Genomic DNA, 53,104 nt, shown 5'->3' with positions numbered 1-53,104 from the left:
GGCCAGCAGGGGTTGCCCGAAGCCGCAGCATCACCAGAGCTGCAGGGGCGTCCTGGCATGTTGCAGAGAGGCTGATTTAAGGCTGGGGTCCATCCCTGTCTTTCCCTAGTTAGAACCTGACCCTCCTCCCCAAGGACAGGGTCCTGACGAGCTCTGAGATCCTGATGAGCTGATCACAGTGTCTCCCAGCTCCTCCGTATTCTCCCCGAGGCTCCCAGTTCTCCGCCCGAGTTCCTTGTTTCTTGTCTCTTGTCATTGTGCCAGGGAGCAGATGTGTGCATTGCCTCGTGCTCTTGTGAAAGAGAAGGGTACTTTCACCTTTGCATTCTTGGAAACTTGGACTAGGAGGGTCTGTCACTGCTCCACTGCCCCCACCCCTTCCGGCCCGAGGCAATGACCCTGAAGTTGCCATTCTCTTGCAAGCCATCACTCCCCAATGGGGCTGACTGCAGCCCCCAGGAACAGAGCCACCCACCCCTCTCTTGGCAGGAAAAGACCAGGCGAGGAGGAGAAAGACCATTTATTTCTCCACCCACAGTGGGACTGGTAGGTTTTGAAAAGAGCAATCGCTGGCATACCTTTAAATCTTGGCTGACTCCCACCGTGGCAGCCAATCAGCAGAGGCAGAGCTGGTGAGTTGCCTGGGCAACGGGCCCCTGGTTGGCCGGAGACGATTAGCCACCCCACTGCCCACTCCCAACGAAAGGGAAATTGACTCTCTGCTGTCCACTCTGCTTTAAAATACATGGGCCCAAACTAGGCCTCCTCCTCTCGCTCCTGAAGTCAGAAGCGCCAGCCTTTGGCTCTCAAAATTGGGAGCGATTAGGTGGAGAGGATGGGACAGGGAGGATGGGAGAACAGTGCCTTTATCTGGGACAGACAGAAGGCCTGGAGATGGGAAGGGAGAAGGAGATCAGAGTCCAGAGAGATGAAGAGGGACAAACACAAAATCAGGACCCTCTAGTCCCTGCTTGCACTGGCCATTCTTTTGTAGAACTGCCCAGTCATCTGGGGGCTTCCACCCCATGGGCCCACCATTGCCCAATCAGTGGGTGGCAGACATGGGTGATGACATGGAATGGGTGAGGCATCGGGGGTACACTGAGTTTCCCAAGTCCCTGTTTGCCCCCCGAGCCCTGGCAGGCCCCTAAGGGCTTGCCCTGCATCCTCCAGTTTGCAGACAAGTTTGTACAGATGCAACTGAGACACAGATGGGGATCCACATGGGGGGGTCATGGGGTCTTTCTGTCGCTTCTCTTCCAGCCTGGGGGCAAGTAGAGGCACGTGGGTGTGCGTGCATGAGTTCAACAGGACGTGTGTGTGTGTGTGAGGGGGCGGGTCTCTGTCTTTTTGGTAGGGAGGTTTCCAGTACTCTCTGCACGGCCCTCTCAGGGAGCTATGATTCGGAGCCAGCCTGACATGCCATCTCTCTTCATCCCAGCTGCCACCAGGCAGGTCCCCCGAATGGCTGCGGCTCCTTCCGCAGGCTCCTCCCCAGCCCTGAACCTGGGCCACCAGGACACACCTGGCGAAGGAGGCATTTGCCGGACCAGGGGCAAAGCAGGAGGGAAGGTGGGCAGCCTTGGGCCTCAGGCCTTGGCTGCAGCCTCGGATACACCCTGGGCTGTGAGCTCGGCCAGCACGTTGTCTAGGTAGCTAGCGTCCGGGTAGCCGTGGCCCGTGAGGTTGGATCCAAACTCGGTCTTATGGTGGATCTCGTTCCACACCACGGTGTCCGACTCGCCCGTGGTGTTGGAGGTGCCGATGGTGAAGATGAGTCTTCTTTCCCAGGCCGTGATGAGCAGCCGCAGCACCTGGGGGGACAGGGACACGGTGGGGCTGGGCGGAGGCCACAGGCAGCTTCCAGCCCAGCAGCCTCAGCCTCCCTCCCTCCCCTGCCACATCATGGCTACCTTATGGTTTCATCCATTGGCACCGACTACGTACTGCCGACTTTGCCATTTCCTTTATATTTGTATTTCCTGAACTGCCAGTAAAAGCTCTTTCCAAGTTATTTGTTTGTTTTGTCTTTCCTTTCCTTTTTTTTTTTTTTTTTTGGCGGGGGGGACAGAATCTTGCTGTGTTGCCCAGGCTGGAGTGCAGTAGTGCCACCAGAGCTCACTGCAGCCTCGAACTCCTGGGCTCCAGCAATCGTCCCACATCAGCCTCCCAAGTAGCTGGGACTACAGGTAGGCACCACCAAGCCCAGCTAAAATTACAAACTTTTTGGAGAGACAGAGTCTCACTATATTGCCCAGATTGGTCTCAAACTCCTGGCCTCCCACCTCAGCCTCCCCAAGTGCAGGGATTAGAGGTGTGCCCCACTGTGCTTGGCCTGCCTGTTTCTTTCTTTTCTGTGTGTGATGGAGTCTTGCTCTGTCACCCAGGCTAGAGTGCTAGAGTGCCGTGGGGTGATCTCGGCTCACTGCAACCTCTGCCTCCTGAGTTCAAGCAATTCTCCTGCCTCATCCTCCCCGGTAGCTGGGACTACAGGCGCACTTCACCACTCCCGGATTTTCGTATTTTTAGTAGAGATGGGGTTTCACCATGTTGGCCAGGCTGGTCTCAAACTCCTGATCTTGTGATCCACCTGCCTTGGTCTCCCAAAGTGCTGGGATTAGAGGCATGAGCCACCGCACCCAGCCCTGCCTGTTTTTTTTCTGGGGTGAAGAAAGCATCTGGCAGCTCTCTGCTCTATTTAGTTTGGACTCCACACTACATTAAAGAGCAACTTGTAAATTAGTTACTAACATTCAAAAGCCTAGAGATTTCCCATGAAAATCTGGATTTCTTGGTGCTCTTGAAAAGCAGAAAGTCAAATCAGACAGTCTGTAGGGTGATGGTGAGAGCTTAGACTGCCTGGGCTCAAATCCGAGCTCTGTCACTTAGTTTCTGTGTGACCACGGTCAAGTGACTTGCCCTTTCTGAAGCTTTGCATCTTTGTCTATAAAATGGGGTCAGGATCTTGACCTCAGCGGCTGGGGAAAGGAGGTAAGATGTGTGAAGCCGGTGGCCATGGTCGCTGCTGTTGCGGTGCTGCTTTGGGGAGGAATGTGAGAGCAGGGATTGGGAATGATGGGGACCACAGGCCCAGGCCAGTGGTTGCTGGAGCCCCTGCCTGTGCCTATCTCCCGTACCCTCACGACTGGGCACCCACCTTCCGGCCTTTCTCATTGTTGGGTAGATAGCAGTGGCGAGGGAATCCTCTTGCGGTGAACTTCTTTCCGGGGTTGGGGTGCTCAGGGCCCTGCAGGGAGGGACAGTAGCAGGGATTTAGACCATGAACAGGTGGTGGCAGGGCAGAGGAGCGTCTGGAGGAGTCAGAGGGGAGTGGGGGCTGGGGGCCAGAGAGGCAGAATGGGAGTCCACCTGGATGCCTGTAGGGATGTCGTAGACGATGCGGATGGTCTGGGTGTCAGGGAAGCCAGGCAGCGAGTGGGGGATGAGGTGGAACTCCATCTTCCCAGGCGGCTGCGTACCCGTCTTCTCCCCGTAGATGGCCTTGCAGGTGGGGCACTGCAGGCTGCCATCCTGGGCAGGGGAGGCTGGCAGTGAGTTCCCAGTGGCCCCCCAACCCCACTCCGTTCCCTGCCCACTCCCCAGCCACTGTCCTGCCCAACCCACCTTGTTGCCATTGGAGTACATGGCCACGAGGCACAGCAGGTGGTACATGTGGCCGCAGCGGCCCAGGCGGCCCACAAGCTCAGGCCGCACGCCCTTGTGCCGAAGCACGCCCTCGTAGCCTGACGCTGTGACCAGCCGCTCCATGCAGATGGTGCAGTCCTGCAGGTGGGCAGCAGGGGAGACTGAGGACTGGGAAGGGCAGGGCACCTACTGGGTCAGCACTGCCCCTCGGCGGGTCACCATGGGCAGCAGACCACACTCTCTCTGGCGCCCATTTGGCAAAGGGAGACAGGACACACCCTCTGCCCCATACATTGGTTTCTTTTCTTTTCTTCTTCATTTTTATTTTTTATTAAGAGACAGGCTCTGTTGCCCAGGCTGAAGCGCAACGGTGCAATCATAGCTCACTGCAGAGTCGAACTCCCGGGCTCAGGAGATCCTCCTGCCTCAGCCTCCATCATAGCTGGGACTACAGAATGAGCCACTGCGCCCAGCCCCTTCCCATATATTGAATTCTGATACATCACAGAGGAAGATGGCTCCCTCACCACTCCCCAGGTGAATTAAGGGCTTAACTATCAAAAACAAAACTTAAAAACATTTAGTGGAAAATATGGGTGAAAATGACACAAAAACTCAATCATCAAAAGATGGATAAATGTGAGTCCATTAAACGTAAGCATTTCTATTCATCAAAAAAACCTCATAAAGAAAGTGAAGAAAGGAACAAACTAGAGGAGCTCTGTATCACCCAGAACCCAGGAGGAGGGGTGAGGGTTCCTGCCCCCTCCATGCCAGGGCCCTCCCCCCTGCCCCCCCCACCCCCTCATCCCCTCCTCACCTCATCAGGTGGATTTTTCACCTTCTGCATGTATCTTCGAACCACATCCTCGGGATTCTTACCTGCAGGGACACAGCGGGGTGGGTTTGAGGGTACCCAGAGTCTGTCCCTGAAGGCTTGGCTCAGAACTGGGTCAGGGGTCAGAGGGTAGGGGTCAGGGTGGAAAGGGTTGGTCAGGGTCAGAAGTCAGGGGTTGCTGGAGGTTAGCTGTAACAGGAACTGGTGAAAGATGGGGCCAGGCAAAGGGAGCTGAAATCAGGCAATGGAGGTGAGGTCGTAAATGCTAAGAATAAGTCGGAGACCAGAGGTCACACAGTTGTGGTCAAGGCTTAGTGGGGTTCATCTCGTGTGAGGCAGGGGGCGGAGAGCGTACTCTTTTTAAGGTGCTTCTTCTTGGTCTTGCGGCACACCCCGGGCACGCCGGGCACGGGCTTCACGTCGCTCTTGCTCACTGGCGGCGGGTGCAGGATGGGCTTGGGGGCCCGCGTCAGGCACACGGGCAGCCCGGCCGCGCACAGCAGTATCCCGGTCATCCCTAGGGGTCGGGGGGCGCAGTCAGAGGGCGGGGCGCCATCCTCGCCCAGACCCCCGACCATTGGCCCTGGGAATCCCGGGGCCCTCCTGTGGGTGGGAGGGTTGCACTCTTGGGCCACACCCACTCAGCCGCTTGAAGGCCCCTGAAGGGCCTTCTGCGGGCCACGCCCACCCCGTGTCCTGGGCCCAGTGGAAGGGGCGTTTCCTCTGGGCCACGCCCGCCGGCCCATCTCGGGGGCGGGGTCACCGGGTGACAGGGGGGCTGCCTCCTAGTGGGCCCCGCCCTTCTTTCCCGCCCCGGGCCAGACCTCACCTGCCAGGGCCGGATGGACTGGCCCAGTACCATTCAAGTTCTTCACTGGGAGCGCGGGGACCCTGCGGGGAGAAGAGGAGACGCCGCTGCTGGACTCCAGCCCCCGACACCACGTCAGGGGACCTGGCTTGCCTTCTGTCTCTGGCTCCTGGGCACACACCCTGGCCTCTTTGTACCTCTCTCTGCCAACTGCAGTGACCTCCAGGAAACTCTCTTTCTACTCTGACATCCTATTATGGGGCGGGGGTGGCCAGGACCTCGGCCCAGGTTCCAGTGGGATGCACCCTTAAGACTTTAGTGCAGACCCCTCCTTACCCTACAGCCGGCTCCTCCCTCGAGAGGGCGCTTTGGCTCTGAGGGCTCCTTTCATTGGCCGCTGTGCCTGAAACCCAACTACTAGTGTTGTAACTATTTTAGCATCTCTCAAAACTTGTTAGATGTAGCATTATTAATCTCCATAAAATGTTCCAGGAAAGAAGGATTCAGGAATCAAGTAAGTTAGGAACACGTCACTGTCTCCCTCTCTGAAATTCACAACATATCTGAGCATATTAAAGGCTCTGACAAGCCCTGCATAAGAACATATCATTAACAATGATAAATTCAGGTTTTCAAAAGCATTTGGTGATGACTTTTTTTTTCTCTTCTGGAATATTTACTGATGCCAGTTTCTGTGACAAGGTACTATCCTCTCTTCAAATGAAGAGCCCCTAGGAAAAGGTATCCTGACTCTTCCCCTGGCCCTCAAAAGAGCTTTGGCTGTTGGAGTCAGTCAGAGCTGCTTTCATATCTCAGTGCAACCACTAATGAGTTGGGCGCCACACAGCATGTCAATCTCATCTCTTGTAAGGGGTGGTCTGTAAAATGGGGATAATATGGTACCTTTTTTTTTTTTTTTGACTGCTGTGAGAATTCCGTGAAATTATATGTGTCAAGGGCCAAGCACAGTTCCTGGTACCTAACAGATACTAAAAGCACAGCCATTGGTATCATCACTGTCAGCTGTGCAATCCTGGCCGAGTAATTTCACCTGTCTGCTTCTCAGGCACTAAGTCCTGGTGTAACTTCTCTCCATCTTAGAGAGGAAACCACAAAACTGCTGTAGTGACAACATTGAACAAGTCATTTAACTTCTTGATCCTCAGTTACCTTATCTGTAACACAGGCATATTAACACCTCACTTATAGAGTCGTTGGGAGGACTAAAGGAGAGCTTGCGGTGATGTGTACGGTGTGTCTGCCTGAGTCCTCCTGGCTTCAGCACTTGTTTATGCAGGGAAACTGGTGTCTTGCTGTTGATGGGCATGGAACCCTGGCTGGATACGTTCTGATGAAGAGGGGTGTTCTGAAATCCAGGGGGCAGCCTGAAGGCCTTGGGGGATGTGCCATGAGAGGGGACAGGAAGGGCTAGGAGCAGTGACAGCTGGAGAAGGAGCTGCAGCAGCCGCCTTGGCTCTTGACATGCCTGTTCAGGTCACAGCCTGTCCAATGCTGTCTGGTCACCTGTCCTTGGCAGGCACAGTTGGCACCAGAAAGCATCTTCAAGCAAATGGTGCCCTTGGCAGGCTTGGGTACTGCTGCAGTGGGTGCAGACACACAGACATACACCCAGGGCACACACCATCCACACAGATCCACAGATCCAGATATACACACAGACGTGGAGAAGATCACACAGACTTATCATACCCCCCGGGACACATTACACACACATGTTTAAGTACACAGACACACAAACACACACAACCCAGGACGTATACCACAGATACATGCACACACACAGACACACATATCAGGGAGCCTCCCTCCCCATCTGTCTACTTGGGGAATGCACTGCACACACCAGGGAATGCACACCCTGCACACATACATGGACACACACAGGCACACTTCAGGGCACACCCCCCACGAACATACATGGATTAAGATACACACACACTCACATATTCCAGGGAACACCTCCCCACACCTACAGAGACTCATGCACACATGGGGACATACAAATACACACAGAAGCACACACAGCTCTCCCCTGGAAGGACACTCCATGGACAAGAGAGGGGGCTCATGTAGACCAGTACTGCACCTGTCACTGCCGCCCCTCTCCCCAGCTGCACAGAGCTGGGTAAAGTGGGCAGCAAACCCAGAGTTTGGTGCGCTCAGCCCTCACACGCACCCGGCACGCTGCAGCCTGCAGAACGGCCTGCCATCCACACACAGACACATGATTCCGCACTGCCTGTGGGGAAGTACTCATGCGTACTGATTCACATCATGCATGGGGGCGCAGGAGGACACGCTGACTCACTGCACGCGAGGACACACGCGCACATGCTCTCACCCACACCTCCCGACACTGACACACACTCAGCCTGGGAGGCCCACACCCGTACACACGCAGATGCACAATCACACATGCACACAGGTACAGCGCACAGGCACCCACTCAGTGGCTGCTCAGCTATACTGGCTAGTATCATGTGGCCAGGACTCCCATCCCAGACCCCTCTGAGGGCTGTGGAGAGGTCTGGAGCAGACATCTGGATCGAGCCCCTTGAGGAGGTGTGGCATGACTGAAGTCAATGAACACAGCTCCTGAGGGAGGCAGGATGGGATGGCAGGTACCCTGGGTCCCCCAGGACCTGGTCAGTGGAGGTGGGAAGAAAGCACTGTGCCTCGGTTTCCCCATCTATAATGGATATAGAATCCTGTGAAGGTTAAGTGTGTTAAAACATGTAAAGCTCATCATTTGGCACAGGGATGAGAGTGAAGGTGTCTTGATTTTCTTGTTGGGCACCCTGCGGTGGGGTGCCCATGAAAAGGGGTGCTGAGTATTCATTTGACCCTTTTCAGGGTCTGTCATAATCCTCCAGGACCTTCCTGAGGTGGGCAGCTCTCACCACTCTAACTTCCTCCCTCCCCATACTTTTACAGGAATGCATAGAGGTATTTCCCTCAAGCTTCTCCTCTTCCCTGCCCATTCTTCAAGCACCTCTAGTGCAGACACACCAGTTAAGTCTAGGTCTCTCTCACACCTCTTTCTTCCTTTCTGTCTCACAAGAAGAAAGTATCTTTTTTTTTTCTCTAGAGCTACCCATAAAATGGGTGGAAAGAAAAATATTTAGCATGCATACCACCACTGGTTGGTCTCCTACCTGTGGCAGACATCACTAATCCATCACAGCACTCTCTCAAGCTTAGCAGGGTCCTCAGTACAGCTCTCCAGGCAGCCTCTATAAATCAGTAAAGCCAGTTTGCTACCCCAGGTCTATATAATGCCCAAAGTCTGGCCCAGTGGGTAACCCTGCTCTTGCTGAATGTTTGGCCTAGGAGTTAGACAGAGGGTACTCCAGGAAAGGAAGGATTTAGATCTCAGCTGCCCTAAAATTTCTGGAGCCCCTTAACCACCACATAGCCCTACATTACAAAAGTCAGTCATGCTCCTGGGAAGAGCACTGTGAGGGGGGTGTCACGGTGGGGCTGTTATTTATTTACCCATCAGTGAGCTTGGGGGACAGTCCCGAGGTAGTCGCCAGCCTCTCTCTATCTGCAGGCCTCCTGCGAGAACCCAGGGTAGCAGAGTTCCCACGAACCCTGAGCGTGGGAGCCGCCCGGCCCCCTTTTGATGTGGGACATGCTGTTTCCTCCGAGTCAGTGAGAACATCCTCCCGCCTGGACAAGCGACCGCTGCTCCCGGAAGGGGAGCCAGCCTTCACCCCTAGCTCTGCCTTTTTGTGGGCTCAGCCTGGCACAGGACCTGAGGAGTCCCTCAGGCCCTCCCCAAAATCTGCTCTGACCAGAAGGCAGGTCTGGGCTCCACCGCCATGCAAGCCCCTATGCCTTTCCCAGCCCCGAATCAGATCCCGTCTGTCCTCTGCTCTCACTCCCCCTGCAGCTCCCACTTTGCTCATGGTAATACCTGGCCTCCTGATCTGGCCCCCATCTACCCTCTGAACCTCATTTCCTGTGTGTTCACCCCTCTCCCACCCCACTCGAGCCACCCTGGTCTCTCTGCTCTTTCTCAAGCATGCCAGGCACATTCCCACCCCTTTGCTGTCTGGTCTTTGCACTTGCTGACCCTTTCCCGAGGTGCTCTTCCCAGATATCCTCATGGCACACTTTGTCACTTAGCAGAGGTCTCTGCTCAAATGTCAGCTTATCTGAGACACCTTCCCGACCACTTTATTTAGTTATTTATTTATAGACAAGATCTTGCTCTGTTGCCCTGGCTAGAGTGCAATGGCTTAACCATTGCTCACTGCAGTCTTGAACTCCTGGGCTCAGCGATCTTCCCACCTCAGCCTCTTGAGTAGCTGGGACTACTGGCACACACCACCACACCCAGCTTAAACAACAACAACAACAACAACAACAAACCTTTTGTGGAGACAGGGCCTCACTATGTCGCCTAGGCTGGTCTGGACTTGAACTCCTGGGCTCAAGTAGTCCTCCCTCCTCGACCTCCCAAAGTGCTGGGTTTACAGGCATAAGCCACTGTGCCTGGCCCCAACCACTTTATTTAAGTAATTAATTAATTAATTAATTAATTAATTTGAGATGGAGTCTCACTCTGTCTCCCAGGCTGGAGTGCAGTGGCACAATCTTAGCTCACTGCAAGCTCTACCTCCCAGGTTCATGCCATTCTCCTGCCTCAGCCTCCCGAGTAGCTGGGACTACAGGCGCCCGCCACCATGCCCGGCTAATTTTTTTTGTATTTTTAGTAGAGACGGGGTTTCACAGTGTTAGCCAGGATGGTCTCGATTTCCTGACCTCGTGATCCGCCCGTCTCGGCCTCCCAAAGTTCTGGGATTACAGGTGTGAGCCACCGCGCCTGGCCCAACCACTTTATTTTTAAAAAGCCCATCTTTGTCCTTACCTTACTTAGTTTTTTTTTTTTCATAGCACTACTCATAACCTGACATTATAAAGTCTTTTTTTTTTTTAAATTTATTATACTTTATGTTCTAAGGTACATGTTTGTTACATATGTATACATGTGCCATGTTGGTGTGCTGCACCCATTAACTCGTCATTTACGTTAGGTATATCTCCTAATGCTATCCCTCTTTAAGCATGACCTGGCCCTGTGTGATCTGGTCCACCCCTGCCTCTTCTGCCAGACAAAGTTAGAGCAGGAATGTCAAATATATGAGTGCATACCACTACTGTCCTCCTAGCACCCACGGCAGGCATTACTAATCAATTCCAGCATGCCTTACCACTAAGCCAAGATGCAACTTCAGAATCCTCCTCAACACAGTGCTTTGGGAAGTCACTGCCACTGGAGCAGAGATGGCACATGTGATGAACTCTATTTGTCATTTATTTTGCAGATGATGGGACTGAAGCCCAGAGAAGGGAAATGACTTCACTAAGGTCACCCAGCTGGTCTGTGGTGCAGCTTGCACCAGGTCCTGGAGTTTCCGAGTCAGGGGCCAGGGATGACCCCACGAGGTTGGTCTGTGGAGCCATCTGGAATTGAGCCAGCCTTGAGAGCCCTCTGTGCTCTCTGGGCTGAAGTCTTTGACCTGGATCCTGGAACTGGCTCAGGCCTGGGCAGGGTAGATCAGGGCTGTCTAAGTGGATCCATTGGACTGCTTTGGTCACCTCTCTCTGTCCCAGGACCCCAAAACACAGGAGACCACACTGACAACTGGCCCTCCCTTTAGGGCAGCCAAGTCCTCTCCCTCCAAAGTCTGGTCTCCTTATCTCTCCCCTCCCACCCCCAGCAGGCCTAGACTTGTTATTTCTCTGATGATAGTTTCCAGGCCCCCCACTGGCCTTGGCCCCTTCAGGATACCTCACACTTATCCAGCAGCCCCCAAAGAGCCCCAGGAGGCTCATGACTCAGTCATTTGGGTCCAAGTGGGTGAGGAAGGGGCAGAAGTGAGGATGTTGCATTATGGGGAGAAGGGAGTTGATTGGTGCTTTGGGGACCCCCCAGCCTCCCCTTTTCTCCTTTCTAGGGGTGTGAGCCTGTCACCTTTCCCCACTTTTAGGGCTGTCTCTGCCTTGTAGCTGCCTCTACGCTCCTCCCCACATAGTCCTGGAGAACACAGCCTGGGGCCAAGTCCCCGCCGCCACCCCCACTGCAGAGACTTGAAGGACGTCACCGCAAGCCCAGTACCCATGGAGTCCTCCTCAGCCTCTGTCTGGGGTCCTCACTTCCCCTTTCCTTACCCCAGCACCTCTGTCTTCCTAGACAAACCTCTGAGCTTCTCTGGGCTTCAGTGTCCCCTCTGTGAAATGGGACCCCTTACCTCTGTCCCTATCCATCTTCTAGAGATTAAAGGAAGTAAAAGTCCCCTCGGGAGACATTTTGAGGGGTGAGTGGTATTGGAGGTTCAGATTTATCTAGAGGTATGGGGGCTGTGGGGGTCACTCTTTTCCACCCTCCTGGTCCTCCCGCCTGCCCAGCTCTCTGTAGGGGAAGGAACGTGGAGGAGATGGTTGGGGGCAGGGAGGACCGGTCAGGTAGGGGAGGGGAGGGCAGGACCAGCTGTTCCCACGCCCCGGGGCAGCCACGTGCAGACAGGAGTGTGTGTGGTTTGGTCTCCCAGGGAGCAGGGCAGGAAGTGCTTCAGGTGGGGGGAGTGTTTGGTTTGACCTTGTGGCAGCGGTGAGGCGGGGTGACAGTCACTGCACACCAGTGGCTAGCGGGGCAGGAAAGTGGGGGAGGGTGGGCAGCCAGGGGCCTGGTGGGGTCCTTGACTTCACAGAGTACCTGTCAGTACTTTAACATTTTCAGACCCCTGAAATGTAATACTTGTGGAAGATCTGGAGAAAGAAAATGTGGACTATTTTAAATAAAAGCATAAAATCACTGCAAGAAATTTAAAGAAAAAAGAAAACACAAAAAGGAAGGAATACCCTAAAGCACACCCACCACAACAAAGTCCCTTTGCCCCTGGGCTCCTGCTTTAGCCCCGCTGCGGTCTATGCTCAACATTCAGAGTAAGCCTGTTAAAACAGTCACACCCATCTCTCCCAACGCACAGCCCTGCTGGTTCCCTTCTCATGAAGAGCAAAAGCCGAAGTCCTCACCGCAACCTTCCAGGCCCTGTGTGTGACTTGGCGCCTTTTCCTCTCTGACTTCTTTCCCACCGATTGCCCTGAGCCTCTCCAACCATACCGGCCTTCTCAGGCACCCCAGGCCCACTCTGCCTCAGGGCCTTTGCACACACTGTTCTGCTGTCTGGAATGCTGGAATGCTCTTCCCCCAGTTCTTTTGCGTTTTTTGTGTTTTTTGAGACAGGGTTTTGCTCTGCCTCTCAGACCAGCTGGAGAGCAGTGGTGCGATCTTGGCTCATTGCAACCTTGACCTGCTGGGCTCAAGCGATCCTCCCACTTCAGCCTCCTGTGTAGCTGGGACTACAGGTGCGCACCACCACACCCAGCTAATTTTAAAAAAATGTGTAAAGATGGAGTCTCACTATGTTGTCCAGGCTGGTCTCAAATTCTGGGCTCAAGTGATCCTCCCACCTTAGCCTCCCAAAATGCTGGGATTACAGGTGTGAGTCACTGTGCCTGGACCATGCCTTGCTTTTTAACTTCCTTCCATCTTTGTTCAAGAAGGTATTACGTTCTCCATGAGGTCTTTCCTTCTCATCACTCCCTACGTCCTTTCTCTCCTATATTTTTCCTCTGTAGCAGTTACTACTTTCTACCATATTCTACAATTAATTTATTCTGTTTTGTGTTCGTCTCCCGCTAGAATGTGAGCTCCAAGAGAGGAAGGATTGTCTGTTTAGTTCACTGCTGTGTCCCCAGGGCCCCAAACAGTGCCTGGCACACAGAAATTATTCAATAAATATGAATTAATTAATTAAAAAACAGATGAACATATGCTATAAAGAAACAGCAAACTACAGAAAAGATGGTCGACAAAGGGTTAATGCCCTTAATGCAGGAAGAACACTTGCAAATTAATAAGGAAGCAATAAACAGCTCCAGAGAAGGATAAGCCAAAGAAATACACAAGTAATTGGCAAAAGAAGGAACCACTCATGGCCAGTAAACAGGAAAAAGTTCTCAGGCTCAACTAAGAACCAAAGATATGGAAACTTAAATGACATTTCTTTAGCAATGATCAGCTTGGCAATGTTGTACAAATCTGATAGAGATGGGAGGGACAAGGGTGGATTTAAATGGGTGCAGGCCTGGCTGGGCACTGTGGCTCACGCCTGAAATCCCAGCACTTTGGGAGGCTGAGGTGGGTGGATTGCTTGAGGTCAGGAGTTGGAGACCAACTTGGCAAACATGATGAAACCCCATCTCTACAAAAAATGTAAAAAATTAGCTGGGTTGGTGGCACGTGCCTGTAGTCCCAGATACTCAGGAGGCTGAGGTAGGAGTATTGCTTGAGCCTGGGAGGCAGAGGTTGCAATGAGTGGAGATCTTGCCACTGCACTCCAGCGTAGACAACAGAGTGAGACTCCATAAAACAAAACAAAACAAAACAAAACAAAAGGGTGCGGGCCTAAGAAATCCAAGCCTGACATCTGGCTTCATGATGGACTATGCGGGCCTGTGTTGCCAGTCCCATTTCACAGGTGCAAAAACTGAAGACCAGAGAGGCAGATGAGCTCAGGCAGGGTCACACAGGAATCAGGGCAGGGCTTCTGGGACCACGATCCAAAACAGCACAGGCTGGCTGGAGATGGGGCATCCCCAATACACGAGTCAGCTTGGGTTTCTGAATCTGAGTCCTAATTGTGTTACCTTGTACAAATGTCTCAGTCTTTTGGAGCCTCAGTTTCCTCATTTGAAAAATGGGGATTATAGAACCTGCCACATTGAGTATCTGTGAGAATTAAGAGAGACATGCCTGTAAACGGCCAGGCACAGTGGCTCATGCCAGTAATCCCAGCGCTTTAGGAGGCCAAGGCAAGAGGATCGCTTGAGCCTAGAAATTTGAGACCAGCCTGGGCAACATAGTGAGACGCCCATCTCTACAAAAATTAAAAATTAGCCGGGCATGGTGGTGCACACCTTTAGTCTCACCTACTTAGGAGGCTGAGGTGGGAGGACTGCTTGAGCCCAGGAGGTCGAGGTTGCAGTGAGCTATAATTGCGCCACTGCACTCCAGCCTGGGTGACGGAGTCAGACCCTGTCTCATACACACAAAAAAAGGCATGAAATTGAGAGCCGGGGACATAGGGAGCGCTCGATAAATGGAAACAGGCCCGCAGCTATCCCTGTCCTCCCACCCACCACGTGGGGTGGAAACTCTGAGTGTGGTTCCTCTGCTCCACAGCTGTGTTCCAACACACTGGACACTGACCCCTCAGGGGACAGGGTGGATCTTCCCCACCCCCGCAGGTCCCCCAGGCCCAGGCTGCCAGCTGGCTCCCCGCCCTGTCTGTTACAGGGGCAAGTGGAAAAAACCCTGGCCAGGTGGATGCTCTGCCCCCACTGGCTATGTGACCCTAGACGAGTCAATCCCCCTCTCTGGGCCTCCTTCCCTGTTATCCATCCAGGGCTGAGATGAGGATGGAGGTGAGAATGACATTGGAGATCTCTGCAGAATTCACACCTCCCTTGCATGCTGATCCTTGCTGAGTCTGCCTGTGTGAGAGGTGGTGGTTTTAGCTCTGACAGATGGGGAAACTGAGGCTAGAGAAGCCAAGCCTCAAGTGGGTCCAAGGTCACCCAACCTGTAAAGGGCTCTGGATCTGTCTGGGTCAAGGAGGGAAGAGAAGGAGGGCGGACAGAAGGAAGCCAGGGAAGGGAAGGGATTGACTGAGAGGAAGAGGTGGAAGACAGAGACAGAGAGAGAGACACAGAGCTACAAAGAGATATGGAAAGACTGAAAGAGGCCAAGATACACATAGATATTGTTTGGTGCAAAAAAAATGGCGGTTTTTGCCATTAAAATTATTGCCAAATTGCAGGAGAATGGCGTGAACCCGAGAGGCGGAGCTTGCAGTGAGCTGAGATCCAGCCATTGCACTCCAGTCTGGGCAACAGAGCGAGACTCCGTTTCCACAAAAAAAAAAAAAAAAAAAAATTATTGCCAAATTGGCCGGGCGCAGTGGCTCATGCCTGTAATCCCAGCACTTTGGGAGGCTGATGTGGGTGGATCACTTGAGGTCAGGAGTTCGAGACCAGCCTAGCCAACATGGCAAAACTCCTTCTCTACTAAAAACACAAAAATTATCCGGCTGTGGTGGCAGCTGTCTGTAATCTCCATTACTTGGGAGGCTGAGGCAGGAGAATCACTTGAACCTGGGATGTGGAGGTTGCAGTGAGCTGAGATTGCACCATTGCACTCCAACCTGGGTAACAGAGCAAGACTCTGTCTTGGGAAAAAAAAAAAAAAAAAAGTATTGGCAAATTATAAAAGAAGAGACACACAGAGACATTGTTATGGGCTGAACCGTGTCCCACAGAAGTCATGTGTTGAAACCGTAAGCCTCAGGACCTCAGAATGTGACTGTATTCAGAGACGGGGTTTTTAAAGAGGTCATTAAGTTAAAATGAGGTCACTAGGGTGGGCCCTAATCCAGTAGGACTGGTGTCCTTCTAAGAAGAGAAGATTAAGACACAGCCAGGTACAGAGGGAAGACCACATGAGGACACAGGTAGAAGATGCCATCTACAAGCCCAGGAGAGAGGCCTCAGAAACAACCAACCCTGCGACACCGTGATCTTGGACTTCTAGTCTCAAGAATGTGAAAGAGGCCGGGCGCGGAGGCTCAAGCCTGTAATCCCAGCACTTTGGGAGGCCGAGATGGGCGGATCACGAGGTCAGGAGATCGAGACCATCCTGGCGAACAGGGTGAAACCCCGTCTCTACTAAAAAAAAATACAAAAAAACTAGCCGGGTGAGGTGGCGGGCGCCTGTAGCCCCAGCCACTTGGGAGGCTGAGGCAGGAGAATGGCGTGAACCCGGGAGGCGGAGCTTGCAGTGAGCTGAGATCCAGCCACTGCACTCCAGCCTAGGTGACAGAGCGAGACTCCGTCTCAAAAAAAAAAAAAAAAAAAAAGAATGTGAAAGAGAATACATTTCTGTGGTTTAAGCTGTTACCTTGTTACCGCTGCCCTAAGAAACTAATACAGACTTAAAATCATAGAGACAGGCCAGGTGCTGTGGCTCACGCCTATAATTACCAGCACTTTTAGAGGCTGAGGTGGGCAGATGCTTGAGGCCAGGAGTTTGAGATCAGCCTGGGCAACATAGTGAGATCCTGTCCCTACAAAAAATTTTTAAAAATTAGCTGGCTGTGATGGTGTGTGCCTGTGGTCCCACCTACTTCGGAGGCTGAGTTGGGAGGATTTCTTGAGCCCAGGAGTTTGAGGCTGCAGGGAGCTATGATTGTGCCACTGCACTCCAGCCCGAGCAACAGAGCGAAGCTCTGTCTCTAAAAACAAAAAACAAAGACATAGAAACAAAGAGACCAGGGTGGGGAGGGCTGGGAGGTGGTTTGGGGACGAGGGTGACAGTGGGTAGAACTGTCTGCCTGGTTCCTCAGAGACCCCCCACCTCCATCCGTTTCCCCTCACAGGCTGCACTTGGACCTCAGCTACCTCAGCAATGGAAAGCTTTAGGCAGGGGAAGCCAGGGTCTGCCACCCCCATCTTCCTTCCTCCTACTCCCTTTCCCCAGCAACAGGCTCCACGGGTCTTGAGACCCAGACGGATTTTTCTGGGGGGGTTTCTTGGAGATGGAGGGTTGGGGACTTTGAGCCAGGCTTGTCTGGCTGGAGAGGGTCAGTTAGAGGGGCTAGAGTGAGGCTGGGCAGAATCTGCGTGGGTAGGGAGGGATGAGGGAGTTCTTGCGACGTTTCCCCCACCCCACATCTCCTGTTTTCCAGGCCAATGTCTGGGCTCAGGGAGGGTCAGAAACAGTCCCCAAGGGGAGGGGCAGGAGAAATGATGTCGGCTGTGGGGGAGGGGCATGTGGCTGGAGACAACAGAGCCCTGGCAGGTCAGAGGAGGACATGTTTAACAATCTGCACCCACACAGATAAAACTGTTTTCACTACAGCCCTCTAGAGCTCAAGCACACTCTATAGCTCCCCAACCGATGGCAGCACCAAGCCCAGGCTTCCCTGTGGCCACCCAACCTGGCCCTGTACCCCCATTTGGGAAAAAAATCTCTGCCCCCACTGTTCCAGAAGGGAGCCTCTATCCCCTGGTGGTCTCCAGAACCTTCTGGATTCATTCTTACCTCCGCCCCTTTGCACCTGCAATGCCCTGCCTGGGGTGCCCTTCCCCTTCTTCCTGGCGCCTCACACTCCAGTCCTTCCCACACCTCTAGCCCTTCCCCGAACACACCACGCCCTTCGAGCCCCCTTGAAGTTGTTCGTGCTGTTCCCTCTGCCTGGGTCAGCTGTTCTTCGCATCTGGCCACCTCCTCAGAGGGCTTTTCCCTGAACTCCCACACCGCCCTGTCCCACTACCTCCCCAGCACTTCTGTCTCATCCAGAGACCGTCTTCATTTACTCTTTGCTTGCTGTCGGTCTGTCTCCCCATCTGTCTGTGTGCCCTTGGGGGACACAGGCCTTGTCTGTCTTGTTCAGCTCTGTGAATACACACCCACAGCACATATTTGGAGAATTAACACTGGGCCAGGAAAACTGAGTAATTTTCAGCCTCCTCTAGAACAGTAGCTTTCAAATCTCTTTTTTTTATTTTTTTTTTGAGACGGAGTCTCACTCTGTCACCCAGGCTGGAGTGCAGTGGCGTGATCTCGGCTCACTGCAACCTCCACCTCCTAGGTTCACGCAATCCTCCCACCTCAGCCTCCCGAGTAGCTGGGATTGCAGGCGTGCACAACCATGCCCGGCTAATTTTTGTATCTTTAGTAGAGATGTGGTTTCACCATGTTGGCCATGCTGGTCTCGAACTCCTGGCCTCAAGTGATCCACCCACCTTGGCCTCCCAAAGTGAGCCACTACATCCACCTCAAATATTTCATCAGTGACTGAGAAATTCATTTCACCTCGCAACCTATTAAACGTATGCAGAAATGATGCAAAATATTCATGGAACACTTTTTTTTTTTTTTTATGGAAACAGCGTCTTGCTTTGTCTCTCATGCTGCAGTGCACTGGTGTGATCATAGGCCACTGCAGCCTTGACCTACTGGGCTCAAGTGATCCTCTCACCCCAGCCTTCTGAGTAACTGGGACTACAAGCACACCTCCCTGCCTGGCTAATTTTTTGTTACTGTTGTAGAGATGAGGTCTTGCTATGTTGCCCAGGCTGGTCTTGAACTCCTGGACTCAAGTGATCTGCACACCTCGGTCTCCCAAAGTGCTGGGATTACAGGCATGAGGCACTGTTCCCAGACTACATGTAACAATTCTTATTTTTACTATGCATTACACATGCCAATATATTCTAGTTCCATTCCATTCCATTCCATTCTTTCTGTTCCAAGAAAATTCTGGCTACAACCTTCTGATTTCTAGTCTTCTTGCGGGTTACAAGAAATTGACCCAGAGAAAAGGTTCTCAAATTCTTACTGCAGAGGTCCCTGGAATTTTCCTGGTTCTGTCCCCTCCCACAGTCTCTCTGGCTTGCCATTCTAGGACCCACTCTACTTGTCATTCTGGGACCTCCAACCCCTCTTTCTGTAAGGCAGCCAGAGCCCAGCTGCTGTCTTTATAGGGCCATAACTGATACTTCAGCCCCCTGAGATCTCCCTGAGATCTCGGTGAGTCTATCTGCAGTTTTGGACAAGGCTTCCCCAAGGGATCTTCTTTGACCCCCTCAAGTCTCCTCTCTGTTGGCACTGGGCCTGCCCCAGGCTGAAGTCACACGGGACACAACTCTGCGTGTCCCCATGGCACTCTCCTCCGAGAGGAATGACCAGGAGGTAAAGGGGAAGGGAAGGGTAAGGCAGGCAGGTGGTAGTGGCTGGCTGTGATGCGTCCCTGGAAAATTACAGCTTCCCCGCCCTCCATGCCAACCCTCCTCCTGGAGAGCAAAAGAAGTCCGAACGGCCACGCCTGAACTACTGCCAGTGTAGATGCTGTGTTCAGGTACACAGCGTTTTCACACGGTGGGAAGATCTGCTCCCATTTGACAGATGATGAAACTGAGGCTCAAGGAAGGAGAGGGACTCGTCTCAGGTCTCCCAGCTCAGAAGTGGCCAAGAGGGGGACCAGGCGTGGTGGCTCATGCCTATAATCCTAGCAATTTGGAAGGCCAAAGTTGGTGGATCACATGAGGTCAGGAGTTCAAGACATGCCTGGGAAACATGGTGAAGCCCCGTCTCCACTAACACACACACACACACACACACACACACACACACAGAGTAGCCAGGAATGGTGGTATGCACCTGTAGTCCCCGCTACTCAGAAGACTGAGTCAGGAGAATCGCTTGAACCCCAGAGGCAGAGGTTGCAGTGAGCAGAGATTATGCCACTGCACTCCAGCCTGGGCAACAGAGTGAAACTGTATCTCAAAAAAAAAAAAAAAAAAAAAAAAAAAAGAAGTGGCCAAGAGGGCATTTGAACCCAGGAAGTCAGACTCCCAAAGGGACAAAGGGTGAATAGGGCCACCTAGTTCAGGGTCCTGACCTTTCCTTTTCCCAGGCCTTGTTTGCCCATAATAAAAGGGGTGACCTGGATGCGGTGACCCCAAAGATCACATCCAGATCTGAGCTTTGGTGATCTCGGGCCATCATTATCAATTCCCCGGGCCATGCCATGGTGACTGAAGCACAGTTGGCTTTGGGTGCCCTCTCTTCCTCTAGTGGCCCACAGTCCACATCCCCCTCGTCTTTCCCAAGTTCAAGGTCTTTGATTTTTCCTCTCATTGCCACCCCTCAAGCCTTGGTTCTTTGCTCAAATGGAATGAATCTGGGGTCCAGGGTGGGCACCCAACAGCAGCTCACTGGGTCCCTATCCTGGGGCCTGGGACACCTTAACCCAATAATTTGCAAAATTGATACAAGCTGGGTGCCCGTCCTTAATAAAATCATGCTGGGAAAGCCAGTTCATAAAAGTGTTTCCAAAAAGGGCTGCTCTCGTTAAAACAAGAGCAGAGAGGCAGACTCTTGTTTGCCTGGCTTTCCCCCACCCCCACGATTCCAGGTCACCCCAGGAGTCCCTGGAGCCCAGTGTGCAAACCATAGTATTAACCCAGAGTAACTGTGGTATTTCAGGTGCAGCCTATGGGGAAATACTTTGGACAAGCAGCTGATGCTTGCTCGAGCCACCATGTGAGGTGGGCATGGACTGGGACAAGGACAGCTTGACTCTGAAGCCCTCTAAAAATCCTAAGACAACACAGCACAGACTTTGGAATCGGACAGGTCTGGACTCCAAGGTCTACCCTTCCCCGGCGACCCTGAGAAGGCACCATAGCTCTCCCAGCCTCGGCTTCCCCATCTGGAATATGCACATGGTAGAACCGTTTGGCGGAATAAACGAGGTGATACATATAACGAATTTAGCAAATAATAAACATGGAACACGCACCATTGCTGATGTTGCTATTATGGCCCCATCACTTGTGAATTGTCTGATCTTGGGGGAGTTAGTTCCTGTCTGTGAACAGGAGGTGATGACGGTACCTACCTCATAGGGTCCTTATGCATGGAGATAGATGCGCGGGAACATGTAAAGGTGCTTAGTTGATGCTTGGCACAAAATGAACATTTAGTGGATGCTGGATATTACTTACCGTCATTAATATTATTGCAATCTTTGCTCCTGCCCTAGTGGCCAACCACCCCCGGGCTTCGTCCTTGCCTGCGGACGACACAGAGGCCCCCTCCCCCTGGGCCCCGTCTTACCCCGGCGGGATGGAGGCGCGCGCGCTCACGCTGGTGGTGCGCTGGGGCCCGGGCCGGTTGAGGTTGTTCTGCCCCGGGGTGGGCGCGCCGCCGGGGGCGCTCGGGCTCCGTGGGGGCGCCCCGGGAGGCGGCGCGGACTCGGCGGGGCCGGTGACGGGCGCTGCCCAGAGCGCGGCGCCTGCGAAGGTGGCGCTGGGTCGCACGGCGAGCGCACCTGGAGGCCCTCCAGGGGGCGGCGGCGGCGGCAGAGGCAGCGGGGGCGCGGGGGGTGCCTTGCGGCGCTGCGAGGCCAGGATGGCGTTGGAGGCGGCGCGCGTGCTGTTGACCAGCAGGCACTGCTGGCAGGAGCAGGGCTGGCCCGAGCTGGCGCCCACGGGCCACGACTGCGACTTAGGGATGGAGCCCACGGTGAGCGGGTAGGCGAGGTCCAGGCGGCGGCGCAGGCGGCGGCGCCGGCGCGTCTGGCGGTTCATCTGCGACATGCTGTTGAAGTAGATGAGGTAGCAGAAGCCCAGCGACGAGAGGTCGAGCCACGGGTGCTGCTTCTCGTAGGCGTTCTGGATGGTGATGCAGATGTCCATGTCGTAGGCCGTCCATGCACCGCCGTCGTTCTCCCACTCCCACACGATGCCCTTGCCCGGCGCCGACGACGGGTCGTAGAAGTTGCGCCGCACGGGCCGCATGGTGCCTGTACTCGAAATGAGGAGGGGGCGTCAGCACAGCGGGCGGGCGGCTCGGTCAGGGGTGGGGACGCCGAGCGCTGGTCTGCGCAGCTGGAAGGGCGGGCCACAGCAAGGCAGGGGTGGGCGGCACAGGCCTCCAATGGGTCCATCCAGAGTTGGGGAGAGGGTCAATACATGCACGGAGAGGAAGGAGGTCAAGACCCAGGCATGAGGTTCAGTACAGGCTGGAGGGTCAGGACAGGCGGGACCCAGGGTGAGGGGGGCCGGGGCTAAGGGTTCAGCACATAGCACTGGGGCGAGAGGTGGGCAGGCGCGCGTGGTCAATAGATTAGGGACAGGGGTGGGAAAGCCACCAAATGGGGTGGGGGTGCCAAGATAGCCTGAGGTAGGAAACCAGCAAGGTGTGGAGGGCTCCCCCACCCTCCATCTCTCCAGGGCCAAGACAGACACTGAAGTGGGGGTTTATCACAGGCCCTGGATGGTGCGAGGGAGGGCAAAGGGGGCTTGGGGGTTCTTCAGACCACAGTAAGATAAGGTGGGGCAGGCATAGACAGAGACCAAGGCTATGCACAGAGGCCCCATCCAGTCCTCTCCTTCCTTATAGTTCGCTCACTCATTCAATGATTCATTCATCTATCTGTTCATGCCTTCGTTCATTAATTCAAGCACTAGTTCATTTAGTCATTCAACAATTCTTGCATTAGTTCATTCATTTATCCACGCCCTAGTTCACATATTCATATATTCCTTTATTCAATGATTCATTCATTCAATGATTCTTTTGTTAGGTCATTCATTCCTGCCTGCAGTCATCCTTTTGTACTTTATTTTATTTTATTTTATATTTATTTTATTTTATTTTATTTTATTTTATTTTTTTAGAGACGAGGGTCTCCCTATGTTGCCCAGGCTAAGTCTTGAACTCTTGGGCTCAAGCGATCGTCCCGCCTTGGCCTCTCAAAGTGCTGGGATGACAGGTGTGAGCCACCATGCCCGGCCCCACTTTTTTTTTTTTTTCAGACAAAGAGTATTGCTCTGTCACCCAGGCTGGAACACAGTGGCACAATCTAGGCTCAATGCAATCTCCACCTCCCAGGTTCAAGCGATTTTTCTGCCTCAGCCTCCTGAGTAGCTGGGACTACAGGCATGCACCACCTTGCTGGGCTAATTTTTGTATTTTTAGTAGAGATGGGGTTTTGCCATGTTGGCCAGGCTGGTCTCGAACTCCTGACCTCAGGTGATCCACCCACCTTGGCCTCGCAAAGTGCTGGGATTACAGGTGTGAGCCACCGCCCCTAGGCCCCTTATGCTTTTTTTAAAAAATTGATACCTTTATGTATTCTCCATCTTCAGCCCACTCTCGTATTCAAGCATTCAGACATTCCTTCATTTACCACCATCCTGTTTAAAACTGTGCACCCCCACATACTTTCCCCTCTCTCCTTCCCCGCTCCATTTTCTCCGTCAGATATACTTCACATTCTACCCATTTATGTTGGTTTCTGTCCATCTCCCTCTCGCTAGCATGTAATAGCCACAAGGTCAGGATTTTGTTTTATTTACTGCTGTATCCCCAGCACCTGCACACAGCAGGTGCTCCAGCAATATTTGTTGAATGAATGAATGAATTCATTAGGTCACAAATGGATGCAGTTTTTAAAAAATTCATTCACACTTTGTGCTCATCCCTGCATTGGTCCATTCCTTCATTTGCTTATTTGTTATTTTCATTCATCTGTTTGTTTCATTTGTTACTTCCTTCAACAAACACCTGCTGACTGCCAGGTGGGCCCCTGTCATAAAGGAGGGCACTGAGGCTTTACTCCCAACCACAGCTTCATGTTTGCCAAAGCTCTGCGTGCTCCCCTGAGAGCAAGGCTCCACAGGAAACTCCGGGCTAACTAGAGATAACCTAAGGTCCAGGCTGCAGGACTTCTCAGAGCCTTTAGCCCGCTCTGTGTCTTGGGACTGATGAAGTGAGTCTTTTGCTGGGTTCATTTGGCACACCTGCAGAAACACTGCACGCTCGACTGCTCCTCAACTGTGGGCAAGTCCCTTTAACCTCCCCAGGCCTCAGTGGCCCCATCTCAAAAAGAGGGGTGATCATCCATGACCCACCCCTTCCCTCTCACACAGGGTTTAGGGGAGGAGTGAGTGAGAACAGCCGCAGAGGGTCTGGATGGGACGCCAGGGCTGGGAGGCAGACAGACCTCACTTCAAGTCCTGACTTTCTGACTTTCCAGCTCTGTGACTGTGCATAGGCAACTCAACATCTTTGGGCCCCAGTTTTCTCATCTTGAAAATGGGCACAAGCAGACATGCAATAAAAGACTGCTGCATTGCCAGCTATCACAACAGTGGCTTGTGGGGTTGCTAAGAGGATCCATTGAGATAAATACCGTGTGTACTCTGATGATTCCAAAATCTGCCATCTTCAGCCCCATCTTCTCCCCTGGGAGCCAGGTTCATGACCCTTCCCTGGAGAGGTCTAACAGACACCTTGAACTCAGCTCTGCTCTCCCCTGCCCCAAACCTGCTCCTCCCGAAGTCTTCACATCACAATTCCTGGCAGCTCCCGCCCTTCCGGATGCTCTTCCTTGGACCCCCAAACCTTGGTCTCATCCTTGACTTCCTACCTCATACCCCACCTCCAATCTGTCCATAAATCCAGTCATCTCCACCTTCAAACACACACACATCTGACCACTGCTCCCCACTGCACTCACACCACCCAGTCCACGCCATGTTCTCTCTCCTGCCTGGACCATTGCAGTAGACTCATGACTGGCCTCTGATACTACCCTTACCTCTGTAATCCATTTCCCACACCGCAGCCAGGGGGATCCTGCTCAATGCAAGTCAGATCACATCCTTCCTCTCCTCAAGATCCTCCCGGGCTTCTGCTCACTTGGAGTAAAAGCCAAAGTCCTTGCCATGACCTACAACGAAACCCCACATTGTGGGGTCCTGTCCTCCTCTGACATTGCCTACCTCCCCCTGTCACTCACTCCATTCCAGCCACCCTGGCCTCCTTGCTGTTCCTCAAATACACCAGGCACTGTCCAGCCTCAGGGCCTTCTCACTGGCTGGAATATGACCTCACCATTCCCATATGTTCTCATCGTTTCCTCCCTTCTTTCTTACAGGTGTGTGTTCAAACATCTAAAACATCTAAAAATGCAGCCCTCCTATTGCTGTCCTCTGAGCTTGCTTTATTTTCCTCCCTGGCACTTGGCATTACCTGAATATATACATATATATATGGAGAGAGAGAGAGAGAGAGAGAGTCTTGCTCTGTCATCCAGTCTGGAGTGCAGTGGCGTGATCTCGGCTCACGGCAACCTCCACCTCCCAGGTTCAAATGATTCTCCTGCCTCAGACTCCCGAGTAGCTGGGATTACAGGTATGTCTCACCCAGCTATTTTTTTTGCATTTTTAGTAGAGATGGGGTTTCACCATGTTGGCCAGGCTGGTCTTGAACTCCTGACCTCAGGTGATCCAGTTGCCTCAGCCTCCCAAAGTGCTGGGATTACAGGTGTGAGCCACTGAGCCAGGCAAGATGTATTAATCTGCATGCATTCTTTACACTGCGTATCCTTACTCTAGGCTGTCAGCCGCGAAGTCAGGGATCTTGTCTGCTTTGCTCACTCTTGTACTCCCAGCACCTGGCACAGTCCTTGCACACAGTAGGCCCTCAATACCTAGAAGGCGTTTCCATTGTTAATTGGCATCTTCCTCGGGTGCCTGGCCCAGGGATCTGCAATCGGATAGGGGAACTCAGACTGTTCCGCACTGGTGTGTCCCTACTCAGGGCTGAAAGAGCTTGTCCTCTGCCCTCTCCTCTGTTAGACTCACAAGGGCTACAGACTAGCCGTGTGCCCTGCCAACTGGACAGGCCCCGACAGCTGGAGAAATCGAGGCATGGAGCTATGGCTGTTGATATGAGAGGGGCGGGGTTGAAGAGGTGGAGAGGTTGGACTGGCAGCCCAGCCCCAGGAAATAAGGTCCCTGGGGCCTATCATGTTCCAGCCAATCAGACACAAACTTCCCCTGCACCTCTGGGGCAGCCTCACTCTGATGCCTGATTTATCATTTTAATTGAGTGTGTGCAGATTGATTTCTTCCCTGGTGATGGGGCTTCCTCCACAGCAGGCCCGGGAGGGGATGCGTTAGAGAGAAAACCCTGGATCCTGCTCCCACCTGCTCTTATGTGCTGGTCTTCCCCTCTTAGGGTCTCGGTTTCCCCACCTGCAAACTGAGGGGTTGTGGTGACTGATCTTCAAGGCTGATGTGCATGAAGTACCACCATGGAGCTCCTGGTGAGGGGAAGGCAGTGTATGACCTGAAAAATGTGCAGGATAGGAAGGGAAGCAATGGGAACCCGCCTTATTTAACTTCCCCTGTGTGCCAAGTCCTGAGCTCGGCAGGGGAGGGGCCAGGATAGGAGGTGCAGAGTGAAGTGATTCAAACAACTCAGAAGTCTGTCAGGTCGAGCCAGGTGCGGTGGCTCACTCCTGTAATCCCAACACTTTGGGAAGCTGAGGCAGGTGGGTCAACTGAGGTCAGGAATTCGAGACCAGTCTGGCCCACATGGTGAAACTCCCCATCTCTACTAAAAACTACAAACATTAGCCAGGCGTGGTGGTACATGCCTGTAATCCCAGTTACTCAGGAGGCTGAGGCATGAGAATCGCTTGAACCTGGGAGGCAGAGGTTGCAGTGAGCTGAGACTGCGCTATTGCACTCCAGCCTGGGCAGCAAAGCGAGACTCTGTCTCGAAAAAAAAAGAAAAAAAAAAAATCTCTCAGGTCTTGTGCAAAAACTGGCTGGCACCACACATAGTGTCCTTATCTATAAAATGGGGGTATTAATATCTACCCCAAAGAATTACTGGGGGAACAAAATTAGATAATGCATAGGCAAAGATGCTTAGCAGAACACTTAGCATTTAGTAAGCACTCAATGAATATAGCTACAATGGCTGATATTACGTATGTTACCCACACTCATCCTCCCCCAGCCCTTGTTCACTTGGCGAACTCCTATTTACCCAACAAAGCCCTCCATGTGCTCATCTCCTCCAACACGGGCTTCTCTGTTCTGTTGCTATAGTTGGCAAACGCAGCAATCTTTTATTGCGTGTCTGTCCTCACACTGTCATTATTTGTTTTTGTTCTTAGTCATTCTCATTGGTAGATGATTTTTGGGAGGACAAAGACTACTAGGTCAAATACACAACTATGTTTCGAGCACCAGGCACAAAGGCTGGTACAAAGAAGGCATCTGCAACCGAGACGGGCAACCTACTTGGCACTTGGAGGAGTGGGAAAGAGGAAACTTTGGGCTTGATGGAGAGGGAGTGGCGATTGGAGACCAAGCAGCCCCCAGGGTGGAGGCCAAGCGTTGGGGAGGACCCTCAGGCCGGGAGGAGGATTCTCAACGTCAACATTGGCCAGCTCTGCAGCAAAGGACTCTGGGAGCTCGTCAGGGCCAGCTAGCCCAGGCCTCCCTCTCTCCAGGGCTCTATTTACCAGGTATCGATTTTCCTGCCTGTTTACTGGTAGTTATTAAAGGCTGTGTCCCTGGAGTCCTTTTGAAACAAGATTGGAACCTGGAGAGCGGGAGTAATTAGGGCAGCTGCTGTCCTCCCCGCTGGGCCCTGCACCCTGCAGCGCCCGCCGCTGCCCGCCTGCCCATCCGTCCGCCTCTCCGGCCCAGGCTGGCCGCGGACCAGGCCGAGGGGGTGGGCAGCTGGTTCCCTGGTGACCTGCCTGGACTTCGATCTCAAGATTTCCAAGGGAGCAGTGGTGGAAATGCTCCTTCTCCTCCGCAGTGGCCATGGCCTAGATTTTCAGCCAGAACAATGGGTCTAAGAAGGGGCTGGAGTTTCTTCAGCCTGGGAGAGAGGCTGGGCCTCAGGCTGGTGGCCCGGAGCAGAACACACCCCACTCTGGGCTTCAGGGCACCCTGCTGTGCTGGCCACAGGGCCTGGGTCCCCCAGGCAGTTAGGGGCCTATGACAAACACGGCTCCGTGCCTCGGCCTGTTTTTGCGTCTCTGCCTTTGTTGTCTTCCCTTTCCCTCCCTAGTTGCTTAAAAATGTTTGGCAGAAAAATTCCAGGCTTCTTCCAGCTGCACCGGAGAAAGGGGCTTTGGTCAGTGTCAGCTGGAGCACTGCACAAGCCGGGCCCCCGAGACCGGGTGTGGGGGCGGCCATAGCCACAGCAGCCAGTGACTGCTTCATGCCTGGGGCAGAGACTGGGTGATAGCGGGATGGAGAGAGACAGAGAGAGACACACATGATTGAAGAGACTGTCAGAGACAGGCCAAGGCCAACATGGGAAACTGAAGCAGATACAAAGAGAGCTGGAGTCAGAGACAGAACTAGCTTGAGAGATGAAAAGAAAGGGAAGCTGGAAACCTAGAGGCTGAGACCATCACGGAGAATCAGGGAAACTAAGGCTAGCATTTATTGAGCACCTACTGTATGGCACATGCTGCGCGCAGCAATCTCCTTGCACTCACTCATTTCATCCTCACACCATTGCTTCCAGGGAGGGACCAGGACTATTTCCATTTTACAGATGAGGAAACTGAGGCCCGGAGAGGTGAACTCTTGGGAGGGTGAGAGCAGAGGGCTGGGAATAATGCCACACTCGTGGAGTAAAGGCAGGCCCAGGTTGGACTGGTTCCAAGGGATTCAGCCTCACCAAGTGGTAGCACAGCCTAGGATACTTTCAGCGATGGAGAGCTCACTACTTCAGCTTTACCTTCCGTTGTTTAGCCATGTGAGGTTTCTGCCCTAGAGCATGGTCCCGATCTGACCCCGCTGCCTAGAGGTGGGTATGTGGGTGCCTCAGTCCCCACGTCTTAGCCTTAAGAAGCAGCTGACTCTGGAGAAGGGAGAGGGTTCTGAGCCCCTGAGCCTTCCTCCTGCCGGTCCCTCAGCCTCTAAACCGTTCCTCTCTGGGCTGGGCCAGCTTCAAGGCCCAGCAGGGAACCCCTCCCTTTGGGGTTGGCTTCCCGGAGGGAAATGATCTCAGTTTGGGGGCACCCAGACCTTGACGGGAAGGGGGCACGTGGGAGGCAGTCATGGGACATCCTGTCGGGCTGGGGGAGTCCCACCACAGGCTGAGGCCTGTGACCGGGGGTTGGGCCGTGGCTGGGCCCCAGTGAGAGACTTCACTGAATCCTTCACCAACCCAGAAGTCATAATACTAACAGCCATCCACACTGAAAGAGCACACTTTTCTGCCCCAGGCTGTGTTTAGCTCATTTAAGCTAAAGGGTGTGTTTAGCACCCCTAGGAGGCGGGGGTGTTGTTGGCCCATTTTAGAGGCGAGAAAACAGAGGCACGGAGCAGTTAGGAGCACACCGGATGCCATCTGTGAGTGGTCCAGCTGAAGCCCACACAAGGCCACCTCGTTTCATTTGCTGTTCCCTCTGACTTAGTCTCATGAGCCCATGTTCTGGGGAAGGAAACTGAGGCACAGTGGTTGCACGGTAAGTGACATGGCTGAAGTTCCAACCCCAGATTGCTACTTGACCTTCTGGAATAGCCCCTTAGCTGGCATCTGCATGGCTGTTCATCTCTCTCCCACAACAAGGACAACAGCGGCACCCAGCACCTTACTGAATGCTCCGCAGTGCTAGCAACTGTGCTAGGGGCTCACGCATGTCATCTCCCAGTCCTCACAGCAGCCCCAGGGGTGTGTGCTAATATTAGCCCCATCAAGCAGATGGGGAGACTGAGGCTCCCTGAGAAGACATGGAAGTCTGGCTGGGGGCACTGGCTGGGCTGGGATTCGAGCCGCAGCCTGTGGATCCGGGTTGCCTCGCCGGCTCCTGCCTCAAGATCGATAACCCCACAGTGTTCTGTTTCCCTCCAAACTCTCCTCTGGGACTCATCAGGCTAAGCTGTGGCCCATTAGTGGTTTCCTCGTGGTTGAAGCCAGCCCAGGTTCTCCAGGGTCTGCTGGAAGCTAGGCCAGGGTGGTGGGGAGATGAGGGGAGGAGAGGGGGTCTGCAGCGCTGCCTAAGGAAGGCGGAGGGGCTGCGTGGCACTCGGAGAGGCTGCCACCTTGGAAGCTGCTGGTAGGCGGAGGCAGGCACTCATATACCATGGGCTTTCTGGTCACCTGGTTTCCCATACACCCAGCAGGGGATTCAGATCCCCAGCAAAGCAGGAAGTGGAGGGGGAGGGGACAGAGGGCTGGACAGTCCTCCACCGCCTGAGCCCTCCAAACTGCTCCTTTCTCATCTGTGAAACGGCATAATTGTAATAATAATACAATAATAATAATAATAAACACTCCCAGAGGGCCTGCTATGTGCCAGGCGCTGTTCTAAATGCTTCATGTAAGTCAACTCTTCAGCCACAAAATGACTGGGGCAGGTTGTTGTGATAATAATGATAATAAACATATGATAATAATGATAACTATTACTATCACTGTCTTGTACAAACACTGAGTGAGGCACAGAGAGGTGAAGCAATTTGCCTGAAGTCCAAAGTCACATAGCTACTAGGCTACTAAGTGAAGACTGAATCTAGCCAGGATTTGAACTTCCCCCACTTCCACTGTCGGCCCTTTGGCCCATGTCACCAGAGTGCTAGCCTGCACTGTTGCAGGGGCCTCCTCTCCCCGTGTCCCCGTGTCTACCCTTTGCAATGTGCAGTGCATTCTCACATGGCAGCCAGAGGGATTTTTCACAGCCTCAAGGCTGTGTCACTCCTCTGCTCAACAGCTATCAATAGCTCCCTAGTGCCCTTAGGAATCAGTCTAAGCTCCTTAGTGTAGCCTCTGAAGCCCATCACAAGCTGTCTGCACAGCGTCACTCTCTAGCCACACCAAAATTCCAGCTATTCTTTGAACACCCCATGTGCGTGGTTATGCCTCTGTATTTGCATATGCTGTTCCATCTGTCTGGAGTGTCCTGCCCGCCCCACCCTATTGGCCTCCCTGCTGAGTTCTTTCTCAATCTTCTGGCTCAGCACAAGCACTCTGTCTTCTTGGAATCTTCTCTGCCATCCTTAGGGCAAACCACTCGCTCCTTGGGGCCGCCAAAGCACCTTGCACCCGCAATGCTCCCATCAAAGCACATAGCTCACTAGGTGCGGAGGTGTCTGTGTTCCTTCCAGCCTGGCAGCCTCTCCAAGGCTGGGCTGGTTTACAGTCACCTTGGCATCCCTCTGTGGTCAGGAGTGTGGGGAGGTAGGTACTTGCAAAATGTTGGATGAATGAATAACCAAATACATCTGAATGAACCTAACTGAATGCTGCTCATGACTAGGCTGGAGACTGCAAGCTGGGCAGATATGGTTTTGTTCTGGCTCATATGCTATTTACATTTTTAAAATAGTGACCAGGCCGGGCGCGGTGGCTCAAGCCTGTAATCCCAGCACTTTGGGAGGCCGAGGCGGGCGGATCACGAGGTCAGGAGATCGAGACCATCCTGGCTAACACGGTGAAACCCCGTCTCTATTAAGAAATACAAAAAACTAGCCGGGCGAGGTGGCGGGCGCCTGTAGTCCCAGCTACTCGGGAGGCTGAGGCCGGAGAATGGCGTAAACCCGGGAGGCGGAGCTTGCAGTGAGCTGAGATCCGGCCACTGCACTCCAGCCTGGGTGACAGAGCGAGACTCCGTCTCAAAAAAAAAAAAAAAAATAGTGACCAATATTTATTTATTTATTTATTTATTTATTTGAGACAGGATCTCACTCTGTTGCCCAGGGTGGATTGCAGTGATGCCATCATCGCTCACTGCAGCCTGCACCTCCTGGTCTCAAGCAATCCTCCAGCCTCAGCCTCCTGAGTAGCTGGGATCACAGGTGTGTGCCATCACGTCCAGCTAATTTTTTTTCATTTTTATTTGGTAGAGATGGGGTCTCACTACATTGCTGAGGCTGGTGTTAAACTCCTGTGCTCAAGTGATCCTTCTGCCTCAGCCTCCCAAAGTGCCAGGATTCCAGGCATGAGCCACTTCAGTCGGCCTCACATTTAAAAATTGGGGCAGACTCACACCAGTCCAGATTTCAGAAATCCCCAGATATCCAAGGGTGGGGCCACAACAATTGGCCTCCTTGGCAACAGTGAGCAGGAGCTGAGTTATGCTGGCCCCATTCATACCTTCAAGTATTTACTGAGCACCTGCTGCGTACCAGGCACTGGAGAGCAAGACAGTTAAAAAACCTCTGCCTTCCCAGACACTGCACACCCTTCTATTAGTTCCCCAGGCCCTGTAAGCATCTGAATTTGCAGCCTTTGTGTAGATGGGTAAGCTGAGCTGCAGAGAGAAACTTGGGCAAGATCACCTGGCAAATTAGAGACAGGTCTTGGACCCAGGCTCCCTGACTGTCATTTCCACAGGGCCAGGTGAGTAACACCTTGGAACGAATGAACCTTTGTTCCCTAGAACAGAGGAAGCTGGGGAGGGCAATGCTTACCCCAGCCAAGCAGAGGGCCCTGGGAAGGTGGTATTCCAGGTAAACTCTGCGCTTCCTCTTGCCGTGCTCTGCTTGCAGTTGGAGGGGGAGGGGACAAAGGCCCAGTCGGTCATCGGGACAAGAGGTGGCTGTGCTGCAGCTGCTGGCAGGACTGTCCTGGCAACCTCCTTTGATTGCCTCGTCCTTTGTTCTGCATCTCAGGGTGCTCAGCTCCAGGGCCCAGTGCCAGACTCCCTCATGCACCCCGTCACCGGCCTGCCACTGCTGTCTGTGCAGGCAGCAGTAGCAGCCTGGAGCAGCTCCAGAGGGATGATGGAAGGAGCCCAGAGAGGGAGAGGTGCTTGGCCAGGGTGGCCGAGCAAGGACACAACCATGCGGGACCTGGAGAAGACTCAGTTCCTAGCCCGGCAGCTCCTGGGCCCCAGGAGGGGGACAATCCTATATGCTGGTGGGGGACAATCCAAGGTGGGGGACAATCCTATATGCTGGGACTTCCTTGGCGCCTAGCCTCCTGTATCACACCCATCATCACCCCACCCCTTACCCCCAGAACAGAGGCACGTTGAGGGCAGGGATTTGTGTCTGTCCTGTTGATTGTGACATTCCTGGTGCCCGGACAGTGCCTGGCACACAGTAGGTGCTCATGAAATTCCTGATGAATGAATGAATAGTGACCACAATCACACGAGTTCGGTACTATCATCAGGTCCATATTACAGGTGAGGAAACAGAGGCTCAGAGGCTCAGGGAGAGAGTGTGGTTTACTTAAGGTCAAAGTCTTTTTTTTTTTTTTTTTTTTTGAGACGGAGTCTCACTCGGTCGCCCAGGCTGGAGTGCAGTGGCGCAATCTCAGCTCACTGGCTCTCTGCTACCTCCACCCCCCGGGTTCAAGTGATTCTCCTGCTTCAGCCTCCTGTAGCTGGCATTACAGGTGTCCACAATCATGCCCATCTAACTTTTGTATTTTTAGTAGAGATGGGGTTTTATCATGTTGGCCAGGCTGGTCTTGAACTCCTGATCTCAGGTGATCCACCCGCCTTGACCTCCCAAAGTGCTGGAATTATAGACGTGAGCCACCACACCTGGCCTACACACCCCACGATTCTTAGTAAGCAGCTGGTACTGGGACGGGAACCCACAGCCCGGCCCTCACCAGCAGCATTCCCCAAGGCAACTGGTTCCAGGTTCCAGGCCCCGTGTCCTCAGTTGATGTCAGCCAGAGGCAGCTAGGGGCTGGTGGGGGTGTCTATGTCAACCCAGAGGCTGGGTGGGCTCAGGGGGGTGACTACCTAAGGGCCTGGAGCTGTCCTGGGGACTGGCTACCACTGGTTGTGATTCCAGAGCCAGGTGGAAGGATGGAGGCCCAGGGAGAGAGACAAAGGTGGTGGGCGGAGGCCCGGGAGCACCCCAGGCACCCCCATGCCCCAAGAACATCACACTGGGGAGAGAGTTAGGGACCCCAGCCCCATTGCCTACTGCCTGAATGGGCACTTGGAGCCACTGTGAGCAGTCCTGCTCCATCCCCTTGGCCTCCCCATGGCCTCCCCCTCCTGGCCCCTCCTCATCACTCTCTAATCACGCTCTCCATCATCTCCCCTCCCATCCCCTCGCCCTTCACTCCTTACCACCTTCTTCACCATCCCCTCCACAGCCCCGCTACCTGTCACTTCTGCATCACCTCCCCCACTCTAGCCCCCACACTTCCCATCACAGCTTCCATCTCCTCCTTCCTCTCCAGGTCAGACTCCACAGCTCCTTTGGAAGGATGAGCCGGGGGATGGGAGGAAGCGGGAGAGGAGGAGGGAGGGAAGAAGGAGGAAAAAGGGGTCAGGGGAGGAGAGGGAGAGGGAGGGAGCTGCGAGGGGGGTCTGTCCCGGGCATCCCCACCCCCAGCCCGGAAGGCGTGGGCAGGTCGCTGATGGTGCTGTCCAAGGTACTCGGTGGCCTGGGCGAGCCTGGGAAGGTCCCTGCCCACCCAGCTGCAGACCTGGATCTAATCTCAGACCCACCTCTTCCCAGTGTGGGCAGGTGGCTCCCCACCCTCTGAGCTTCAGCTTTACTATGTGTAAAAGGGGGTGACGCCTGCTGACTGGGTGAAGGGAACCCAGACAGACTGTAGGAAGTGCCTGAGGCTGCCCCTGCCCCACCTGCTCCAGCTTGAAGGGCCCATGATTAATGAGGCTGGTCCTGCGGTGTGGCTGTGAGTCCCCTGGGGCCTGGCTGCTAAAGGGCAGCAGCTGGCAGCCCAGCCTGCCAGGCCCCAGTGGGCCCCAAGAGGCCTCCTCTACCCATCCCCTATCTCCCATCACAGCCTCCCTCTGCCACCCAGGCCTGAGACCCTCCTCCAGGACCCTGCTGAAGGACCCCTGCTGTTTCCTCCACCTGGAAGTGTTCCTCCCATCATTCTATTTACCTAAACCACACACTCTCAAAGGATTCCTCCTCCAGGAAGTCCTCCTCTCAGAGGCTCCAGGCATACACTGTGCACATCCTATGGCTGAAGGCGCCCTGCATCTCCCTAGTGAGGCATTTAAATCTTTTTCTTCCTTGAGCATGAGTGCTTACTACGTGCAAAGTTGTATCCTCCATGCTTTTACCTACATATCTCATTTAATCCTCATGACAACCCTCCCAGCTAGGGACTATTCTTATCCCCATTTTACAGAGGAGGAAACAAACTCAGAGAGGTTAAGGAATTTGCCCATGGTCACACAGCCAGCAAGGGGTCAAGCTGGGTTTTAGTTCTGTATCTGTTGTCCTGATGAGTCAGAGGGTTCAAAGGCTATTCCCATGATATGCATTTGTCTTCACCTTCACTAGACTCTGAAATTGATCTGAAGTGGATAGATTAGACTCTGAAATGCATTATGTCCTTCTGTCTGAGTCCCCAAGACCCATCCCAGGACCTGGTACTGAGAAGCCACCAATGACTACCAAATACGAGCGATGAATTTATAGTTTCAAAACAGCTTCTGGAGTTAGCTGAGCAGCCAGAGACCATGGGTCTGCAATGGTGGAAATACAGACAGTGTGACTGGTGGTTGGGGAGACACCCACATGTGGATTAGCTGGACCTGCTGCTACCAGAGATGGACCGCTCCCTGCCCCTACACATAATCTTTCTTGCTCCTGGCATCACAGCCAGCCTTAGTCTCCAGTGAGGAGGCTGGAGAGACGGTCCCAAAGGGTCCTGTAACCAGGAGCTGAGCCCTGGAGGCCTCCAGGGTAGTGCAGGCTGTCCCTGCCTTGGGCTAGACTCTGACAACAAGCCCCAAGAGCGCTCTCAAGAGAGAAGGGGGAGGGGGTTCTCTCAGCCCTCGCATTAAATGTCACCTTGTTTTCTATCCCTAAGGCCTGTCTGGGAGGCCTGGGCTCTAGCTTAGGACTGGTAGGCTGTGTGACCTTGGGGAAGTCACTCACCCTCTCTGGGCCTCACTGTCCCCAGTTGGTGTCTAAATTCCAGAGGTGCTTTCCCTGGTGATGGGAAAAGCTCCTCTCATCTGGGTGGTAACAGCCTAAGGGGCTCCAGCCTAAGTGTCCTCAGATAGTGCTTACTTTCAGGGCAGGGGCCAGGGCTGAGTGAAGCTCAAGGTTTCCGGGGAAGGAGGCAGGCTGGAAGATCCTGGAACCAGCCAGCACCTGCCACTCCAACCTGTCGGCCAGCTTGGGGGCACCAGAAAAGGCCAGGCTTGCAGCCTCGGATATGGCATCTGTGGATGGTCCCCAGCTGGCCTCCCTCAGCCTCAGCTTTCCCATCAGCAGAGTGGGCAGGAGGCTGCCATGCACCCCTCCAGGAGCACATGGAGAGCGACATGGGAGATACCAGGCAGATAGGTGCCCCTCCCCAGCTCTAGCCATACGAGGCCAGGCAGTGAGCTGGGAGCTGCTGCAGAAGTGGCTGAGTCGCACCTCTGTCCAGCTGTGTGCACTGGGTGGGAAATTTAGGGTCTGGGTGAGGTGGCTGTCCCAGTGGCAGGGGATGTAAATGATCCCCCAGGGACGTTGTGGCCTCTTCTCTGGGAGCAGAAAGCCAATCTCAAACCTTTCCCCCACTGCCGGTGGCAGCCAACCCCTCACCCCAAGACCCCGATGGCTCCTGGGCCCGGCCCAGCCACCAGCTGAGCACGCCTTGGCCTTGGGCTTCCCATATGTGGCAATCTTTGTCTGTGGGAGGGACGGTTGGAGACAGAGGGAAATGAAGAAAGAAAGCTTTGAGGGAAACCGGGCACTTGGCTCAGTACTGCAAAGCGAGCAAGCCACCCATCCCTCGCCCAGCTCTGACTCTCCCTCCAGCCCTCTGCCTGGGACACCACTGTGATGGATCTAACATCATCCAGCTCAGGGTCACAGCATCAGGCCTCCCCGTGGAGGGGCCCCGGTTTCCAGTCCAGACTCTGGGCTCTGGACCTAGAGGGCTTCAAAGGGAACCTCACCCCCTGCAGGGAGCAGTGAAAACAGCCCAGCAGGGGAAAGGTGAGGGGCCACCGGCTGAACAAACAGCAGCCCCCGTGGGGCCAGAGCCTGGCCTCTCCCCTGTGGCCCCAGCCTGACACCTGGGTTTTCTTCCGCTGGCTGCACTGCACGAGAGGCACATACACAGGGCATGTGTGTGTCAGCATTGTGCGAGCAGGCTGGTGCTGTGTGTGTACGCACACGCACGTGTACCTTGGTACACACCACGAGGCGTGGAGAAGCCATGCTGGGTGTTCCGTGGCACCAGCACGGTCTTACCCCATGCTCAGGTTAAGAACATGTGAGGGCAGGGGTCAGTGACCTGCAGCACACAGGTCAAATCCACCCACCATCTGCTATTGTGCAGCTCAGAAAGTAAGAATGGCTTTTACATTTTTAAATGGTTGGCGCGGGGGAAAGAAAATTTTTATGACCTGTGAAAAAGATATGAAATTCAAATTTCTGTGTCCACAACTAGTTTGATTAGAACACAGCCACACTCATTCACTTACATATCGTCTATGCTGCTTTTCTGCTCTGATAGAGTTGAATAGTTACAACAGAGACTGTGGGTCCCACAAAGCTTAAAAGATTTATTATCTGACGCAATCAGAAAAAAATCAGCCAGCTTCTGTATTGGGAAACTAGCAAAGCTAGGGTAGTCTCCCCCCAAAATTAAAGTTCAGCTTCAATGAACATATGGAGAATTTTACAATTAGAAAATCTAGACAGAAGCTTGTGTTGATTTCATCACATACACATGAGTTTTGGGTTTTACAGCATTATGTTGGAGTGTGTGTGTGTGTGTGTGTGTGTGTGTGTGTGTGTGTGTATGAAATATAATATTTTCAAGATTCACGGCCGGGCACGGTGGCTCACACCTGTAGTGCCAGCACATTGGGAGGCCGAGGTGGGTGGATCACTTGAGGCCAGGAGTTCAAGACCAGCTTGGCCAACATGGTGAAACCCCGTCTCTACTAAAAATACAGAAATTAGCTGGGTGTGGTATGTGGTAGCTTGCCTGTAATGCCAGCTACTTGGGAGGCTGAAGCACGAGAATCACTTGAACCCAGGAGGCAGAGGTTGCAGTGAGCCAAGTGCTCTAGCCTGGGCGACAGAGTGAAATACTGTCTCAAAAAAAGAAGAAAAAAAAAAGATGTAAGATCTCTTGCTGGTCTCTCATACACACAGTGGTGAACCCGTGCTACGTGCACAGTAGATAATTCGTTGATGTTTGTGGGATAAAGTCAGCCAGATTCTCTCTGTCAATCTGAGAACGCTGCTGGAGAAGTGATGCTCTCACCCATTTCATGGATGTGGAAACAGATCTGGAGAGGCCTGAGGTCACACCACTGGCACTCGGGTTTGCTCCCTGCCGGTTGAGGCTCTTTCCCAGTCCGTTACCAATGAGGACAAGACGTCCTTTCTTGAGATTGTTTTGCTCCTGGGTAAAGCGGGGGAGAAACCCTCACATGTCTGGTGAGGAAGCCTCTTGCCCTACTCTCCAGCAGATTCCCAGGCAGCCGAGGTCTCCTGCCAATCGCGATAGGTTTCCAGACCTTCCTCCCTCTCTGGTTGGGGTGGGAGCGGTTCCTGGCAGGCTCCCAGGAGTCCATTTAGGAATGAGTGGTTTTTTTTCCCTTTTCCGGCAAACAGGGGGCAGGTGTGGAGTGAACAGCTCTGGGGAGGGGGTGAGGGGAAGTGACCGGAGCTGAACTTCTGGGGGATCCAGTGAGGCTGAACCATAAAAGGGGTACTATTGAGAGAATGAGGCCTGATGAAAGGGGAGTGTGCAAGTCTGGGTACTCGGGAACATAAGGGGATGCTAGGAATAGAAATGGGGGTCCCCCCAAAGATAAGAGGATCAAAGGTAAATTTGCCAACGTGGCAGCCTTGTGGGGAGTCTGTCCCTGCTTCTAAGGACCCCGGCGCCCATCCCCCACCCAGCTAGGTCCTGGAGGATCGCTACACCCAGCCTTAGCTCTGAACCTGCAGAACAGCAGACCTCCTAGCAAGCAGTGATGTCCACCCACTTCTGCCCTCACAGCCCTGCCCTCTACCCCTAGGAGAAAAGAGAACGGGGTGGGCAAGGTGCAACACTTCCCATTCCTCCGTCAGGTCCTTGGTGCCCCTCTGGAAGAATGCGCACATGGAGCTAATGAGGACTTCTACTCTCTGGATCAAATTCAAAGTTCTTTGCATGGCTGTCCAGGCCTGTACATCTGGCCCTTGCTCAGCTGCGTCTTGCTCCATCTTCCCCTTGGTGGGAGATGCATCCCAAACAGAACGGACTTAAATGTCCTCTGCTCCTTCCCACCCCAGGGCCTTCGCACTGGCTGTGCCCTCTGCCAGGGACACTGGCGCCCTCACTCATTCTTCAGATCTCTGTTCAAACATCACTTTCTCAGGCTAGCCTTCCCTGAGTACCTCTGGGCCGGGTTTAGTTCATGCTTTCAGATCTGCCACTGATTGTCTCTGCGGTGGTATGTTTGCTTGCTTCCTGACCACACCGGGACCTTCGGCGTAGGTCCTCCAGCAGAAAACCTCGACTGATGACTCTGTCTTGCTCCCTGCTGTACTCCAGTGCTTAGCACAGAAATGGATACACAGCAGAGATCAATAAATAATCACATGATGGAATGCACAAACAATTGGCACCACCAGTGATGGTGGTCAATGCCTGGAGTTACGGAAACATAGATGTCCTAATCTGTACCATCCATAAGCCATTTGTTATGAATTCACCTGTGTTTCTAGACATGGTAAGCACCCTGTGGGTACCAAGCAATGTTCTAGACTATTGGAACGTCCAATCATTGCAGAAACTTCTATTGGACTGTGCTAGTTAGAAAGGCTGGCCTTCTTTCTAACTAGCACGGTCTAATAGAAGTGTCTGCAATAACGCAATGTTCTGGATCTACACTGGCCCACAAGGTACCACGAGACTCATGTGGCTACAAGCACTTGAAGTGTGGCTAGTGAGACTGAGGAACTGGATTTTACATTTTACTTAGTTTTAATTAATGTAAATTTAAGTAGCCACATGTGGTTGGTGGCTACCGTATTGGTTGGCACAGCTCTAGAGAGAAGGAGAGCACCCTACTAGCCTGGGGTTATTACGTGTGGTTCTGACATCCAGGAATTCGTAGGGACTTCCCCAAACCCCATCAGCTGGTCCTTGGAGGGTCAAACGTGCCAAGGATTTCTAGGCTGCTTCTACACTGCAGGATCCCACCACTCCCCACTGCCAACGAAGCTTGTCACAGGTACCACCGGGCAATGACTCAGGGAGATCTCCCAAACAATGACAAATCTCCAGAACAAAAGAGAGTAGGCCTGAGAGTGGGACCTCATCGTTTTTATCACCATCATCACCTATCACATTACCACCAACACAACCATCAACATCACCATCATTACAACCACAACAGGATCACCAATACCACGAAGTAACATCCACACACAGGGCTACCAGCCACACCACATGGCCACGAAGACTGCCACCAACATCATTTTCTCCATCATCACCACCCCATCACACCACTTCCAGCACCACCACCAACACAACTGTCAATGTCACCAACACCAATGAATTCCAGGGTTAACGCTAGCACTGACATCACCAACACTGCCACGTCACCATCATCCATCCCTCCATTATCACCAAGACCCCACCACCATCAATACTATCACTGAGTCACCACCAACACAACTGCTAACACTGTCTCCTCCATCATTGCCACCCCCCCACCATCAACACCACCAACGCCCCCCATCCCCAATTAATTACCACCAGCTGGACTCCACCCCCCAAACCAACACTTGGAGCCAGTACAGGATACCAGTTAAGAGTTTTGGCTCTGGAATTCAACCACCTGGGTTTAAATGCCAGCTCTGAGTTTAAATCATTCAGCTTCTGGGAGACTCAGTTTCTTCATCTATAAAATGGGACTCATAATAATACAACAATAAACAGACTTACTGCCTGTGATTCTTGGAAAAAATCAAATAGGAAGTGCATGTGAAGCCCTTATTCTACAATCACATGCTACTGCTATTCTAGATTCTGTGCTCAGTGAGCACCATTTTATTTAATCCTCACTCAGCTGTGAGAGATATTGATCTACCCATTATGCAGACGAGGAAACTGAGTCTCAGAGAGGGGAAGCAACTTGCCCAAGGCCCTACAACTTGCTCAGAGGCTGTACTGGAATCCAAGTCTTAAACTGGACAAGGTTAGACTGCCCTGTTTTTCTGGAGGTGAGGCAGGGAGATAGGGAAGGGATTTGGGATCAGATTTACTGGGATTTTCTGCAGCCCACGCTGCAAGGTAGTGGTGGTTCAGCAGGGCGGGTGGCATGGGGTGGGTGGGGAGTCTGCTCACCTGTGTCCTGGCGAAACTGGTGCATGGACTGCAGGTCGATGATGTAGGGCACAAGCTGGGCGTCCACCTGCCCCAGGACCACGGAGCCGCGAGCGTCCTCCTTCAGCACGTTCTCAATGTGGTGGCACACGGTGGCCGTATAGGGCCGCCAGCGACTGTGCTCATTCAGCCACTCCCACACCACCACCCGGGCCACGTTCTGCGGTGGGAAGCCCAGACCATTCACAGGCATCAGCCCACCGTGGCCTGGCCGTGACATGGCCGCCACTGCCTCAGGGGCCAGGTCCCCCACTATTGCAGGCCCAGCTACTCCTGGGCCTGGCAGCAGGCGGCAACTTCCTCTCTCCCCAGGGGGACAGCAAGGACCGTCTGGCCTCCTTTCTAACTCTGGGTTCTCTCTGAGGCCTAGAGGCCTCCGTTAAAGGAATGTGGGGTGGCCATCCAGGCTGCAAAGACCTCTTCCCTGCAGAGCCTTCTCGGATAAAGGGTGCTGCCCTGGAAAGCAAGTGTCTCTCTTATGCCGGAGGAAACAGCTCTAAAGTCCTTGGCCCCCTCGGCTGGCTCAGGTAGGGAGTGAGGCAGCCGCCCCCGTTCTAGGTCCAGCCTCTTCAGTGTTGTCTCTGGTCCCTCTTCCCCGCCAGACAGGGCCTGTCACCCAGGAGGCCTGGGCCACAGCCTGCTGCTCCTGCGGCTCTCAGTCAGCCCTCTGCACTCCCAACTGCGTCCCAGACCCTGCGCCTGGCTTCAGTGGGGCTTCTTGCCTCCCTCCAGTCCGGGCCCCCTTCTCCGACGGCTCCTGCTGAAGGGGGCGTCCCTGCCCCCTTGTTCCCTCTCCACGGTGTCCTGGAAGGCCTGGGTGGCTGCAGAACACACGAGGAAGGGGTGCGGCGCGGACCCCCGGGGGGTGCGCCTGGACTGCGGCTCCGGAGCTGGGCTGGGGGACGAGGGGGACGAGGGGGGCGGGGGCCCGTGGGCACGCCCCACCCCACTCGTGCTCGCGACCTGCCAGGAGACAAGAGGGGAGAGGGCCCTTTAAGAGGAGAGCGCAGCACCCCCTCCCCCATTCCCAGGAGATCATTCGGCTGAGAACAATGGGGGACCGAAGGGGGACAGCAAGGGGGGCGTACGGGGTCGCCTCGCCCGCTTTCCCTTGGGGCAGGCCTGGAGGGAGGGCTGGGGCCGGGGGCGCGGTTTTCAGAGACTCTCCGCCTGGGGGGTGCGCTCCTTCGCTCCCAGAGCCTTCCCTTCCCCTGGGGCCCTCACCCTGCCGGGGGGTATGCCGGGTGCGCGGGGATGCTTCGGGAAGCTAGGGGATGAACGGAGCTGCAGGCGCGGCCCAGGGCCCCTCGGGGGTCGCGTCGCGGAGGGGGCGAATCCAGGAGCTGGACCGTCTCTGCCTCCCGCCCTGGGGATAACAGCCCCCCTTCCCCAGCTCAGACGTCGCCGAGCCGCTCGCGGGCCCCCAGCTGGAGCCGGGGGTGGGGTCCCTAAGCACCCGCGCTCTCACCGCCTCTCTTCGTCTCCGGCTCCGGCTCCGGCTCGCGCTCCAGCACCGCCGCCTTCTGGGCTCCCCCCGGAGTGGGAGGGAGCCGCGGTCCTGCCTCCGCGCCCGTTCCCTCCCAGGCCCCTCGGCCGCCGCGCCGAGCTTTCCGCGCGTGGACAGATTGCTCGGCCGACGGACGGACGCAGGAGCTGGCTGGCGGCCGCCGGGATCCCGCGGGTGGGAGGCGGCCTCGGCAGTGCTCGGGAAGGGAGAGGGGAGGGGGCGGAGGAGGAGGAAGGGGAGGAGACAGATCGCGGCCCTGAGCGCCATCGGCGCTGACACGCGAGTCTCAGGGCGCCCCAAATCCTCGGCCGGGCCTTCCCGAGAACCCAAGGGGCCTTCTGACCCCAAGCAGGGCTTGAGGCAGGGAATGGGGTGTTTAGGAGTCGCTGGCTTGAATCTTTGTCATCTTTATTTCCAGTCTCCCAGTCTAGGGCCTGGCACTGAGTAGGTGCTCAATAAATGCTTGAATGAATGAATAAGATCCACAGACTGTCTAAAGAAAGATCTTGAAGCATTCAGAGCTAGCCTCCTTTCCTCCTCTAACTATTCCTGGGGGCGGGAGGGTGCTGACAAGGCCTGATTCAGACTCAGATGGAACCGTGGAATCTGAAGAGTACAGATGAGGAGACTGAAGCCAGAGAGAGTAAGACCCAGGCCCAGGATCACAGAAACTTAGAGCGGTGCCCAGACACCAACCCCCATCTGAATCTCCTGCCAGTACCCAGTTCCCAGCCCTAAGCCCACTTCCCCCAAAGCACCCACCTGCTCCAGGTGAGAGGGGGTGGGACCAGGGGAGGGGACCCTGGCCAGGAGGTGAGAACCTGGAGGAAGAGAAGGGCAGGCCCTCTGCCATGTCATTCACAGCCACCTGCAAACAACTAGTGCTCAAAAAATGGTGGGTGAGCATTGGTTGGATGGAAGGGAAGACTGGAAATGGCAGCGACTCAAGTGTTAATGGGATGGCCAGTTCCTCTCTCCTCCAGCAAGCTGGATGCAGCTGAGACACACGTCGGCTGGGAGGGGTGTGGACCACCCGGGGCCTTTGGGTGTTTAGATTGGGGAAGATGAAGGATGCGTCCGGGAACTCTAGCCTGGGTGGCTGACGGAGGTCAGTGACCTGTTTGGGCGCCTGCCCAGAGCAGCCCACGCCTGCCTCCCCAGGGCAGATGGGGATACACTAGGCAGGGGCAGGGGCAGGCTGCTCAGGGGTGCTTTCCCAGAACCCAGCTCTGGCTCTCCAGCCTGCTGGAGGGACCTCCCCTCCCCAGGCCCCTGCTCTGACCAGCAGCCCAGTGTTGGATGGGCTTTTTCATATTGGGTCAATGATTCTGCTTTCTTTCTCCTGCTGCAGACTACAGAGAGAGGCTTTGCATACGGCAGGGCCGTCTGCAGTGTGACAGTACTGACAATACTCCCACAGGATCACTGAGTTCTGGGATTTTAGCCTAGGGTCCATGGATGGCCTTCTGGGGTCCATGAAGTCCCCCTCTCCCATTACAGGCAAACTTGTGTGTCTAGGCGTTGTGTGTCTTGTGTGTCTGGGAAGAAGGGCACTGGCTGTCAGCAGATTCTTCTCCCAGGAGACTATGACTGAACAGGTTCAGAGCAGATGCTCAACCACCTTATGTTATAGAAGGATCTGGGGACCCCACAGTGGAGAAGAGATTGACTCAAGGTCGCATGGTGATTTAGCAGCAAATTGGAAAAAAGAACACAAGTCTCTGGACTTCCTGTCAAATGCTATTTAAGGTCTGATTAAATGTCACCTCCTCCAGGAAGCCTTTCTTGAATTCATCCCATCTTCCTCTGTGTTCCTTTGCCCATAACTTGACATGACACCCTGTATCACAATTAGCCTCTTAAATGAAATCTGTCCCTGCTAGAGTGAGATAGCCATCATATTCATCTTGGTGTGGTATGGCTGGTGCCCATTACATAAGGGTGTCATTTACTGAGTGCCTATTATGTGCCAGGCACTTATATAATACTTACTACTCTTCACAACTGCCCCACAAGGAAGGTAATATTGTCCTCATTTTACACATGGAAACAGAAAACCTCCTGAAGCTCAGAGAGGCTAAGTAGCTTACCCAAGTTCCCACAGGGAGTTAAGTGGCAGAGCTAGGATCTGTGTCCCAAATGCTTTTGCACCTCCCATAGCACCATGCTGCCTCTGTGTTTGTTGAGTGACTAATGGATGGCATCCAGCTGAGGATCTGGTGCAGTGTGGCCCTTAATGGCCCCTCTCAACTGGGTTTGGAACATCTGGGAATGCAAAACTGCTCCCAGGGAACTTGGGGAGAAAAGATTTCCAAGGAGAGGGAAGGAATTTGGCCACCAAGGAGCCCACAATTCACTGGAGGGATGGCTCAGATGCCAATGAGGAAGTCAATAGGACAAAAGCAATCAATCATGAACTGTTTTTTTTTTTTTTTTTGTCCATTGAGGCATTTTATTTATATAAATTTATTACATCCCTAGAAAAACAATCCCAGGATTTTCCCCCTTATGTGTTTTTGTCTTGCTTCCTTATGGTCCCTGATACCAGCTGAGGTTGTCAGGACAATGAAACCAAAGGAGATAGGGGTACCATTTTTCTAGATCTTTGAGTTGCAAATCAACCTGGGGCTTGTCACTGTACACTTGTTTAACCTGCCTGTGAGGTCCACAGTGATTTTTCTAGCTCTGTGATTATTGATGATTTCAAAGTCACTGATATAAACTAAGTTGCATTATCACACTTAGAAACTAGATGACGATTTTGGAACACAACCTAAAACTACCTGGTGTTTGCTTCTCTTCTCAGCATGTTGATGATATTGAGAGCATTGGCCAGGACGTTCACATGCACCATTATAGCAGCTCAGAAAATGGCAGAAAGAGACAAACTCATTTTTTTTTGTTCTGCCATCCACCATCCACTCATCCATCCACCCATCTATCCATTCATCTATCCACCCATCCTCCATCCATCCACCCACCCACCCATCTATCCAGTCATTCATCCATCCACCCACTCATGCATCATCCATTCATCCATACACCCACCCAGCCATCATCTATCCATCCATCCATCCATCCATCCATCCATCCATTTATTCATCCATTCATCTATACATTCATGTATGAAACTTCCCACCTTCCTTCCTTCCCCTCCTCTGTCTCTCCCTTCCTTCCTTTCTTCCTCTTTTTGTTTGTTTATTTTTTTAAGATGGAGTCTTGCTCTGTCACCAGGCTGGAGTGCAGTGGCGCAATCTCAGCTCACTGCAACCTCCGACTCCCTGGTTCAAGCGATTCTCCTGCCTCAGCCTCCCAAGTAGCTGCAATTAGAGGCACGTGCCACCACGCCCAGCTAATTTTTGTATTTTCAGTAGAGACAGGGTTTCACCACGTTGGCCAGGATGGTCTCGATCTCCTGACCTCATGATCCGCCTACCTCGACCTCCCGAAGTGCTGTGATTACAGGTGTGAGTCACCGCACCCGGCCCCTTCCTTCCTCTTATCCACTTATTCATCCATCCATCCATCCATCCATCCATCCATCCATCCATCCATCCAAAAACTACCAGATGCCCTCCTATGTGCCAGGCACTGGGCTATGAACTGAGGTACAGATATAACCCAAGCAGCATGGCCTCTGCCATCCTGGGTCTCAGAGTCTAGTGAGAAAGTCAGACATGAATCAAAGAATCACACAAAGTGTAATTTCAAACTTTTGCTAAGACTATCAAGGAAAAGTTCAGGAGGACATCTAACAGGGGTCCTATCAGGTCTAAGGAATCAGGGAGGGCTTCTCAGAGGAATTGATGTTTCAGCTACTCCCTGAAGGATTCACAGGTCTTAATGTGGCTGAGTGGGGTAGGAGGGGGAATGATTAAATCAGAGGAAACAGGAATGTGCAAAGGCCCAGAGGTGGGAAAGAGCTTGGTGTGTTAGAGCAACAGAAAGGAGACCAAGTAACCACTGAGAAAGAAGAGGGGTGAGCCTGGGGCCAGATGAGGCAGGGCTACCATACAGGGCCTTGGAAGACCCAGTATGGATTTGTGATTTTATCCTAAGAGTCATGGGGAGTTACTAAAAATTTGATGTGATTTGATTTGTGTTGGAAAGAGCCTGGAATTAACTAGACTTTATTGAGTACCTACTGTATGTCCAGCCCTGGTCTAGGTACAGGAGAGTCTGGAAGGGGACACAAAACAAAATGAGTGACACTAAAGGCGGTATTAGGGGCATGTGCAATTAGGGTATGAGCCCTGGGAGACACATGCCACCCCTGTCCCCAGCCTGTGGAGCCGAGTAAGTTAGGCTCTTTTGAGCCCTTCTCGCCAGCCCTCTACATCCTTCTGTGCAGACCAGCTGTGACCTCCCCTTCAGCAGCTGAGAAAAAGTTTAAGTGGAAAACAGGAAACAGAGTGAGAAGGACTGTTTAGGTGCCTCTGGGGACTGAAATGGGGCCCCTGGAAGTCAGAGTGTTCCTTGGACCTGCAGGACCCTGGTGGGGTGGGAGTGGTGAAAGGTCTTTTGCTGCCTGCTGAGAATGGGTGGTGGAATTGGAGAAGCCTCAGAAGGGTGGTATCCACAGCCAGCCTTCCTCAGTGAGGACGGTCTGCGGGCGTGAGGTTAGGCTGGGCATTGCTCTCGTGGCCGCGTGTCCAGGTCATGGCTCCTGGGAGCAGTGTCTCCCCATCACCAGCCAGAGGCTGGTTCCAGGTGAGCACAGATTCTTTCCGGGGTCTTGCTCTGAAATTCACATAGAGCCGGAGTTGAAAGCAGCTTGAGCATCTATGGGCGAGATGGTGAGATGAACGCCCTCCCCACCCCAGAACGCTGGGTCCCACGCTGGATTCACGTGAGAATCTCCTGCAGAGTGCATACAAATCACTCACGTTCAAGCCCCACCCTCAGAAACATGTAGTTGGCTGGGGGTCCAGGTATTTGTAGGCTTTGGCTAATGGTTCTTTCCCTGGATTTAAGGGATTAAAACTGAGAGATGGTTGTCAGCCTGTCTCTAGGTACCTGGGCTAATCATATGCGATACTGTGAGCTTTTAGGGCCCATTTAGAACCATCCATTTACTCATCTAATCAGATGCTGTTTGCTGAGCACCTACTATGTGCCAGATACCATTCTAGGCACTGAAGATACAGTGACAAATAAAAGACACAAAATACTTGCTCTCCTAGAGCTGACCTTCTAGGTGGCAGGAGAAAAAAAGTAAATAAATGCATAAATATAGAGTGCATTATGTAATGTAAGTGCCATGGAGAAAAATTAAGCCCTCTTAGACATTACTGGTGGGGACGTGACTTGGTGCAACCATGTTGGAAAACAGCCCAGCTTTATCTCTGATAGTTAAGCACATATACACCCTGCAGTCCACCCATTCTACTCTGGAGTATGGACCTCGGAGAAATTGTTGCCCATTCACAGCAGGAGTCCTGTAGAAGGATGTTTATAGCAGCTCTGTTCACAGTGGCCAAAGCTGGGAAGTAACCCAAATGCCCATCTGTGAGAGAGCAAATGAATAAACTATGGTTTAACTCCCACGATGAAATATTATATGGCACTCAACATGAAGGAACTATGGATGGAGCTTTGAAATAAAATATTCAATGAAAAATTTCCTCTTACATAAACATATTCCCTTTTTATAAAGTCAAAGGCAACTAAAATTATAGGCACACATATGCAATAATAGATTGTATGAAAGGGAAACAGGGGAAGAATAAATACAGGATTTAGAATGAGGATTTAGAGGGGAACGTGGCGCTGGGGGTTGGGGGACCATAAGGTAAGATGTAAGTCACTGTCGAGATCCTAGCTTTTGTTTGGGTAGTGGTTTCACTGGTGTTTATTACATTCTTCTTCTTTTTTAAGAGACAGGGTCTCGCTCTATTGCTCAGGTTTCAGTGCAGTGGTGCGATCACAGCACTCTGCAGCCTCCAGTTCCTGGGCTCAAGCAATTCTCCTGCCTCAGCTGGGGCTACAGACACGTACCAGCATAAAATTATTTTATTTTATTTTTGTAGAGACAGGGTCTCCCTTTGTTATCCAGGCTGGTCTTGAACTCCTGGGCTCAAGTGATCCTCCTGCCTCGGCCTCCCAAAGTGCTGGGATTACAGGTGTGAGCCGTGGTGCCCAGCCATTCTTTTTTTTTTTTTTGTTTGAGACGGAGTCTTGCTCTGTAGCCCAGGCTGGAGTGCAGTGGCCGGATCTCAGCTCACTGCAAGCTCCACCTCCCGGGTTTACACCATTCTCCTGCCTCAGCCTCCTGAGTAGCTGGGACTACAGGTGCCCGCCACCTCGCCCAGCTAGTTTTTTTTTGTATTTTTTAGTAGAGATGGTGTTTCACTGTGTTAACCAGGATGGTATCGATCTCCTGACCTCGTGATCCGCCCGTCTCGGCCTCCCAAAGTGCTGGGATTACAGGCTTGAGTCACCGCGCCTGGCCTTGCCCAGCCATTCTTAAAATTAACCAATTAATTAAAAGATGATGAAAGTATTATTAACCCCCTTTTTTGTGGATCAAGATTAAAGAAATAAGCGAGTAAGCAGGGAGGGGCTAGATCATCCAGATCATGCCGGGGGTGAAGATATGATTACTGTTTTTTCTTCTTTTGAGACAGGGTCTTGCTCTCTTGCTCAGGCTGGAGTGCAGAGGCATGATCACAACTCACTGCAGCCTCAACCTCACTTGCTCAATTGACCCTCCCATCTCAGCCTCCCGAGTAGCTAGGACTACAGGTGTGCACCACCACACCCGGCTAATTTTTGTTTATTTTGTAGAGACGGGGTTTGGCCATGTTGTCCAGACTGGGGTTGCAACTTTAATCAGCTGGTCAGGGAAGGTACTCCCAGGTGACATCTAAGCCATTACTTGAAGGAGAGAATAGTGAATAAGGGGAGATCTGAGGAAGAGGGCACAGGGTAGAGGGCACAACAGGTGCAAAGGCCGCTAGGTGGGAGGGTGCTTGATATGCTGTAGGAATGGCAAGCTGGAGGAAGTGAGTGCAGCCATGTGAGAAGCAGGCGTAGGGAGGGAGAGAGATGGAGACATGGGACGGGAGAGAAGAGAGGGAGAATGTTTCCTGCATTCCCCAAGGGGTTCAAATCTCGAATCTGCTCTTTCCAGCGACTGGCTATTCAACTTTTCCTTAGGTTCCATGAGGCACCCCAGTTTCCTTGAGGTGATTTAACTGGGTTTCTATTACTTGTAAGCCAGTGATTCCTACCTGGTGAAATCACTGCCCTGTGGTCAGAAGATCATGGTGTGAGTTTCTTCAAGAAAGATTTCTTAAGAGAAAGTGCAAACTGGAGGGTGGGTGCTCGTGTAACAGAAGCCCCTGGGAGGTGGAAGGGGACCCAGGCCAGCACCAGCTAAGGGGCATGGAATAGTAGTTAGCCCATTCATGGAGTGATTTCTAGGTACAGGGATTTTATTATACTCTTTCTTTTCTTTATTTTTGAAACAGGGTCTTTCGCTCTGTCACTCCGGCTGGAGTGCAGTGGCATGAACTCAGCTCACTGCAACTTCCTCTGCCCAGGTTCAAGTGATTCTCTTGCCTCAGCCTCCCAAGTAGCTGGGACTACAGGCATGAGCCACCATACCCGGCTAACTTTTGTACATTTAGCCAGGCTGGTCTCAAACTCCTGACCTTAAGTGATCCACCCACCTCGGCCTCCCAAAGTGCTGGGATTACAGCTGTGAGCCACCTTATTATGCTCTTTTAGTCTTCCCAAAAACCCTGACAGACGTTATTACAGATTTTACAGGTGGGGAAACGGAGGCAGCAGAGGTTATGGCATACACAGTGAGCAGTTGAGCCTGAAAACCCCAGGTCTGGCTGACGTTGGAGCTCTTGTACCTGGGATGTGAGGTATCTGATCTATTTCCATTGTGGTGTCCCTTTGTCTTTGGGGACCACAGTTTCTCTCCTCTACAGTTTGGGTGGATGGGCCCTTGCCTCCTCTCCCCTCTTCCCCAGCCCCTGGGCCATCGAGAAGGCCTGTGGGCAGCCAGGCGAGGTGGGAGCACTCAATCTGGGACTCGCTGTGTCTCCAGCATGGAGGGAAGGGACCCAGAGAAAGAACGGGGTTTAGAGTTAGTGTGGCCTGGGGTGTGGTGGAAGTTTGGTGTGGCTAGGGGACTAAGAGAGGGAGTTGGGGGGAGGGGTGTGTGTGTGTGTGGTGTGTGTGTGTTGCTTATGTAGAGCTGGTCCATCTGGGGAAGGGAGGGGGAGCAGAAAGGAGAGAGGAACCCTAGTTCTTTTCCCCGCTCTACAAATGGACCGCTGGAGTCCAGCAGGGAAGGCTGAGAAATAAAATGGGAGTGTGTGTGTGTGGAACGCCCCCTAGTGGTCTATCTTGGTCCCTCGTTCTAATGCTGGAGACATTTCCAGATAATTTATTTTTAATGTTTTTTATTGCAGTAAAAATGCATACCATAAAATTTACCATTTCAATTCTATCTAAGTTAAGTGTTAAGTATATACACATTGTTTTACAACCAATCTTTAGTACTTTTTCATCTTGCAAAACTGGAACTGTACCCTTTAAACAAGAACTTTCCCATTTTCCCCTCCCTCCAGCCTGTAGCACTCACCATTCTACCTTCTGTGTCTAAGAACTTGACTAGTCCAGTACCTCCTATAAGTGGAAGCATGCAGTGTTTGCCTTTTTGTGCCTGGCTTATTTCACTGAGCATAATGTCCTCAAGGTTTCCCCATGTTGTAGCTGTGTCAGGATTCTCTTCCTATTTAGGGTGAATCATATTTCACTGTATGTATGTACCACATCTGGTTCTCGATTTGTTATCTGTTCATTCATCAGTGGACCTTTGTGTTGCTTCCACCTCTTGGTCGTTGTGAATAGAGCTGTTATGAGTTATGGGTGTACGAATACCTCTTTCAGACGTTGTTGTCACTTCTTTTGGGTGTATCTCCAGAAGCAGGATTGCTGGATCATACGAGCTAGACTGAACTCCCCGCTCCCCAATTCATATGTTGAAGCCCTCACCTGCAATGTGACCATATTGGGAGATAGGGCTTTTAGGAGGTAATTAAGATCATAAGGGGCCGGGCGCTGTGGCTCATGCCTGTAATCTCAGCACTTTGGGAGGCCTAGGTAGATGGATCACTTGAGGTCAGCAGTTTGAGACCAGGCTGGACCAACATGGTGAAACCTTGCCTCTACTAAAATACAAAAATTAGCAAGGCATAGTGGCATGGTCTTGTAGTCCCAGCTTCTTGGGAGGCTGAGGCAAGAGAATCCGTTGAACCCTGGACGGCGAGGTTGCAGTGAGCCAAAATGGCACCACCGCACGCCAGCCTGGGTGACAGAGTGAGACTCCATCTCAAAAGAAAAAAAAAATCAAAAGGGGTCATAAGGATGAAGTTCCAATCTGATGAAATAGGTGGCCTTATAAGAAGAGGAGAAACAGGGATCTCTCTCTCTCCTTCCCTGTGCATACAGGCAATGAGGAAAGGCCATGTGAGGGAGTATCAAGAAGACAGTTGCCTGTAAGCCAGGGATGGGGGTCTCGCAAGAACCAGACCATGCTGGCACTCTGATCCCAAACTTCCAGCCTCCAGAACTGTTGGAAGTAAATATCCGTTGTTTAAGTCACCTGGTCTATGATATTTTCTTTTTTCTTTTTGAGATGGAGTCTCGCTCTGTCGCCCAGGCTGGAGTGAAGTGGTGTGATCTCGGCTCACTGCAACCTCCACCCCCGGGGTTCAAGTGATTCTCCTGCCTCAGCGTAGCAGGTAGCTGGGACTTCAGGTACAGGCCACCACACCCAGCTAATTTTTTTTTTGTATTTTTAGTAGAGACGAGGTTTCACCATGTTGGCCAGGCTGGTCTTGAGCTCCTGATCTCAGGAGATCCACCTGCCTCGGCCTCCCACAGTGCTGGGATTACAGGTGTGAGCCACCGCACCTGGCCAGATATTTTCTCAAGGCAGCCAGAGCAAATACAATATAGTAATTCTATTTTAATTTTTGAGGAACTGTCATACTGTTCCCAGAGCATTTTACATCCCCACCGAGAGTGCACAGGGATCCAAAGTTTCTACATCCTCACCAACACTTGTTATTTTCTGTCTTTCTTTTTATTAAAATAATAGCTACCTGAATGGGTTTTCCAGGTAATTTTTCTCCCAGCCATCAATGAGGGCTCCTGTGTGCCCAGCACCAGGCTGAGTATGTCACATGCCCAGTGGTTAGTATCATTCCCATTTTACAGATAAGGACGCTGTGGTTTGATGGGACAAGTAACTAACTCAGTGTCACCAGTGAGTAAGTGCTACATGCATCACTGGCTCCAAGTTGGATTTCTTGACTCTAAAGTCAAGAATCTTAATGGAAATCCTATTAATCCTGGTGATGATGTTGGTGATGATGACAAGCAGCGATTACAGAGCATTACTCCTGTGACAGGCGCTGTCCCCAGCTCTTTACATACATTTTAATGGATTCAATCCATAACAACCCTATGTGATGTCTACTATTATGATCTTCATCTTACAGG

At 52.9% G+C, this 53,104-nt stretch overlaps 1 protein-coding gene across 1 annotated transcript; it reads right to left on the bottom strand.

The window, feature by feature from the left end:
• Positions 1 to 505: 505 nt before the first annotated feature.
• Positions 506 to 42,641, bottom strand: DTX1 (deltex E3 ubiquitin ligase 1). Its single transcript, XM_017946227.3, has 10 exons — positions 42,539 to 42,641; positions 41,032 to 42,033; positions 21,067 to 21,754; positions 5,313 to 5,374; positions 4,839 to 5,000; positions 4,466 to 4,527; positions 3,625 to 3,783; positions 3,370 to 3,531; positions 3,158 to 3,247; positions 506 to 1,814 (listed from the first exon to the last, which is right to left on the bottom strand). Exons 2-10 carry the CDS (start codon positions 41,288 to 41,290, stop codon positions 1,590 to 1,592), a joined length of 1,869 nt encoding a protein of 622 aa, XP_017801716.1. The 5' UTR covers positions 41,291 to 42,033; positions 42,539 to 42,641; the 3' UTR covers positions 506 to 1,589.
• Between the last annotated feature and the right edge of the window lie 10,463 nt (positions 42,642 to 53,104).

The sequence above is a fragment of the Papio anubis genome, chromosome 9 (genome assembly GCF_008728515.1).
Source record: "Papio anubis isolate 15944 chromosome 9, Panubis1.0, whole genome shotgun sequence".
In the NCBI taxonomy this organism is placed as follows: Eukaryota; Metazoa; Chordata; class Mammalia; order Primates; family Cercopithecidae; genus Papio; species Papio anubis.
Note: the sequence above shows the minus strand (reverse complement) of the source record. Positions and strands in the feature narration are given on the sequence as shown.

Bases quoted from the DNA above. Each gene is read 5' to 3' on its own strand.
- DTX1 (XM_017946227.3), bottom strand. From the start codon at position 41,290: ATGTCACGGCCAGGCCACGGTGGGCTGATGCCTGTGAATGGTCTGGGC. The intron at 4,528-4,838 runs GTACGCTCTCCG...GTGTCCCTGCAG, and splicing joins GAAGAAGCACCTTAAAAAGA to GTAAGAATCCCGAGGATGTG. The intron at 3,784-4,465 runs GTGAGGAGGGGA...GCCCACCTGCAG, and splicing joins TGAAAAATCCACCTGATGAG to GACTGCACCATCTGCATGGA.